Source organism: Phalangium opilio, unplaced genomic scaffold (assembly GCF_054372755.1).
Source record: "Phalangium opilio isolate 3A_F unplaced genomic scaffold, DU_Popi_V2 ptg000354l_1, whole genome shotgun sequence".
In the NCBI taxonomy this organism is placed as follows: Eukaryota; Metazoa; Arthropoda; class Arachnida; order Opiliones; family Phalangiidae; genus Phalangium; species Phalangium opilio.
This window is the reverse complement of record NW_028324229.1, coordinates 243,438-310,630: the sequence shown is the minus strand read 5'-3', so window position 1 is coordinate 310,630 and position 67,193 is coordinate 243,438. Positions and strand designations below refer to the sequence as shown.

Below are 67,193 nucleotides of genomic sequence, written 5' to 3'. Positions count from 1 at the left end.
TCTCGTCTAATACGAGTCGTCGTCTTAATCAGGCTCAATTTACCGTGGGTAAGGCCGCGTTGGGGGGTAACTTTATTACATCATATGCCGCTGTCAAGGGTGAAATGGCCTGGTCTGCCTTCGAGGAGAGGGAGGCTAAAAGTAAGCTCCGCTATCTGGGTCGGTTATTGTTTATGGACGACATGCGCATTGCACAGCGGGTTTTTTGCTATATTCGAGCAATGCCCAGGAAAACTACCTGGCTAAAGCGCGTTGAGTTTTTTCACGAAAACTATGGTGCCGGAGTGTCCCGGAGCGCGGTTCAATCGTTACATGAGTGGTATGCCAAGGTAGATAAGGCTGTTGCTGAGTATTCTCAAGCACAATGGCGGAGGGATGTTGCTGACCATCCGAGTCTGACCCTGTATTCGTTAAAGGAAACACCGGGCATAGAACCTTTCTATGATAATTCCCTTGCTAGTGGGTTGTTTTTCCTGGCCCGGACGGGGGCGTTAGCAACATCCGCTCGTCTTTCCCACATTTTTGATAAGGAGGTGGCCGGCTGTCCTCTCTGTGGGGAGGTCTTAGAGGACATCGAGCATGTAGTGCTGTTTTGTCCGGCCCTGGCACAAGCAAGAGCCCCGTACCTGAGGTTTGGGCCCATTACCCTGGCGGATAGCCTATCTCTCGGGGATAGGTCAAATATGGAAGTCATAACTATCACAAAAAGTATTTTAGCCAATTGGGCGAAATTGCGCCTTCTCTGCCCCATGCCCTATTAAAGGATTGAATCATATGTCGATCAGCTGTCATTGTACATAATTGTAAATAGTTTTCTTGTTGACTTTGTAACGTGTAAATATTAATTTAGTGTTTTTTTATTGTACGACATTTAATGCTTTGTTTTAGTTTTTTTTATTTTCGGACCTGTGAACCCACGTTAGAGGGTTCCTCCCTGTTCCAAAAGGGATTTGTAATCAAAAGGGTCAATAAACCATTCATTCATTCTATGGGAAACTAATGTTAAACTTTCACGCCTGGTGGGTGGCTTCCCTTTAAATACATCTCACGTTCAAAATTACAAATTATCTGGTTTAAAACAACCACAACACAAAACTCTATTCACCTATTCTTGCCTTTCACAATAATGTCTCCAACTTATCGAACAAAGTAAAAATAAGCCGCTGGCGTAGTATTCAAATCACGCACAGTACTAAAGCATTTTTTATCATTCTCCGCAGCTCCTGGTTGAGACGGCCGGTCCCTGGGACAGCCTAGGTGTCCCAAAATCACTCGAAAAGATATAGAAACGTAGTTCAAGGGTGAGAAAAAATTGAGACACGAGATAGGCATGATAAGTAAGGGAATAAACGAAATTTAAATCAAGTGGTTGACAGCTTGGCGACTTTCAACCATCGAGGCATTTTTCATACCAGATGCTACATATGTTTCAAAATGACGAATATACAGGGTGTTTTTCAAAGTCCATCACAAATTTCGGTGGTTTAGAGTTGAAAATCTTCCGCAACATTTTTCCGTCCGGTCCATTGTTTAAAAGTTATGATTTGGGTGTTTTACGGATGACCCCTTAATTAAATTAGCATTTTCTCTCAGTTTCTTAAAATAATTAAAATAAATTTTAATGTCAGTATTTATTCCCATTTATATCAGATAAAATGTACTGTAAGTCGATATTCCCAAAGCGTAAGTTTTGTGGAAACGGTTAATTTACTCACTCGAAAAAAAACTGTATTCTATATCAATATGTCTGGGGTGTCTTAAACAGCAAGACGTTATAAAAATAGACGCGGTCAGTATAATATGAGTTGTACCTAACAATCCGAAACCGAACGCCATATCGAAAAGAAAAAAGAACGGCACCTACAACCTCTTTCAAGCTCAAGAAATATAAAATAGCTCAATTTTGTCCGAGAAACAAAAAAGAGGTAAGTAGTGTATAGGGAACTCTCGCAGTTTTCTCTTCATGGTGCTTCGAAAGTAAATTAAATTGGAAGTTTTTGATAATATCTATTAAAATTAATAAAGAGATTGAACGGAAAATGTTTAAGAAAACTTCTTTCGCTCTAAAAGGAAAAGATCTCATATCAAATTACTATACCTTTACATTTTTCAAAATATAAAAAGAAAAATATTAAAAAAATAAATGATCTCATATTACAAAATGATTAGCATAAACCAAAGGCAGTACAGTAGTCCTCGTTTTTAATACTAATTAAATTCTAATTATACAGGGTGTTTGTGAAAAGTCCATCAATAATGAAAAAACGTATTTATTGGGCCATTGTGAGTCGAAAATGTTCTATGACATTTTGCCGTCCGAGCCACGGTTTTCGAGTTATGATTAGAATATTTTAGGGATGACCCCTTAATTAAATTAACGCTGTCTTTCAATTTCTTAATTAAATTCAAGGGGGTCATCCGTAAATTACTCCAATCATAACTTGAAAACAGTGGCCCGGACGGAAAAATGTCATAGAACATTTTCGACTCAAAATGGCCCAATAAATACGCCCTTTCATTATTGATGGACCTTTCACAAACACCCTGTATTGTAATAAGAGATCAATTAATTTTTTTTATATTTTCCCTTTATATTTAGAAAAAGGCCGTTCTTTTAAGGTATAATGTGTAGAAACGGAATCTTTAAAGTGATGTTCTGCTATTTAATAATATCCTAATGAAATTTAACCATAGAATTTTGAGAAATTTGCGAGCAAAAGCGATCCAAAGTACATATTAATTTATCTTTAAAATTTTATAATTAACGAAATCATTTTGATAAAAATTACAGCTTTGCGTGTATCTACTTTTCCAATGAGTTTGCTCTATATACCTCGAAGGGGGGAAAAAAGATATAACCGATTTTTGAAAAGACAGGAGTTATAGCCTGATTTGGCCAAAGAGAGTGAACTCTATATATTCTCCCATTTTTGGAATAAAACGGTCTCGGCGGTGAAAAAAAATGAATGGTTTCGATACCCGAAGAATAACTTTGGATGGCGATATAGATACGGGTTGATGTTTCACCTTAAAACCCATAGAGCGTATCAAATGGAGACGGAAGTGAGTGAATGTAGTATGAAACGGGATAAACGTTTAGTCCACTTTGACAAATTGAGAGGCAAAATGTTTTAAGTACTAACGCAAAATTAAAAAAAATTCGAGCGAATTAACCGTGTTACTACTGAGAAGCTGTTCACCAATTAGGCAAATTGAACTATTCTGTTCGAGCAACTTTGTGAATTTTCACGGTCTCTGTGAAAATATGTCTAAAAATGACCTCAACTAACCAATGGAGCTAATTGGCCACGTAACGATGAATCATTGACAAAAGCCAATGGAATTCTGGTCAAATTCAAGATTTAACTGCTAAAGGTTATACTAAATATTTGATAACATCCAGTTACAACATATTGCACCTTAACGTCGTCAACTTTGCAAAAAGATCGGCGAGGGGATATAGGGAACGTGGAGGAGAGAAAGTAAAAGATTTATGATTTGGACGAAATGAACTCTACGGCAAGCTGATTTCTTAGAGATGAAAGAAATTTTTTAGTCGCCCTTCTTGCTATAGTATAGGGGGGGGCCCCCTAGCTGGCTATATCAACGATGGTACGCGAAGAAACTGGGATAAGCATTAGCGTTTTCATTCCTAGCGTTTCGATCCACCATGGCAGCAGGATCTTTTTATATTTCTATATAGCGTTCCATAGCAAACGTACCTCCTCCAACTCTTATACTTTCTCTTCGGAAACGTTTCCATGGCCGACTTTTTTATGATTTATGGAGTGTCTGGTCTAGAACTGACTATCCCGGATAAAGTTCGGATTCCCCCTTCAACCGTTCAGTTCTCTTTGATCAGTTCGCATTGACTCCTTTTAGACCAGACCAAAGGAGTTAATAATTTTAATATATCTGAGACGTACGTACGAATGTCAACTTCGACTAAGTCAAAAAGTATAGGATATTATAGGATCTTTCATGAAATTATAGGATAATATCAGGGATAGATTTAATTTTAGAAGTAGGAATTTAGAACGGTTAGTGTTTACTTCAGTCCGACTCAAAGACCACCCAGTATAGAGCCCTCCCTCCAACACGTAACGAAAAGTTTAAATTATCTTATTGGCTCACTTAAACTACGTTTTGATGACGCTGCTGACGGGGACGGCGAAAATACGTAATTCCTTTCTACCTCTGTCGCTATGACCCGCCTCTTCTTTAATACCCCTCCGTCCCGACGAAGGAGGTCCGGGACTTTGACGCGCGCCCAGATTACTCTGTTCGCCATTCTTTCTTCTAAAATTAAATGTATCCCTGATAATATATTATCTTACAGGTTCAAAATATAGGCTTTTATAGTACCGCTGGGCTATCTGCATCTTACAATTGTATTTTCTAGTGCGAACGGAGTGAATATGTATTGTGAACCTACAAATACGACCTTAACTGACCGGTTCGGTACTACAAAACTAGGTAGAAAAGTTACGAGGTTCAAGTCACCTCGCTTTTACCAGATGTCGATGACAGTTGTTTCCATTGCTTCTTAACCTTTTTTCTTCTCTCTCTCTGTCTCTTTCTCTAGCTTGAGTAAAGATAGGTCAGGGAAAAAAAAGAACTTTCAAAAGACCATAAATCTACATCCGTACGGAAAACGCACTGCAGAATCAATCTATAATAATGTTTAAACCAGTTATACTATCGAGTCTATATTTCGATTATTTTCTAGGGAAATCTATACTCAAACTGTTGACGAAAGTTTATCTAAAGTGAATAACCCCTTGGCTCAATTTTTCCAATAATGTACAAAACTAACTTATTTACTGTCCATAACAGGATCAACAACATTGTATTCACTAACCACGACACATTAAGTTTTACGTGAAATTTCATAATTGAAAACCATAGAAGCCTAACAAATACTTTGAATGAGCAGACGATTATTGGCTACCTATGCAATATCTAGGAAATTTTCAAAGGAGACTCCGATAATAGTTAATTTAAAGCCTTGTTCGTTTTCAAAGCCACAGATGTTTATATACATATTTTAAAGACATATACCTATATATAGCAATGATTTTCAACGTATAACGTAATTTGTATACAACAATATTGAATATATATATGAACTGAATCGTTCTTAATTGGGCAAATTTTAAGGGTTAATGATTATAAAAGCCTATACTTACGAATGCGAAGTTTATAGTATGTATTCAAATTACCACCACCGTACACAAATCTGTGTACATTTGGCGTCTGAGAATCGAATAGCTAACCTAACTGTAAAGGTTAAGTCGGAGAGCAATAATTTTCAGAATGCAAGTGGAATAATTAGCTCGGATATACCCCTCCTTTCCCCCTTGCTCCGTTTTAGTAAATGAGCCAATTAAAGCGACTTAATCAAATTCTTCGTGTATTTTCGAGTGGGGGGAAACTACCCTTAATTGGGCAAACATATTTTGGCGTCGAGTCATTAAACGTCGTAATAGGAGAGTCGAGTAAATCCCGAGAAATTCTCTTGCGCGTAATGTGATAATGATTTGTTTAAGAAGAGTGCAAATTTCTCCGATCATTACTATGTTCGGATTCCGTCACAAAACATCGCTAAAAGTGAACATAATCACAAGTTACTCTTTGTTAAATAGTTCGCTCGCTTCCCTTATAGACTTCCTCTATAGCTCATTCCTACGCTTTGGTTCATTTGTTTGCGTGGCCAAGTCCCGAGTGTAGTATTTGAGACCAATTTAGTCTTTAGGTTTTGGACATAAGTCAACGTTCGTAAGTAACAGAAATATACTCATAAACCAGGGAGAAATGAGGAAAGATGGAGTGGTAATAATGATGGGCAACCTGCGGCACCGAAAATCTCCCAGTATACCTGGCGCACGCCCCTTCCCTTCGGTAAGCGATTGTTAAGTGCTGCCGCGTAGCGCCATTAATTGTATTTGTGTGAGAACTAGCTGCTATTATTAATACAGAGATGGCGCACTTCACGATTCCGTACTGTACTAAAACTACTACCCTACCTAAAAGCTGAGGAAGCCAATCAGAGGCCAACGCAGTATCGGTTCTCTGCAAACCTTCCTCAAAAGCAAAGATTCAAAGTGCTATTGATAACAGACGTCAACGATATGCGCCGAATGAAAACTTACGATAATAAGTTTACGTTTTAACAAAGAGAATATTGATGTACCTACAAAATCTCGGAGTGTTTAAAAATTCTCTAGCGTAAATCGCGTAAATATTCCATTCTTGTTTACTATAATCCCGTACCTTTATTTATAATGTTATCGTTCGGAGAAAGATATTGGCCTGAGTATAGCCTTAATAAACGAAGATCGGGCGTGTTTTGACTGGAATATCCATACCAGGAAGTTAGTTTTAAACTAATTAGTAATTGAAAGCGGAAATGGTTACGCACTGCATTGATCAGGAAACTGTATGTTGAAACTGAGTTATTTATAGAAAGGGGGGGTTAAGGCCTGATTGCTAATCGGATTCGAGTCAATTTTCGCCCTGTTCTAGATGAGTTAGTCGTTAAAGTCCCTATTAAGGTTCATATCATACCTATTTAGAAATTAGAGACGTGATTAAAGCGACGAAACTGAGTAACCTGATTCTGTTACATATCCTATGTATCTTTTCATTCAGAGAACTTCTTTGAGACAAAAAAAGCTAAGATGTTCATTGACAAATGCTTACAAAATCATTAAGAGCCCCCCCCCCTTTTTCTTTGTTTCAAATTAATGATAGTTAAAATTTTTGAAAGGAAGAAGTTTCCTTAAGAGGTCTAAAAAAATAAAACCGGAAAAAAATTGTCTTTGAACAAACAAAGTAAACGAGCTATTGTCGGCCCAATTTCTTCCTAATAACTTCGGATAAAGAATTGTTTAAACTCGAGTATTTCAAGCTTTTCAGCCCCAAGGCGGCAGGTGTTTAAGACGCCCATTCAACTTGCGCTGTATACCTACACTTCTAAAGATATCGTTCCCTTTTTCTCTTAAAGGATAAGTGACAAAGCGTAATCCCGTCTTATTTCACGAGAAGCGAAGAGTATTCTAATATCTAAATCTCTTTGAAAAATATGTTTAGTTGTACAGTATTCAATATTTCTACCACTAAAGCGGTTCTAATGCATTCTAAAGTGTGGGCTAAATTTAGACTTAGGTATTTGGCATCATTGTATACATAATCGAGGTATTTAAATTTCCCGCGTTCTGATCCCACTTCTAAAAATATTTTAAATATTTTCCAAGAATCTGAGACATTTTTTTCCATTTTCTCATTCTATTTTCTATTTTCCTGAATGTTTCAAAGAGACTTGTTTTTCTCTCAAGTCCTCTCTGAGACTTTACCTTTTGAGTCTGTTGGTACCCTTAGCTAAATATAAAGGTTTTGGGGGGTCAGGGGTCCATTTATTTCGAATAAAGGAATCGATTTGATATAAGAACGCCATCGTCAGTCTGGAGTAGAAAAAAAAATCCCACTCGACATTTTTAGCCCCAAAACCTTCTTTTTAAAATGTTTTTTTTTCTAAACATCGGCACTCGCTTTGTAGTAAGCTATACTAGGCCTATAGCCACAAGGTAATAATACAATTCCTAGGGTATGGATTGAGGTTTTAAGAATGTTTTCTCTCTTCTTGGGCCAGGTTAAGTCACCTGCAGTTTCAGAACTCGAATACTTGGTGAGAGAAATAAAAGGAGAAACTGTTCCCTTGGAGTCGTTTTATTATCTTGAACTATTTCTTGTACCCTGGTATCTACTATTTTCCTTTAAGAACTTGAGTTGATGATCAATCACCCAAAAGAGAAAAATCTCCTCGCAAACCAATATTGTTTAAACGGAGAACGAGAGAAATTTTACATCTCTCTTAAACACGATACATCATGTTTTATCCTTTCAAGAAAAACCTGGCGTTATTCTAGACTAAAATACAAGACAGTATACTCCCCATGGTCATCGCAATATAGGCTTAGCTACCTTAGAATAAAAAGTAATTTCTATATTATAAATTTTATCTAATTACTTATTGAATTGGAAGGGAGCGGCCTCTTAATGTATAAGGATGGTTTTTGATTGGCAGGGAGCCCACTCTTAAATTTAAATTCCTTATAGGAAAAATAGGAATTTTTTTCCGGAATTATAGGATTTTATAGGAGAAAAAATGTGTTTTTATAGGAAAATATACGACTAAAAATGCTCTAATATAATACAATTTTGGGCTTAAACTATGTAGAAAAATCCCAAAAAATAAAAAATAACAAATTGGATTTTACTTTGAAAACTCAGAAGAACTTAATTAAAATATAACATAATATAATATATAAAAAATCCTAAGCAAGCTCCACAATTTCGGTGTCTCAGATGTGATCTCGATAAAAAAAAGCTAAATTTTGATAAATTTGATGCTAAACTATACGAAAACTTCGACTAAGTCAAAAATATAGGATATTTTAGGACCTTTCATGAAATTATAGGATAATAAAGGACAGGTCCAAAAATATAGGAATTTATAGGAATTATAGGACCGGTGGGCTCCCTGTAATGTAAATCTAAAAAAAAGTGCTTGTAAATCTAAAAAAAGTGCTTGTAAATCTAAACAAAAGTGCTTGTAAATCTAAAAAAAGTGCTTGTAAATCTAAAAAAAAGTGCTTGTAAATCTAAAAAAAAGTGCATGTAAATCTAAAAAAAGTGCTTGTAAATCTAAAAAAAAGTGCTTGTAAATCTAAAAAAAAACTGCTTGTAAATCTAAAAAAAGTGCTTGTAAATCTAAAAAAAAGTGCTTGTAAATCTAAAAAAAAGTGCTTGTAAATCTAAAAAAAATGCTGGTAAATCTAAAAAAAAATGCTGGTAAATCTAAAAAAAAGTGCTTGTAAATCTAAAAAAAAGTGCTTGTAAATCTAAAAAAAATGCTTGTAAATCTAAAAAAAGTGCTTGTAAATCTAAAAAAAAAATGCTTGTAAATCCAAAAAAAAGTGCTTGTAAATCTGAAAAAAATTGCTTGTAAATCTAAAAAAAGTGCTTGTAAATCTAAAAAAAAGTGCTTGTAAATCTAAAAAAAGTGCTTGTAAATCTAAAAAAAGTGCTTGTAAATCTAAAAAAAAGTGCTTGTAAATCTAAAAAAGTGCTTGTAAATCTAAAAAAAAGTGCTGGTAAATATAAAAAAAGTGCTTGTAAATCTAAAAAAAGTGCTTGTAAATCTAAAAAAAAGTGCATGTAAATCTAAAACAAAGTACTTGTAATTGGTTGTAACGTTTTTCGTATTGTTCTTGCTGCTTTGAAAAATTTCCACTGAACTAAAATCCGGGCCCTTAATGTATGGTTAAAATTTCCAAAAGATCCTTCCAATATTTTATTTTATAAAAAATAAAGTTGCTAAGGGTGGTTTTAGAATCCAAAAAATTAATCCGACTTTTGGTGAAAAAGACTAAATTTTCCCAATCATTTTGAAATGTTGTCTTACTTCATGTAATTTTTACTACCCCTATTGCATCAATTGTCAATATGAATCAAACCATATTTTCATGGAAATTCCTTTTAAAATACTTCCCTTCTAAGAAAGTCATTCAATCAGATAAATATTGGATTTTCTCAGAAACTAATGATTAATAAATCAAAAATCAGCCAATATTGACAACATTATTCAAGAATCCGCAACTCGTCAACAAAACTGATTTCCAAAAAAAGATATAATAAATAGATGCGGAATTACTGGTATCTCGATACCAAAATTTCCAAGAACTGCTGCAAACGTTAGTCGCCCACGTAAAACCAACTTCAATAAAAAAATATAATAAGCTTACCTTAATGTTGAGAATGTAAATACCGCATTATAACATCCCTAAACGTGTGTGTGCCTTTGTGTTCTTGATTTACTAACGCATCCACGAAAATACTCCCATATTCTGATCTAAAAAAAAATAAAGACATTAAAACATTTTATGGGTAACGAGCTTTACAAACCAAAATCAAACTAGGAACAAATAATTAAATTCTGGAATATATCGACATCTCTAACACCCCCTTTACCCCCTCTTCCGTTTTCTGTTTTGGCATTTGGATAAATTAGGCTTACCAATCGTTAGAGCTGGTCGCCTAGCTGATTCTGGATAAGTCGACAGCTTAACAATTCGCGTATCGAACTTGGAACGCGTTAGTAAACCTAGAATTTACGGGAAGAGAGAGTCAAGGTGCGGGGATATGTCTTAAGGGAAGCCAATAAAGGCCGTGACAATGATGATTGGGATAGGTTTTGGGCATTAACAGACGACGGAAAACGGGACACGAGGGACCAAAACCGTACACTGACCCTCCTTACCTAATTAAAGCAATACGTTTTACAAACTTGGACATTTGAAAGTCAAAACCTTGTAAAATTTTGCGTTCTTTTGCATTCTTAGATAATTGAGAAGCTGTTACGTTCTTTTGAATCTAAGGTAATTTTCGACAAGAATAATGTTCGGATTTGTTTACAGCAAAAAAAAACAGTATAATCATGTTCAGATGAAAATTTTGCATTTCATTTAATGTTTAAAAAATATAATTTCAGACCAGGGATAGATTTAATTTTAGAAGTAGGAATGGAGAATAGAGTAATCTGGGCGCGCGTCAAAGTTCCTTACTCCCTTCCCGGGGAAGGGGGTATGAAAGAAGAGGCGGGTCATAGCGACAGAGGTGAAAAGGAATCACGTATTTTTCGCCGTCCATGTCATCAACGTTATCAAAACGTAGTTTAAGTGAGCCAATAAGATAATTTAAAATTTTCGTTTCGTGTTGGAGGGAGGGGCTCTATATCAGGGCTATGAGTCGGACTGAAGTAAATACTAACCGTTTTCCATTCCTACTTCTAAAATTAAATCTATCCCTGTTCAGACTGTCAGGGTTAGATTTTACTACACTTTAGCGCAAAGTTCCGACCAAAAATTTTGCAATATGATAAACTAAACATTCAAAAAACCCGGGTTTTTTATCGCTGGATATTATTTACAAAAAAAGAGAGCGAGTAGAAAATCCAGGAAAGAGCGTAGCATACATACATCGCGTGTCAAATCAAAATCCGTGGGATTCAAAAAGAGAGTGTATCTTTTTGCCTATCTGCACGAGACGCGAAAGTGCACCAAGTTAAGGAACAAAAAAAAACTTTTTGTGTCCAAGATACCAAGGTTAGTAAAGGAATCAAAGTTGATATTGTTAGGTAAAACGCGTCTCTTTCTATAACACATTCTTATATATATAAAAAAAGGAAATCACCGGATAACCTGACCGTTTCCATAAACCTTTGTAGACCTTGTCCAACCTCCTCCCTGCAATCTCTTCCGAGTGTAATAGCTCCTATTCTATGAAATCTCTTCTCCCATCACAGAGAATCAGTTGAACTCTTGAGTGTTGTTGTAACTAAACTCAACTTATCCTTCGCTAAACAACCACCTTGACACATCCGTTTGATTCCCGTGTATTTATCACCATAACTTGATAGTTCGCAACAGGTATAAGCTTCTAAGGTGACTCAATGAGTCTTGAGTACGGAGTATGCCGCGTGATAGGTTTAAGGTTTAAGGGCCAAGGCTTAAGGCAGGTTGGTATCAACGACCCGGGAGGGCTACCGTATACGTCCGGGTCTTCGAAAGAAACACACACGCTAACAGACTATCATCATCATACACTGAATACACACGTATTTCCTTAGTAAAGGAACCATGCTCAAAAAAAACCTGTACTCGTTGAGATAGATGAAAAAATGCAGTGTACATTACTGCTAACGTGCACGACATTTTGGCAACTTGATTTGAAAGTTATTGGGAGCTTTTCTTTAGGAATGTAAAAGAATTATGAAGCTCAATGAGGAAATTTTAATGTCTTTTGAATGTAGGTTAAGTCGATTTTGCAGAATTTAGTATTTTCGGAAAGGACATAATCTAATTTAACACAGTGCGTGCTCTTATAAAATTTGTCCCATTTTTCTCTTATAAACCCCAATTTTCAAAGAAGATTTTCGACTCAATTAATTCCACCCCGGAAAGAAACAATGAATAACCTTTTCCATTGCAAAATTAAGGCATCAAAGTACTTTACAAAACAAGCCAAAAACAACCTCGTTAAAACATGGCTCTTATAAATAATACAAGGGATAGAAAACATAACATTCCAAGTTTAACAGAACCTTCTAAACTAAGGCCTACAGCGGATGTATGTAAAATCTCCAGAAATATAAAAGCACCGTTCACAGGGTAAGTAATTGAGATGCAGTCCCCGAAGTTGCCAAATTACTTCTTTGCGGGTCCTCTTCAAAATTACAAAGTCTATGGTTATAAGGCGAAGTAATAAAACAAAATGGAACAAAGTTACTCGATCCATGAGCTTTTGGAAAAATTCAACACTTAAATAACCATTAAGACTCCATTTACTATATTTTCCGCGCCAAAAAAAAAATTGCGCGAAAATGTAAAAAAGGCGCGCTTTTTCTAAACTGTACGTGAGGCTGCGCAAGACTGGGAGTTGCTAGAGTTCGGTATATATAAAACTCATACAGGAAGAGTGTGCGAAAGAGTATCGCTAAGCAAGCATCTCCATTGTTCCTCTTTGAGAAAAAAAGAAGAGAGCCAGAGATGCAACGTCCAACTATGCCCGCCTAAATCCACCACCCGCTGGACCCATCATCACGTGATCCGTTCTTAAGAAGCCCTTATAAATCATTGTTGAAGAGCTGCGAACCCGGGTACGACGTTGTTGGTTGGGACCCAGAATTATTGCTACTTCAAAAAATACAAAGCGTTTATAGTAAAGTAGTTCTCTAAATCATAGATATACAAGATTTATTTACATGCCTACATTTCTTATATCCATGTAACCAGGGATAGATTTAATTTTAGAAGTAGGAATGGAGAACGATTAGTATTTACTTCAGTCCGACTCATAGCCCAGTATAGAGCCCCTTCCCCCGACACGTAACGAAAATTTTAAATTATCTTATTGGCTCACCTAAACTACGTTTTGATGACGTTGCTGACAGGGACGGCCAAAAGATACGTTATACCTTTTTACCTCTGTTGCTATGACCCGCCTCTTCTTTCATACCCCTCCGTCCCGTCGAAAGAGGTCCGGGACTATGGCGCGAGCCCAGATTACTCTGTTCTCCATTCCTACTTCTAAAATTAAATCTATCCCTGGTGTAACTAGAGCTAAGTTACTTTAAACAAGTTGGAAAACCAAAATATTACCTCTCCGAGTCGGGGAAAAGACTAGTATACGACTCAATATCGAAATACTAGAGCAACATTTTTTCGCTTTGTTTTGTCTAACGAGGCTTAAGTCATTGAATAGTTTTCTCTACATTGTCTAAATATATAATCATCCGCTAATGCGAGGTTTCAAATTATTATTTACAAATAATATAAGTTCTATGTTAAAATTTATTCTCTGATGCATACCACTAACCCGATAACGATTGGCCCTTTCACTGATCTAATTGCTACCATGATGCTTTCTTCTATTATAAAATCTAAATCTGATTATTTAAACGTGTATTTAACTTTCGGCTCACTCTGAACCGTTAATGTCCCTTCATAACAGACACGATAATCAAAACCCAAAGTTTACTCCACCTCAGGTATCAATTATTTACTCTTTGGTTCGCTAAGCCTATTGTGGATCAAGCTTGATTTACCCGATAGAATCCAGGCCTTAGCTTTCTTCTTGAAATAACTAAACCAAGGATTATTCTATATACAGATGTAGTATAGCTTAAGTAATATATAAACAGCCATTTCAAATAATAATATTAAAAAACATCCTTGGAATATCAAAATGAAACAGAGCTTTAAAGCTACAAAAGTACTAAATGCATCGTAATTACGAAAAAGATTTCCACATATTCACTTTATATTATGGAAAAAGTGAATATTAAGGTTCTGTAGGATTTCTTAACACATCAAAACAAAGCGAACTGCTAACTCGGCGCACTAGTGTGACAACGGACAGACACACACAGACAAAAAAATAGACTGCTTTTTAACTCTTTCCGTATTAATTTTGAATTGAGAAAAGAGATTATCTTAAATATTAAAATAAATATAATTAATATTTAATATTTTCTTCGTTAGTTGTTCGCCTTATTGAGCGTTACATCGTTTTGATAAAGAACAATTAAACATTCTTGAGAGACTTGACTAATATTGGCGTTTGAAATGAAGCATACGCCGGTTGCTTCTCCTTACTCAAATAGGTAGTATATAAGGGTGTCGAACTACAGTTAAAAGCAAGAACAACCGCAATTGCGTGAACCTTGGAGGAAGACCCCTCCATTGGAAGGCTAGACGTTTCTCGTAACCCTAGCCGATCGCCGCGTATGTCTTAACCTTAAGGATGATGGTGGTGTTAGAAGCCAGGTGTACAGACTGGTGTCCATGTGGGATGGACAAAAAAAAGACCAGAAGATGGTGGTGTTAGAAGCCAGGTGTACAGACTGGTGTCCATGTGGGATGGACAAAAACAAAGACCAGAAGATGGTGGTGTTAGAAACCAGGTGTACAGACTGGTGTTCATGTGGAATGGACAAAAACATAGACCAGAAGATGCTGGTGTTAGAAGCCAGGTGTACAAACTGGTGTCCAGGTGGGATGGACAAAAACAAAGACCAGAAGATGGTGGTGTTAGAAGCCAGGTGTACAAACTGGTGTCCATGTGGGATGGACAAAAACAAAGACCAGAAGATGGTGGTGTTAGAAGCCAGGTGTACAGACTGGTGTCCATGTGGAATGGACAAAGACGAGAAGGTGGTGTTGTTTAGAAGCCAGTAAGTACAGACTGGTGTCCATGTGGAATGGGCGAAAGACTAGAAGATGGTGGTGTTTAGAAGCCAGGAAGTTCAGACTGGTTTCCATGTGGGGTGGATAAATGAACTGAGTTGTTAGACAGGCAATGGAGTAATAGCCTGTAAGTGGAATACAATTTCCGGGACTGTAAATGCGGTCTGGAAATTGAATACACGTTTGCTCCGATTTGCAAACTGCGAACGCGGTCACGTGGGTGTAACAACGGACAGACAGACAGACAGACACGTCGAAATTAGAACCTCTCCGTGACATACGTCACTCGGAGAGGTAACAAGTTGGGAAAGCCAAAATATTACCTCTCCGAGTGGAGATGACTATCACTACCCCTTAAACAACCTAAATATATGCATCTATCGCTTTTTTTAATTCTTTGCAAGTGCAGGAATTGAATTTTAAAATAGTCTATTGTTCAAGCCTTTTCAATATCTCTCAATTGCTGTGGAAACTCTACTCTCTCGCTATACCTCAACCGCATTCTTAGTCTACCAGTACGATTTGTAACATTTGTCCATATCAAAGCTGAATCATACCTCGCCACACAAAAAGCAAATGTGCCCAAATCATGGAAGCCACAACCCAATCACACATAAGCTAGGCTCCCACTTAACCAAAATAATTATTAAACAGTTAAATACTCACAAAGATTGGCAAAATCAATCTCCTTCAGTAATACGTAAGGCTTAATTATATTATTTGCCGAACAAAATTAATAGAGCAAATTTAAAACTTAACTGCTTCCTTCGAAATTCTATCAAAGAATGAATCAACTGTTTAAAAAAAGGTTTTTTTCGCTAATAGGGCGCTATCATACCAACAGCAATTCCGTCATATTTAAAAAATATACATTGCCAACACTTTTTTCAAATAAAGAATGATAAAAGTGCGTAAAAAAGGTCTTTCACAAATAGGCCTAGGGGGCGTATAAACTAAACAGCAACAACGCTCTACAGCTACACTAATCTTACACAAACAAGGAGTACTATAAACCCACTACTGGAAGCGGTATTTTTATTCAAACGTAAAACAATTTCGCTTAAGCTTAACATCTCTAGACATCGGTAAAAATGTCTCTATCACTCCTAGGTAACTGTATGCACAGGATTTTACGACATTATAACTCAAATTCATCTGATTATGTTTTAACAAGGTTAAATCTAACTGGGAGTAAGATGAAAGGAGTAGAAGCTTATCTGTTTAAGGAAATATGAAATTTTATCTTAACAGTTCGTTAAATCATAAGTTTATAACGAAAAAGCGCGGAAGGGGAAAACGAGCAGACAACAGCGATTTTTGGGGGTAGAAGCAGAAGGTTAAGAGCGCCATCTGTCGTCCGTGCCAAAGTTGAACTTCCACTCGAAACGCAATGAGAAAGTGGATAAAATAATGCCATCAGCTATTTAACTGCGTCGATATATTTAACGACTTGACCCATGACATGCCCATAACACTGGCTTCTATGAATCCTATTTATTCTTGGATGCTAGGAAACTTGGTAGACGTAACAGTCTGTACCAAGTACCCAAGCATCCTTCAATAAACGCCTGGCAACATTGTGGTACGCATGGTACAACTAAAAAATAGGATGTGTATCTATCTTTCCAGTCACTCCAAGTCGTTAAGCCCTCATTACAGAGGATTTGAAACACTATCGTAATTCCAAGTGTCTCGAATCTCTACGTTCCTGTCCATTATGAACAGTGCTGAGAGAATGATACATCAGAAAGAGCCATTCAAATCGAATTGCCGAAAATATTATCCATATTTTCATTTCATATAACAGAGAAAACAAATTATTATGGTTCTGAGAGGAGCTTCCCATTTTGGTTGTTGTTCTCAAAAATATATCGCAATGCACGGGCCTAGATAGATATTGGAGGCAATGAAGGAAATATATCACAATGCGTGGGCCTTGATAGATACAGGAGGCAATGTAGGAAATATAACGCAATGCACGGGCCTAAAATGATATAAGAGACAATGTACGAAATATAACGCAATGCACGGGCCTTGATAGATATAGGAGGCAATGATTTAACGACTTCGGTACTTGGGTTTATCTTTAATATTTAAATAAATATAATTATTTTTAATTATTTTAATCGCCAGTAAATAACTTTAAAAATAGTTAAATCGTTTAAAATAAAGTTGTTCCTATTATCTTTCGAAACTTTGCTAATATTGACGTTTAAAGTGAAGGGTACCCCTCTTGCCCGCTTTTTTCAAATTTTGGGGTATATATACATTTCGATTCCATTATAATAATAGATAAAAACGCATTCGCGTGAACCTTTGGTGGAAGCCCTGCCATTGGGAGGCTAGACGTTTCTCGTAACCCTAGCCGATCGCCGCGTATATCTTAAAACCAAATAATAGATAAAAACGCATTTGCGTGAACCGATGGTGGAAGCCCTGCCATTGGGAGGCTAGACGTTTCTCGTAACCCTAGCCGATCGCCGCGTATATCTTGAAACCAAACAATGACGGAGGGGAAGCAGAATGTACTGATTGGCGTCCATGTGGAATGGACAAAAGACCTGAAGATGGTGGTGCATTGAAGCTGGTGTCAATGTGGAATTGACGAAGAACAGAAGATGGTGGTGCATAGAAGCTGGTGTCAATGTGGAATTGACGAAGAACAGAAGATGGTGGTGCATGGAAGCTGATGTCAATGTGGAATTGACGAAGAACAGAAGATGGTGGTGCATGGAAGCTGATGTCAATGTGGAATTGACGAAGAACAGAAGATGGTAGTGTATAGAAGCTGGTGTCAATGTGGAATTGACGAAGAACAGAAGTTGGTGGTGCTTGGAAGAAAGCACGTACAGACTAGTGTCCATGTGGGATGGACAAAGACTAGCAGATTGTGGTCCTTAGAAGCCAGTTAGTAAAGACTGGTGTTGGTAGATGAATGACCAAATTTCCGTGAACCGCGAACGCGTTCCGGAAATCGGGTATTTGTTTGCTCCGATTTGTAAACTGCGAACGCGGTCACGTGGGGTCTGACAGACAGACAGACACACAGACAGACAGACAGACACACAGACAGACACGGCCGGTGTAATACCTCTCACGTGACATACGTCACTCGGAGAGGTAAAAAGTAAAAGATAAATATTAAACTTCGACTCTGATGGCATAGTAGTGTATTAAGTTGAATATATATTTTTTCGGAAAATAATTTCAGTTTGAAATGAAAATTATTTTTTCCTCTTCGAAAAACTTCAGAATTTACGAGGAAATTTTACTTTCGAGGGCTTTGCTGTAAAAATGGTAGACAAGTAAAAACCTCGCTCTATACGAAACTGGGCTGAAAATCGTTAGCGAGGAAGCATAGCGTAAAATATATAAACTAAACTGTTGAAAAATTCAGACGACTGCTGGGAAAAATAAAGAGGCGGCGTTGTAAACGTTTTCCCATCAAAAGTAGAGAGAAAAGATACAAACGGAAAAAAACTTACGGAATTGCTTGTTATAAAGATATTTTAACGACAGAAAACTAAACTTTCAGAGACGTCATGCATAGACAAAGATCTAACAAAGTGGAACTTTCCACGGAACAGTATACGACATCGTAAAACGGGCGACAACGACCAAAATGAAATACGCGTATGGTTTTATTGTAACCTTCGAGTTTTCGAAATTAAGTTTAGAAAAGGGAAAAATAGGAAGTACAAATTCCCAAGACTTAGCGTGTGACACAAGTGCTTTACATTTGATGGCCGCCTTACCAATAATTCCTCCAGACAAAATATGCTAGAAAACTAGACAGGTGTTCCGCAATATTAACCAACGACCAACTAACTGCCTTATACCCACTTTGGTCGGACCAGTAAAAAAAAGCGGCAATAAAAGAATAGACAAAAGCAGCTGATAATTTTCCCTCAGTCTAGAGTATACCCTTTATCCCAAAAATCGCGTGCTGTTTTTGATAATCCTATAGATTCTAGGTCCATATTCTACCAAAGAGGATTAAAACCAGTAGTAGTATGCAAATCTTCATTGCGACGTAAATAACCATCCCTGTTAATTTCTATCAATACTTTTAATATTATTATTGGGTAATAACATGCAGTTAGATAAATCTGTCAACCGAGAAATTGCGAGGGTGTTACTTACGATTGTATGGTATACAAGTTTTGAAAATAAATGAAATGTTCACTAGCGTGATATTTTTCAAAAAACAAACCCCCAATTCTCATATTTCATCTCCAGATATAATCCTCCTTGATATATCTACGTCACTCACCCGGGGCACGCGCCATATCAGTGGCTGCCATTACGTATATATAAAACTATTTCTATAAGAACTAATAGAGCAGGCATCTACCAAGAGAGAAAGAGAGAGAGAGAGAGAGAGAGAGAGAGAGAGAGAGAGAGAGAGAGAGAGAGAGAGAGAGAGAGAGAGAGAGAGAGAGAGAGAGAGAGAGAGAGAGAGAGAGAGAGAGAGAGAGAGAGAGAGAGAGAGAGAGAGAGAGAGAGAGAGAGAGAGAGAGAGAGAGAGAGAGAGAGAGAGAGAGAGAGAGAGAAGGAACGAAGGATTGCGGGAGGAAAGTAAAAAGATAAGGAGAAATAAGGAAGAGAAACGTCTCTAGCACCATAGGGGTGTCTAAAGCTATTAAGACGCTAGGACTGAAGCGAAAAAAACAGAGCCTTTCAACAGGGTTCGTACGAAATTTCCCAAACCAATTTCCCTGAGAGTATACTTCTCATAAATTTCCAGCCTTCACGGTGTACCATCTTACTTTGTTATATAATCTAAAATAGTAGGACTATCAACGGAAATTGCACGCTTTTATACTGAATCGGTTGCACCAGAAAGATGAAGTGGAAATTATGAACTGAAACTGTCCCAGTGTACCTTGCGCACGTCTCTACCTATCGGTAGGCAATTGTTAAGTGCTGCCGCTTATAGCGCCATTGTATTTGTATAAGAACTATAGCTTCAATTTTTAAAAGAGAGGGGGCGTCTTTTACGATTCCATAGTGTACGAATGGAATGAACTGCGTTTCATGAACCCTGTTCTAGACGGATTGGCCCACAATCACGAGTCCCCGGCTAACTCTTATTGGGAAGAGGGGGAGGAGAACGAGACGAGTCTTAACATTGGCAGCAGATGCGAAAGTTCAAGGAAAAGTCTCACTCATAAATATCGTCAACTTATCAACTCCGAAATTACACCTAATAGTATCATAACGTCACGACTAACGACAATATGAAAACCATTCTTCAACCAAATATGGCTTGCGTTGCGAAGTTCTTTCGTTCGGAGACTCTCCCTTTAAAGATGGCAGCAATAAGAGTGGTAAGGGGGAGAGGGTTGCGTAAAGGAGCATCTACGAGCCCCCTGTGGACCATTCTTGTTTCAGGGGCCCCATTCCTTAAAAAGAGAGAACGGTTTCTTCGCTATTATCCAACAGAACGAGGCTGTTAGGACCAAAGAAGTGGGAATACATCGACTATATGGGAGTGGAAAGGGGGGATAGAGTAAAAAGAGTAATTCATAACAGCCATTTCGTTACAGATTTTCTTCTATATTTTTTCCCTGTAGGTTTAAGAGGGCTAAATGATCAGACATTGAAAAAGCTATTATTTTCACAACAGGTTTTGTTCTAGCGTTAAGTCAGCTTTCTATTGATTTTGCGAATAACTTACTTTAAAATTAACAAAGTCTTTAGACCGCCGGGGAAGCTTTAAATTGAATTAAATTAAATGCGATATTCATGAACCAATGGAAAAACACAAATAATATAAATGATGCAAAGAAAAATAATAATAAAAGCCTTTCAGTTTTCTTCCTAAACATCTAAGAAAATGAACATATCAAAATGAGACAAAACCATTAACAAACATTTTGTTTTGAATTAAAACTAAGAAAGTTCCCCATCCCGTTTAAAATTTGCCTAATCGCCCGCGAAAATGGAACCCTTTAGAAAAAGAAAATTAGTGTAGGTTGTAGTACCATGAATTTATTTCGTTTGCCTGCGAATATCGTATTACCAAGCTGGATATAGACCAATTCGGAAATTACAAATAGAGAAACGAACACACAGGGGCGAGACCGCCAGTGGGGTGTTCTCCCTCGCGCCAAGAAGCAACGCCATACGGAGCCCTAGTTCACTACATACCAACTCGCACTGCCTCTAGCGATGCTTCTTGGCGAAAAGGAGAATACCCCAATGGCGACCACGCCCCTATTTTCGTTGGAGAGAAAAATCATAACGCAATATTAAAGTTCAGCGCTGATTGGTGGACCCAAGAAGCTATAGAGAAAGCCAGATTTCGCGTCGTAAACATCATCACACTAGGCACTACGGAAAGCTGTCATCTACTCCAATGCATAGCCCACTTTCAGTTTCTTCTTCTTTTATATACCATTGGTTTTAAACCAATTTCGTCAGTTAAGCAGAATTTCTTGGTAATATTTAACAAATTCTTTCAAGACATTTTTGAACAAGGAAGAGAAGAAAAATGGGGAGGGAAGTTGAGCTAGAGATGACAGAACAGTCGGCCGCAAAACGCGTATAGCACCCTGGTAGCAACCCTACTCAAAACATATCCGAAGCCTTGACATCTTTAAGCCGTTGTCGCCTACCCGTCAACTTTCGTAGAAACTTCTAGCAAGGCCTAGCTATAACCAAGAATAAAAAAGGCGCATGGGTGACATCACGAAAAAATATCCTGCGAAGGAAAATGCTTTGACACGTAATTAAGCAATGCCTGTATTGCCACCTCGTGGTGTCCTGCTTAACCATACGCAGTTGCATTCTTGGAAAAACTACAAAATATAGGCTTTAAACCGCGTTAACCAATAAGAAAATATTTAGTTTCTTAGATTGGAAAGCGATGATAAAACTGGTACACGAAAAGAACCCGAATGTTTTAAAGGAGACCATGGGTTAGTGTAGATGAAATTGTTCCGAAGCTTCTGGACTACGCACAACTCGAACTTCAATACAAATTTAAAAATTAAACAACTACTGTGGTTTCAAACCCAGTTTCTGAAAGGATGCCTTTTAAAACGAAACTAATGAACCATACATAACTTCACTGCTAAAAATCTTGGCTCAAGAGGAGGCTTGAACTCATAGCCTGCTAATGTGTACAACCATCTCATCTACTATCAAAGATCATACTGCCCATGCAATCCACCGCATTCAGCTCTATCCCATGGACACAATGATGGCCACTATACTTATATAGTATCTCTACAAACTATCAGGGCTCTCGTTTTGAAATGAAAGTGACTTTTCTACCAAAAGAAATACATACGAGGATGGAAACACGCTCTTTTTTCTCTCTGGGCTATATCCCCTCACTCATTTTAGGAAACGGAGGGCTAAGGTGCAAAGTATAAGGGGAAAAGGGCATTTGTACATTACGGTCCGTTAAAGTTTTCAATCTTCCCACAAAAAGATGACCATTTCTCGCCAACAATTTTTCTTTATTTCTTTTATTTTTTCCCGGAGATGAATTTTTTGGCTTTTCCTTTCTCTCTCTCTCTCTCTCTTGGGCCTCTCTTCCCTCGATCTCTTTGAATTATATCCTTTCCTTCATTCACACAGGGCACGAAAAACCTATTACAGCCACGCTTTTGACTTCCAACGAGAAGTTCGTAACTCGAAGAACATAGATGGACGAGGGAAAACGGTAAAAAATGCTAAGTCCTTATAGTGACATAATTATTGATGCGTAGGGAACATTCGGAGAAACAATAAAATGTAAGGTTGTTCGAAAAATTGCACATTAAATCGATATTCCATTTGACCAACTCCCATAAAGTCGACACTACATTTGACCAACTCTCATAACGTCCCCACTCCATTTGGCCAACTCCCATAAAGTCGACACTCCATTTGGCCAACTTCCATAAAGTCGACACTCCATTTGGCCAACTCCCATAAAGTCGACACTCCATTTGGCCAACTCCCATAAAGTCGACACTCCATTTGGGCAACCCCCATAGAGTCGACACCCCATTTGGCCAACTCCCATAAAACGTCGACATCCCATTTGGCCAACTCCCATAGCCTAGATATTCCGTTTGGCCTACTGCCATAAAGTAGAAATCTAATTCGCCCAGTTCCCTTAACGCTTTACAATTTTTTTCCATTCTCTAGGTCCTATTTGAAGTAAACTTTAGCGCAGAAAGAAAGGAGAAAAAAAATAGTAAAATATTCCAAAAGTCAGATTTGAATAGGAAACAAGTAAAAAATGCTCACCGAAGCGCGTACTAACTCCCTTTTTCCCCCCGGTCTTTCCATAACTTGACTCCATCGCTTTTAAATAACGCTACTTTCCGATGAACGTTGGACGGATGGCGTTTAAAAAGAGAAGTCCATCTGTTTTCACTCTTTTATTTTTCCAAGCGGAAATTTTCATACGCTTCTCTCTTCTTAAGTTTTCCCTACAAACCCCGAGCTGCAGTTCAAATACGTTAATAACGCGTACGTACGAAATACGCCAGAGAAGTTTTTAATATACTTATCGTAACGTAACGAGAGTGAAATAATTTCCCTATTAATTTTGATAAATCAACATTAAAATCAATCATTTTTTTTTTTCGGGGTTCGGACTTTCGTGTAAGCTTTTGCCGATGGAATAGTAATTTCTATTCCTACCTCTTTTTGAGAGTGAAGCGAGTGATAATGGTAAAGTTTGTAGTGGTAATATTTCTTTCTCGGTTTTAGTTAAGAAAAAAAAATGTACCAAAAGTTCTCGTTTAATTTTCGCAAATTCTTAAATGAATATTGACTTCATCTGTAGGAAGAGATGCCTTATTTAGTAAAGAAACTCTTCATTTTCGAACTGAACCAAATTAGTTATTTGGTGATATTAATTTAATAAAATTTATTAAGCGGACTAAAGGCTCTTTCAGACGATCCAACTTTTTGACTCAGCTCGATGGGTCAAAAAGTTGTATCAACTTGCCCAACTTTTGAAGGGAAAAGTGAAGTAAATCCTTCCTTTTCACACGACTAAACTTTTACCGCCAAAATGGAACTTTTTAAGCGCCAACTTCCTTGGCACTTACGAAATAAGCCGCGAAAAAGGTTTTTTTGTAATTCATTTTGATTGGCTGGAGAAATGAAATTAAAAAGTTGACCCCAATTTTTCCTAGTCAACGTTTTTGGTGACCCAACCCATCCAGCGTCTATTCACACGATCCAACTACTTGATTCAACTCGAGTTGACCCATCAAGCTGAGTCAAAAAGTTCGATCGTCTGAAAGCGCCTTTAGTGGCTAAATCGAACTAATTTCAAATTAAAATTGACATAATTTTGCTCAAATAATTTTCCTTCAAAAGTACAAAATACGCCTATTAATCAATAATACCAAGCAATTAAAACTGGTTTGCAATTTTTGCCAATATCGTGAACGTCCCAAAGAAAAATTAAATATTTAGGATTTAGACATTATTTTTGAAATTCAATTTGAAGAAAGAGTAAGATCCCATTCATCCGAAGGAGAACAAAGGCCTATCACGCTTCGGGCAACATTTATTTAATATTTATCAAAAACTGATTTTACGAAACATTCATGGTTATAATAGAAAATCTAGTAATTCAATAGTTGTAATATTTTCAATATTCATCTACTAATCGAAATAAATTCATAGTCGTAAATAACTTTTCTAGATTAAAGGTTAGAGCATTATCACTAGCGCGTCTATTTATTTGAGGCCTAAAATGCATTGAAGAGCGAAAATGACGAAAAAATTTGAGAAAATGGGGTAAAGAAGAAGAACGGTGCCTGGGAAAAAGCCAATTCCTAGATTAGAATCAATTTTAACGTTAGAATAAAAAGCAGCCTTCTTTATAGAAAAGGTTCGCGCCATCACAGCTAGTGCTGCATGCAGTGATGAACGGAGAGGAAAGACTTTGGAAGCCGGAGTAACGAAAAAAAGTGCTAATTTTCAAAATGATGCGTCAGAAGTCATTCAAATAAGTAGTTCGCGTTTGCCAAAAAAGCAAAAAGCTACATAAGAAGAAAGAGAGAATGCCTGCAGGGATAAGGACCCGAGAATTCCGTGGGCTATAACGGGATCTTAATTGATTCTCACTGCTCCGTATACAGAGTGTTTCACTTAATAATGCCATAAATTAAAGGGTGTGTGTGTCAAATATGGTATACGACTACAAAATTTAGTTACGAAGACACGGGCTTCCAAACATTTGTTGACAGTTAAAACCAGGATATAGTTACATGTGTGGATAAATTTGCTTTATTTACCAGCGTAGGCACATTTCTACGCATTTAACGGTACACTTCTGTTAGATAAAGGCTCAATAACATTCTTAGATTGAAGACTATGCTGATACGTGTAACTCTCTGTGACTAAACGTTGTAGACACCGTGTTCTATGATACTTTTCACTCGGTTTGACCTTAAGGACACCACCTTAAAGTTATGGCAGACTTATCAGAAACACCCTATACATATCAAAGCTATTATGGAAATTTTTTTCACATTTATGTTCGCCTTTTCCAAAAATGATCGCTGTTTAGGTTGTGAGTCGATTTCCAGTAAATATAAATATAAAGATAACCATTAAGTAGAACACAATATTTTTTCACCCACGAAATTCTCAGGACCCTCGAAATAAAATATGAAACTGCTTAGCACCGACCGGTTACTGCTCTTTCGTATATTAGAAACTTGGAGGAATACATACGGGAGGTGTTATTAGAAAAGAATCAAGGAGAAAATGATTTCCATATCTACATTTGTTGTAACTATAACAACTTCTTCCGTTACTACGTCAAAGAAAAAGAAAAAAAATGAAGAAAGAAGAAAAAAGAAATAAGAAAAAGAGGGGGGCATGGTTTCCAAGACTCAAAAATGCTTTTACAGTTGGCTGCTCCAAATGAAAGCTGAATAATTTTACGAAGAAATGATCCGTGAAAGAGGATTTGCCCCACATCTCCATCCAAACCTCTTCAATTTCTCTCCCTTTCTTATATAGCGTCTCTTAGTTGCCTTCCTATAAAGGGTTATTGGGGGTAGAGACACAGCGGGTATCGCGTACGTTTCATATTCAATGAAACCCAAAAATGAAGATCTTTGAATAAAAGACACCGAAAATGGGTCCTCCTGTAAATGACTATAACCAAGAATTCATTCGTATTACTAAGAATATCGAGTCTAAACCCATCCTCGCGTACTTCGTGAAGACGCTCGAGTTGGTCACCATTGATGACATTTACCATAATATTAAAATGAAAGATTCATTATATTTCATCAATGGTAGAACCAAAATTATTGAACGAAGTTTCGATGTAATTTATGCGAGTGCTGTCCGTACCAGAGGGTAATTTTAAGCAATATACCCAAATAGACTATTTCGGAAATTACATAAAGAGAAACCAACACACAGGGGCGAGGTCGCTATTGTGGTATTCACCCTGGCCAGGAAGCAAAGCCAGAAGGAGCATTTTGCTTTTAGGTACCGTTCAAAAAAGTACACTGTTCAGTTCTATAGAAACGCCTGGCATATTTTACAGGTTAAAAATGCCTAGACAGAACGATTTCATCCACCAATGAATTTAGAAAAGCGAGAAAAAGATTCTCTTATTTTTTTTTCTTGAAAAAATTTGCTTTTAAAAAGCCTTCCATCCAAATCAAACACGAAATATATTTTGCCTGCCTCCGGAAAGATGACACGCTCGTTTTAGGAAATTTTCTCTGCCCTAATATTCATATAAGAAATAGAATATGCCGAAGTAACTTAAAAAAAAATGTCTTAAGAATTTCCCCGGTTCTAGTGTTTGTCGTTTCAATATTTTAAGTCCATTGCCTCCTTTATTTATCAAAGCCATGGCATGGTAATACTTTTAGGAGGGACTTTTCGTTGCATAGAATTGCCTAACTATTAACCTGGATGACGCTGTTTATCAGCAGATTCCCGCCCGAAACAGCGATGGCGGAATTTAAAAAACTACGTCACTTTCCCGAGAATTCTCGCCCAAAAACGTATGAGAAACGGCGCCTCTAGGGGGAAACAATGGATAACTAAAATATCACTTTTAAGAACGGAAATTAACACCATGCACGAGCCTTGATAGATACAGAAGGCTACTGATTCAAATTACCTCGAAACACAGGTCAAATAACTGAAACCTTCGAGTTAAAATACTTTTTCTTTATAAAATAACTCAAAACGACGGTTATATATATTTTAGCCGCCTTTTTTTAAAGCTAAGCCTAATTCGATTTTCATCACAAGTGACTTTATACATCAAATGGTGTATATTTCATAGAGCTAATAATCTGTGAAGTCGAGACGCCAAGCACGTGCGACTCATTCGTTTTTGGCGCCAAAAATCTTTTTAGGCGCGTACTACAAAAAAGCTTATACGGATTGCGGATTCTTAAAGTGTTAAAACTCATAAAGCAAATTTTTTTCCAAAATGGGTTTATATCACGTAAGGTTATAATGTAGTTTATATGTTTTCATATCTAGAACCATATATATATATTCGGAACCCTTTTTCGATATACATGGCTGTTCCTATTACAAAGATTTGAAGCGTAATATGAACAGTAAATAAAAGGGTTTTCAGGTACAATCTAAATTATTTCGTGACTGATGAATACGCGTAGTATCTTGGGGTTGGACAATAACGTAATATTTCCACACCCGTAACGGTATCTCCTAAAGAAAGACATTACAACCATATACGCGAGTACCAGATTGAAAATGTCACAAATTCAGAGTTTAAACTAATTACAAGGTTTAATAATTACCATCTAACCCTTAACTAAACTCCGTTTTAATCAACTTAGAATGTAACTCGACCTAATACGTTATTTTGAACTTACATGAACGTCTGTTGAATTATCTTCAAATTTAAAGATAGTTCTTTCCGTTTCGCGACTAATTTTAACAATTAAAATGATAAATAACATTTAAATTAATAACTTGACACTTGTAACACGAAATATACGCATTTTTGATCATAATGAAACAAGCGCGTTCATTTTTTCGACTCGTATTAGGCTGAACTAAGCAATACTGAAGGACCGATGGCAGCCCATAGAGCCCCATACTAAGCGACTAAACAACCACCGTTAAGCTTACTTCCCCCTTTTCAGCCCCAAAAAGGACATGGGGATTATAAAAAATACTGAGTCAAATCCCGGAAAAAGCTAGCGCCATCTAGAAAAAGTAAGACGTTAGCTGCTTCCCTCTTTAGAACGTTGATTCCCCCATATGCCCCCCCCACTATCGGGTTTGCTACTATCTGCCGCTAGAAGGCGAATTAACAAGTATTTTTCAACTTTCCCCCACTGCCATCCGTCCTTCAGTATTGCTTTGTCCATGATGTGCGCCTGTTTTCGATATAATCAACTGAATAAATATCCCCTTTGGAAATGTTTTTACCTCTAAATATCGCTACCTTTTCCAAATTATTGCTAATTACCTTGTTTATTGCCATCTTTTCCACACTATAGTTTAGATAAATTTCTTTCAACAATAAAAAGAGGCGCAAGTTTAGCCACTCGTCTAAAAATTGGTCCAAACGTCAACACTATCCCATAGACCTTGTCAGTATCCAACCTCTCGACACATAAAGAGTTAAATACAAATACTTTACATACAAAGCTTTTTGAAACGTGGTCCTAGCTGGGAAAAAGGCCGAAAAAAAAACTAATAGCTATGGCCTTTTATATAGGAATGAAGTTATATCAAGGCGAAAACAGGGTCACTAGTCCCACCCTCTAACATAAGAGCTTGATCTCCGCTATATTGCAATGCCCTTTTTTCGCGCCAATTTTCGCTCCGAAACAGAGTGCAATTTGAGCGCCAATTAGAGAGACAACTTCTCCTCTAGTTTTCTTAATGACCATGCAGAAAGTAGGTACACTGGGGTGACGAGGGCGAAAGACTAAAGTCGGCGGAAATTCGCGCCCTAAGTATAGAGAGAATCAAAAGGCGCGAGAAGGTTCAAACGTTGTTCAACACTTGCGCGAGTGTTAATGGTAACGGTAATAGAAGTATAACTTACCTCTTGTCACGTCGAAACTACCGGAAATTGGCGGCGCGAACCCACGGATATAGGGTATCATTTACTAAAAACGTAGATGCGAATACAACCTTTTTAACCAGTTCGATAAAAATAACTTGGGGAAGAACTTTGCATTGTTAGAGAACTTTTAAAAGATGATCATCCAGCCAACCTGCCACCCTGCTTTTTTTCCTGACCATTTCTCTAAATGTAAATGACATCCTACTGACTACCAACGGCTCGTTAAAATAAATCCGCGCTAGCGCTTGAGCTTGTTCCAACCCCCCCTCCTCGGTCCCTCTTGGTAGCACTTCCCTGCTATACACCGTTCAAACATTTTGCCAGGCCTAAAAGAAAGAAGACGCTAGAAAGGGGCACGTGACAGGGGGGGGGGAAGGAAACGTTGAATTCATTAATTCACATTTTATGACATCCCGTTCGACTGGACTAGTTATAGGATTTAGTTAAACGTTACGTTGCTCAAAACGAATAAGCATATACAATTGAATCGTTAAATCTGAGACATTCACGGTTTCCTGGGCAATTTTGATTGAATCGTATGATTCAATAGAAGCCCGTAATTAGAAGTAGAATTGCAATTTATAGTTAATTTTTCATCCGCAATGTTACTGGAATCTTGACAACATTAGAACTGAATCAAAGTTAATTTGAGAACACTTTATAGAGGTGTAATTATTTCTACAGCTGTTGTTTAGTACGAAAGCCTTAGGCCTACATAATTATTTTAAAACTTAATTACTAGTGACAATCATTAAACCACGATGTTTTAAACATCGGTGTTATGAACTTCCACATCTTGAAAGGCGAGGAAAATTTACAGTATCAGATGATTATTGAAAATAAATCGACCAGGGACCAAGGAAGGAAGGGGTTGAATGATTTATGAATTATTTCTTATCAAATATTGCAATATTGAACACGTTTCGCGCGTGACAAACTTTTTAAAGTTTGATTGTTGATGTGTTTAATATAAAAAATTGGGTGCATCCCTTATTAATCACATCGTAATGTCTCGGTAGTGTAAATGTACATTCGTAACTAATTATGAAAAACAAATTTCAATCAAAAATTGGAAATATTTGTCTGAGTTCTTTATTTTAATGTATTGAATTTCCCTCGTGTGTCTTAACCGATCTAAAAACGAGGATAATGGGGGAAGAAAAAGTTTTTCCCAATTTTGGTTTCCCCCGGGCGATGAATCATCAATGCACATGTACATTGCAAAAGAATGCCGAAATTAAAAATTGGCAAGCACCGTCACGTGGTGGCAACGCGTGACCTTTGTCTGCGTGTCTTAACCAAGTCTAAAAACCCGGAAAATAGGGGGGAAGGAAAAATGAGACTAGTGGAGGGGTGATTAGCTACGGAGGCCCGCGCAGGGGACTGACTTGGTTTTTAGACGCCATTTGGAAACAAAGACTGGGGTGGAATGGTTATGTTATGTTATTAGGCGATGATTATATTATTACTAGAGCTTTTTGGTGGTTCATGGGTGTTGAAATACTGGGGTTTTGGTGGTTCATGGGTGTGGAAATACTGGGGTTTTGTGGTTCATGGGTGTTGAAATACTGGGGTTTTGTGGTTCATGGGTGTTGAAATACTGGGGTTTTGGTGGTTCATGGGTGTTGAAATACTGGGGTTTTGTAGTTCGTGGGTGTGGAAATACTGGGGTTTTGTGGTTCATGGGTGTTAAAATACTGGGGTTTGTGGTTCATGGGTGTGGAAATACTGGGGTTTTGTGGTTCATGGGTGTGGAAATACTGGGGTTTTGGTGGTTCATGGGTGTTGAAATACTGGTGTTTTGTGGTTCATGGATGTTGAAATACTGGGGTTTTGTGGTTCGTGGGTGTTGAAATACTGGGGTTTTGGTGGTTCATGAGTGTTGAAATACTGGGGTTTTGTAGTTCGTGGGTGTTGAAATACTGGGGTTTTGTGGTTCATGGGTGTGGAAATACTGGGGTTTTGTGGTTCATGGGTATGGAAATACTGGGGTTTTGGTGGTTCATGGGTGTTGAAATACTGGGGTTTTGTGGTTCATGGATGTTGAAATACTGGGGTTTTGGTGGTTCATGAGTGTTGAAATACTGGGGTTTTGTAGTTCGTGGGTGTTGAAATACTGGGGTTTTGTGGTTCATGGGTGTGGAAATACTGGGGTTTTGTGGTTCATGGGTATGGAAATACTGGGGTTTTGGTGGTTCATGGGTGTTGAAATACTGGGGTTTTGTGGTTCATGGATGTTGAAATACTGGGGTTTTGGTGGTTCATGAGTGTTGAAATACTGGGGTTTTGTAGTTCGTGGGTGCTGAAATACTGGGGTTTTGTGGTTCATGGGTGTGGAAATACTGGGGTTTTGTGGTTCATGGGTATGGAAATACTGGGGCTTTGGTGGTTCATGGGTGTTGAAATACTGGGGTTTTGTGGTTCATGGATGTTGAAATACTGGGGTTTTGTGGTTCGTGGGTGTTGAAATACTGGGCTTTTGGTGGTTCCTGGGTTTTGAAATACTGGGGTTTTGTAGTTCGTGGGTGTGGAAATACTGGGGTTTTGTGGTTCATGGATGTTGAAATACTGGGGTTTTGTGGTTCGTGGGTGTTGAAATTCTGGGGTTTTGTGGTTCATGGGTGTTGAAATTCTGGGGTTTTGTGGATCATGGGTGTTGAAATACTGGGGTTTTGTGGTTTGTGGTCCATGGGTATTGGATTACTGGGGTTTTGTGGTCCATGGTATTGGATTACTGGTGTATTGGATTACTGGGGTTTTGTGGTCCATGGGTATTGGATTACTGGGGTTTTGTGGTCCATGGGTATTGGATTACTGGGGTTTTGTGGTCCATGGGTATTGGATTACTGGGGTTTTGTGGTCCATGGGTATTGGATTACTGGGGTTTTGTGGTCCATGGGTATTGGGTTCCTATGATTTTGTGGCGAATTCTTGAAGAAAGTATCGCACTTACTAGATATTGGTATGAAACGGACTTCAATGTAATGCATGAAAGGAGCAAAATATTCGAGGGAAATGCAAGATCTTATATATTTCATAAAGTTTTAACTATCCATGAAACATTATTTTTGATTTAGGTTCAAACGTTTTCACCCAAAACAATTTCCACCGTTATATAGTATAGTCCATCATTCGAAGTACTACACCTTTTTCGTTTGTGGTATAGATTAACCCGAAAATATATACCATCATACGCGATATGTGTATGTTGTGAAATATGTTACGTTAGGCTAGGATATACTTCGTGTTCATCTACTTTTCCGGTTTTGTTTCACAAAACATACCAAGCGTCATAAATCGCGAATTTTGCCTATGAGTTGGCAAACCATGCATTCGAAATTTTCATAATATAGCTAATCGCTGTAGCGGAAAGAAAACACAGTAGAGAAAACGTAACCTAAAACTCTGGATGGGCTTAAAAGAAAAGAATAAAATAGCGAAACAATTTCACATTTTGCTACTTTTTTTACGCCTGGTCAAAGATTGCTAATTTATGACCTCTAGTTCGGAAGCAATACCCCATTTTCTAGGGGTTAGGGACCCAAGTATGGTGTGGTTGGAGAAAGATAGTTCCACCCCTGCATAAATTCTATTAAATGTGTCAAAGCTCTTAAAAAACATAATGGCCTTTACAAATAACAGCATGGATGAAGGATGCGCGTGAAAAACATTCGACGCTCTACAGGATGTGCAACTCCCTATACTAAAAAGTAGACAAGTCGATACTAGCGCCGCCTGGCTACCAGCGCTGGAAACCCTCGCGGGAAAAATAAAAAATACTTGACATAAGAAAAAAACACGCGCTACCGTCAATTTTTTTCCTTAGCGTCGTCTGCTAGAAGCAAAACAGACGGTTTTTTTCTTATGTCCAGTATTTTTTATTTTTCCCGCGAGGGTTTCCAGCGCTGGTAGCCAGGCGGCGCTAGTATCGACTTGTCTACTTTTTAGTATAGGGAGTTGCACATCCTCTTGAGCGTCGAATGTTTTTCACGCGCATCCTTCATCCATGATAACAGGCTGCCAGATGTAAAGGGATTCTTTCCTAAGCCTAGGCCTAAACAAAACTCCGTCTGAATAGGCCTTTCTATAAATTATTTCGCGGGAGGGTACGAACGCCCTTCATCTCTGCTTTTTCCCCCGGCAACATTTTCTTTTCGCGGGAGGGAAGAATAGCCTTCGTCTCTGCTTTTTCCCCCGGCAACATACGGATTTTATGTAAAGGCCTATTTACCATACATGCTTTTGAGATTTTTATATTTTTCCGTTATATGGCGGTTTCACTCTTGTTTCCCAGAAATATATTAATAAATATATCGCAATTTAATCCCTTTCAAGACTGCAACCGAGTTAAAAATATTTCAAAGTTTGAAAATCAAAATTGAAGATTCATTTGACATCAGAGGAGTTTAATTAAAATTTTAAACGAGACGCGGACGAGCCTAATCCAGTCACTGGCGCCATCTATGGAAATATAAATTACTATTAATGTTATTATTATAAATATTAAATTTCTTAAAACCAAACTAATCAAAAAATTAAGTAACTAATTATGAACAATTAAACTAATAATTAATTACTCACGAACTTAATGTAATTGAGAAACAAAATTCCCACCATATGGCGGTAAAAGGCTAAAAAATCCATAATATTGGCTGTAAATGTTCCGCGACGACATCACAAAATAAATTCACACTTTTTTTAAACAAATTTAATAAATTTATTAATTAATATAAGTTCTACAGATCAGTAATTTTAATTGTAATTTTTAAAATTAAAGGTCATGTCGAGATCCAGTTAACTGGGGACCTCTCTTTAATTTCTTTTTCTTCTTGATTGGCGTAGATTCAGTTGTTGCAAAAACTGGAATTTCAACCTAAACACAAATTAAATTTAAATATTCACGTTCAATAAGATAAAAACTCTAAGTAATCATCGCCAATTAATGTTTAATTACCTTTTTCTTGTAAGGATTAACATAATTAGGGTCTTTTTCAATTAAATTAAGTTCTTGAGCAGCAAGATTTATCATTTTATGTGTTGTATCGTCAAATAATGTTGTGGAAGTGCAAAAATCAATGCTCCAATGGGTTATTATTCGCCATTCAGGGTTTATACGGAATATTTTTTGAGTAATATCTGGAAGACGTAAAACCATATCTCCAAGGAAGGCTGTATTCTCTAATGTTTGTGATAAAGCTATGATATCAAGCTATGATTAGTTTATTTAATTATTTTTAAGATTTAATTAAGGTTTAAGTACCATCGCGAATGCTTTCATCCTTTGGAAATTTTGAACCTGGAATGTAGTCACTTGTTTCTAAGACAATCTTAGTTTTTGTTAAAATCTACCCTCATAATACAGGACATATAATACATTAATTATAGTTATTAATTAGTAAAAAAAAAGAGCTTAATAACAACCTCAAATATCTTATTAAATAGAAGAGAAACGGTTTTATTTTGTTTTTCATAATCAGAGAAACCAGAAATGACTTTAGCTGCCTTCAGTTGCTCCGCTCGTTTGTACTTGAATAGTGATTTAACTGCAATGAGTCAATGATATTAGATAAAAGTGAAATAGAGAAAATGCGGTGCAAATTAAACTTACAAATAACTTCATCATTAACTGCTTTATCATTACTAAAAACTACGCAAAACGAGTAAAAAAGGGTAAAAATCCCCAGGAATACCCTAAACTCCATTAATTTATTGATTTATCTGCAGATGCCGTAGTCGGTGTTTTTAGAGCGACATCTATCGATCAATGAAAGAAGCTCAAACGTAAACAAATCACCAACCAGAAGTAAATTAACCGAAGTTATTAAGTCCTACGGGCTTGATTTATGTTAATTAAATCAAGGAAAGTTAAAACACTTGTTAAAACTAACAAAATTATTTATCTAGCAATGTAATTTCAGTAAAAGAAACTATTACAATACATTTTTTTTTATTAATTTTGAGGCTGACACCATTCTGACAACACTCATCACAAAGGAAGTCTTTAAGGTATTTACATAAGAATGACATTCTTTGAGTATCACAATTCTATAATATTAAGTTCGAAACTTCAAATGACCAGATGTGGACTGTTAAATTGACCTTAACTTTTTTTTATTATTGTAATAATTGAAAAATTAAGCACTGACTATATTTGGTGATAACAAAGTATGGGGGAATAAGACTTATTTCGGCAATCCTACCATACAAGAACGACTGCCCAGGTCCGCCCAAGGCGACTTGACCCCAACACGTCATTCCTTAGTAAACCTCATTCCTTCCCTGATTAATTACGTCATGGAACCTGTCTAATCGCGTCCTTGTCGGGAACCCTTATAGGGTCAAATTTGCATTGAAACCCTTAATAAAAAAATAATAACTAATAATAAATACAAAGTACAATTCGGTGTACAATTTTGCGTGCTTAAATATTTCTTTGTTGAAAGAGACATTTTGGACCAACTGTTTGTGAAACTGCGAATGTGGTTGAGATTGGATTGGTAGACCTTGAAGTTAAAGTCACAGTAAATATTACTATCAAGAGGGTGCCACTACTAATTGCGTTTTACAATAGCAAAACTTGCGTAGATTAGCGTTTCGCAAGCAATCTCCTTGGTGCCCGTATAAGTTAATTCGGCTGACGTCCCCGAGTACTTGTCTAATTCCCCGCACGTGGTCTACCCTAATGGTACCCTCGAATATGCCCCCACTAGGTTTGGTTTTCACAGTAACTAAATAGTCGGCGGGAGCGTTGACTCTCGGCCCGTAAAGCACGTGATTGTCCACTACGTCGTGAACATTACGTTGGAACCTCAGTACCTCGTCATTTGGTTGTCCCATGTGAGCGTCGCGAACTTCTTCTAAGGACAATTTAGCGCATACGTGGGTGTGATTCGATATGAAGTCGTTCAGAGTGTCAACTAGGGCCATAGCTGCTACACGAACTTCGGAGGAGTTGGCTAAGACCGGGGTCAGCCGTTGGCAGGTGCACCAGTGCGGTAATATGGCGGCATCCGAGCAAGTGCGCTCGGTTGGTATTTGGTCGAAGAGGCTAATTCCTCTGTTCGATAATGAAACGTTGTCGTTTGGCACGCCCGTGAAGTTTAACAACGCGTTCAAAGTGGCGTGAATATCGAACGGTGTTGTTAGACGTTTTTGATTAATTCGTAAATTACGCGTCACTTCCGGGTACTTTTTGTAGAACCAGTCCGGAAATACCAAGAACATGATGGGCCATCTTTCTTCAAATTTACCTAAGTCGAAAGAAATACATTGAACCAGAAATATAAGAGATAAAAGACGGAATTTTACCTATGTACGTCTCCCTGATTGGTCCGAATCGTATCCCATGATCGCTCATGAAGATAATCAAGCTGTTGTTAGTGACGTTACGCGAATGCAAGTAATTAAGGATCCTGTGAGATGGCAAATCGGCCCTTCCGGCTTTGTTTAAGACATCGTGCGTCAACCTAGCAGCGAAGGAGAAACTGAAAAAGGGTCGAGTGTCCATTGTGTCAACGAAACTCGTGACGTAGTCGAAAATGACCTTGAGTTCCATTCGGTCGTCGAAACAGTCTTCTTTGCTACGTGAACGCATTGATGAACTCTCAGCCGCAAGGGCGAAGGGCCGAATGTAGTAATCCGTTGGTGGATTCTATTTTGTAACAATTTTTAATAAAGCAACGTAATGGTTTTTTCTCAATTAGCTTCCTTATACCTTAAAACCTTTCCTTAAATAATTGAAAGTAGCGATTTTTGGAGCGTCCTCAGCCATTAGGGTTCGATATCCTCTCGCTGCGTATTTTTTCCACACAAGATCAATGTCATCGAAGAACATATCCTTCTTCGTTTCATTCCAATAATAAGAAATGAACTGGCCTGTTCAAAACCAAAAATCAATAATGAAATCCGGCTTTCGGTGAAAAGAGCAACGCCTTACCGGTCAACATAGGAACTAAATTAGGGAAAGTATTATCGGCCACTTTATTGTAACCGTGCAGTTCGATAGCTTTTAGCTTATTCTTAAGTAATTTCCTGGTTCGAGGAAAGTGCCTAATGAAGTTTAGCTTCGATATGGAATCAATTCCGATGATTATCACGTTCAATCTCTCCTTTGGAATATCTTTCTCATCCATTTTGGAAGTCATATTGATAAAAGATGCCTCGGCTTCTTGACACCGTTTTTCAACCACCGGTTTCAAAGGAGTAAGGGCCAAATATTCATCGTGGAAGTCTTTACCTAATGAAAATTTTTACTATGAAAATCACGATATTATAATTATTCGTTCGAAATTAATATACTCTTACCCCCTTGAGAGCAAAAAACGTGGACAAACTCGGCTCCTAAAGGTTGATCAAATGTCACGTTGGTATCTGGTCCGTAGACGAAATCGTTATCCGTTGGTCTATCAATTTTACCGGGATCTCTGAGTATGGATTTGTACCGACATTGTATGGAATTAGCCGTGTATTGGTACAGTCTCTCCAATATAGTCCCGTCGATACGGAGAGTGCCGTTAACTCCGACCACCAAGAATGACATTTGAAACGAGCATACGTACGGAGATAGATTTTTACTGAAAATATGAGTAAATATAATCATAGTTTGGACTACTTTCTTAAGGTTAAACTTACGTAATGAGCCTATAGACGCTAGCGTCCATGGGGTCCCAATTTGGCATTTGACATCCCGGCGTATCGACGAGATAGCCTCTACTAGGTAAGACAGGACCCTGATTGAACCATGTAAAACCCAACGCCGCGCCAAATCGATGGTCGGCGTATGAAACCAGGAAAAGCAGGAAGCAACATGCGAATGAGACCACCAAGATGAAGCCTCGTCGAGTGAGCTCCATGAACTTGAAAGGAGCATTCCCTTTCTCCAAGGTAACTAAAGAGTTTTTCGTAACCGGGCAACCGGCGAACTACTAGGAGTAATAAAAAAGTAATTGGTTATGTTCAGCAAACATAATGTCGCAATGCCGGGCCAATAAACCCTGAGAGTGCTACATTAATTTTCGACTTTCCTTTAAAGAAGGCAAAGGCTCCATTATGTCTAAGTCGCGCTTAACCCTTAGCCTTCTATTACTAGGTCGAATTTTTACATTTACTGCCTAGTAATTTCTCCGTCTAGAGTTGTGGACACGAGAGACTGACTTGAGAGTGAAAGATCACGCGTCTCACCTAATACCTGAAACGTTTTAGCCAAAAATCAATGAACTACTTTAAATGTAGAGCAAAACAGAGTTTGCCTAGGAAATTTTATTATTGTTCCTCATTGGAGGTAGAGAAAGCGTTGTCAATATTAAAATAGCCTTGAAGTTAAAATAAACATAAAGGAAGCTAGGATACGAAAAAAACTCGTTCCAACGTGACTTTACATAAACACGGGGAATTAGGTAGTTTTTATTGTCAAGGGGTGATACTGTGTTTTAGATACGCTGTAATGACTAATGATAATCTAGTATTGTCATTTCTTTAAAAGCTTTAGAGCTGCTTGCTTAGCGGCTGTTTAGAACATCTCAAGATAATTACTAATTTCGTTAATAGCTATTTCTGTCAAAAAATCAGTGATCCCAAAAATGACCCTATAAATATTATAGCAATACATTTATCACAGCGGGGACTATTGGACTCGGCTTTTGTATATACAAGTATCTCCGTATTGACCCATAGGGTGCCGTAAGTTGACCGCTCTCTGTTTGCGAGATAAATAATCGAGTTTTCCTTTTATCTGGGTTAATACATCGCCACGCGATCCTAAAAGCAACCACGCCCAAATAGAAAAACCGCTTATAGGTATAGAACTTTCACGTAATAAACTTTAATCAGTAGAGGAACTCGGTTCACCTCAAATACTTATAGATTAACGAACTCAATTACTGTATCTCACGAACTTCCAGTTGAAGTCTTACACTTGGACAGCGACATTTGGTCGCCTTGAATGAAGTAGCGAAGATTCACGTCATTATGACGTCAATTCGGTTCGGGATATACCTTAGTTTTGGCATTGATTGATATTTACTTGGATTGAGTCTATGAGTGACTTACTCCACGTCGGCATTTGCCTCGAAATATTCGTTGTTTAGATCCAAAGGCGATAAAACTCGTTTAACATTTTGTGAAACCATTTTTGCTTTTCATTTTTAACTAGTTTCTGTTATAGTTCTGATATTATAGGCTAAACTATTCGACTAAAAGTGAGTTTCAAATTCCTGTGCTTGAATAAAACCAATTTGAAACAATAATAAAATACCTATTAAAGCTACAGCAGTTGAATAAATATTTTTCATGAAATAGACGGGAATCTCTCATCCGTTTCCTAAACGCGATACGCCCCCTAAAGGAAAGGGAAAACAGATGCAGTCCAATTTTAATTCAAAATCATCGTAACTCTTTGACTATTTTAGTTTTAATCTAATACGTTACACCCCCGAAGTCTAGGTAGTACCATACATATGGAACACATCTTATAAACTTATGGTTACACGTGTTTATCAAAAAGATCCGTTACTTCCCGTTGAAATAATTATCGAGTTTAAAGATATTTCACTCGATCTCTGTTGCCAAGTTAAAACACGATCGATTTTACTACGAGAATTTCTAGTCATTTCAAGAGTGAAATTCTCTTTGAATACTATACAGTTTATTGATTGTAAATATCTCGGGAAGCAGAAACGTTTAAAGTTCTATTTCAGTGTGTTATGTTCCCACATAAAGTCAATATCCATACCCTTTAGACAATGGGTGTACCATACATTCAATACCAAATATTCTCTGATACCTTATGAAATATTCATAACCTTTCCATAAAACAGACTGAATATATAGAGACAAGATTATGGATTATATTTGATATCGTGTATATGGAAAATTATAGGTTAAGTTGATAAGTTGCCACTCCCATTTGATTAAAAATTGAATTGGATTTATCGATTATATAAGTCTAGAAAGAGTTTTCCTTTAATCCACGTTTCGTTAATCTATTCAATATCGCGCTTCTGTCAGGGTAAAATGATCGTCTGTATTTAAATCGATAAATCAGTATCACGATATTAATCAACTTCGATTATAATGTAGCAACTCTGGCAAGAAATATTGTAATTTAAATTATACCCCTATCTAGAAAGGAATGACGTCATAACTCGCTCCACTGACTTACAAAATTAGATTGACCCAGGCCTCTCTGCTTGATCTTTTATAGAACCGAAAGCGGTTTGACTTATTTAAAAACGTAAGGAAAAATCAGAACTAAGCCTAATTTAATCTTCTTTGAATTTAAGTGGATTTACCAGAAGTGTTAAGGGTCAATGAAACTTGAGCCTTAATTTAGACATTACCATTAAGCACTTTTCTTACTCTACCATTGAATTTATGCCATAACAATCGAATTGCGAATAGCTTTAAACATTAACCAAGATTTCTTATAATCAAAACTTGTATCATCTATTATTTCTTTGTTTATCAGAAAGGGTTACCTCGCGTTATAAACATTCAAGGATATATTTAGTAACTTACCCCTTTTGCCAAATCGCGATCACAAAGCGAAAATGTTTCTTAAATATATTTGAACATCATACAACGATATACAGAACACAAAGAGCTCTAGATTATTTAATCTAGGAGAGCAACTGCGGCATAGCCAAAGCGAGCGACTCATGCCATGTGTCTAATGGGGGTTTATTCAGGAAGGATCAGTATTCGCGACGAGAGATACGTTCCACTGGTTCCACGTACTGTTCAACGTCAGAGCGAGGGCGAGATTTGTAGTCAGTGTGACGAGAACCATTGCACGCGTCAAGGCTTACTCCTTATGCCTTGCTCGAGCCGGCTAAGGCTAACATAGGGAAGGATGCGATCGAGGTACAGGCGCGGACGTAGCTAGGGAAAAGCTAGTAAGGTTGGGAACCATCCATGGTTCCTAGCACGAGAGAGAGAGAAGATGCCCCGTTTCTATGGTAACCCAAAATTGGAGGACTTGCGCACACGACCGGGTTGCGATTCAATGACCTTTTGTCTCTGACTGGAACTAGAGCCAATCTTAGGAAGGCACTAGGATATTTTTATTCGGGAACACAAACATTAAACAAGGCTTACTCCAATCCCTGTTTGATGTAACGTCCGTGAACGGAGACGATACGAGAAAAATCAGTACCGTTAAACGCATCCCAAAACCTTTTTGTGAGGGTGTGTCTACCCCATTGGAACCAGCACGGAATAAATTAAAAGTTGATTTTAGACCTTTGACTCACCTCAACAAGAACCAGGCTCGGTTTTAAAGGTGAAGTTAGTATAACAAAAGTACACTACAAGTTTCTCATGGCTGACGTGCCAATACCTTTATGGTGATTATAATCAACCCACATAGCACGAATCTAACTAAAAATGTTCTGCATTTTTTAACGGAGAAGTTTAATAGTTTCATCCAAGTGAAAGTACAGAGGAAACTTCAGATAGTGACGACAATTAACATCCTGCCTCTATGCCAGAGGAAACTTTTGATGTTCTGGCCTTTTGGCAAGTGGCATTGAAACGGGGATTGCGTAATAACCGCGAGAGAAGGGGGGGGGAGATGAAAATTAAATTGGCTAAGGAATGCGTTTTTTGTATCAAGGAGGAAAAGACGTTTATACACAGACTACCAGGTCTTATAACATAAAGACGAAAATTATCACTCTTGTTTTCGGCAAAGTATGGTTTAATATCAGAAGTAGTAGAACGCATTATTTTGTGACGTAAAACGCGACATCCCTTAGCACCACCGGAGTTAGCTACCGTGCTAAAAAACTATAGAACAATAAAAATATGTATTAAAAAATCCTCACAAATGCAAACAAATTTTAATTAAAAAATTAAAACGCCTTCATTGCTTGGTTCCTTTTTACTGTTACTCAGAAATTAGCAACGATTAATTTCTATTATAAAGTTAATTTAACTGAAGTTTAGATCGTGCCAGAATTCCAAAGGAAACAAGAGTTAATTTCATTACGTCATACCGTAGTAATCCGTACTACTATGTTTGAACACTCGGTATTATAGAAAAACACTTAGAAAGATGACAGAGTACTGAGCAAGAGTGCAAATAAAATTGTTTCGATCGAAAAATTTCATTTTTTCATTGACGTTTTTTTATACTATCTAGGAGAAATGGGTCAATAAACACGTTATTGTGTTAAAAAAAATAAAATTTTAGTAAAATATTTATTTATTATTTGCCGATTTAAAAAACTATTATGTTTTATTAAATTGGGAATGAAACGTGCAGTTAAGGGTTTGATCCGATAGATGTCTTTAAGTAAATCGAGACTCGGGCAATGATTATTGAAAATCCTTTGAGTACCCTATAGACCTACTATCGATGCGTAATACTTGAGCTTCTTTTAAAAAGGGTCGACATGAAACCCGAAAAACTTCTTAAGTCAGTCAGTTAATACTGTCTTCTATTTTTTTTTCTTTTTGAGGAAATAACCTTGATGCAGACTAATGATGTTTTATTCATAAATTAATTTGGAAATATTAAATTTCTCGTAACTCAATGATAAGCAGTAAAATGCACTGCTGAATAGGAGACCAAATAAAACCCACGCGTTACCCTTATTTACCGAAGATTGCTAAATATAAATTCACTTTCGAAATTTGAGGAGGAGGTATAAATCCATAATATTTCCATAAATGTAGGCTTTCGAAAGTACAAAACACAAATCCTAAAATAGATCCAAACATAATCTAGTTTCGATTTTACGATTTCGAAATATCTCCATCATTATACTATGTCAGGGAGAGATTTAATTTCAGAAGTAGGAATGGAGAACGGTTAGTTTTTACTTCAGTCCGACTCATAGCCCAGTATAAAGCCCCTCCCTCCAACACGTATCGAAAAGTTTAAATTATCTTATTGGCTCACTTAAACTACGTTTCGATGACGTTGCTGACGGGGACGGCGAAAAATACCTAATTCCTTTTTACCTCTGTCGCTATGACCCGCCTCTTCTTTCATACGAGCGCCCAGACTACTCTGTTCTCTATTCCTACTTCTAAAATTAAATCAATCCCAGCTATCTCAAGAACGTTGGAAATATTTCTGAAATTTGTCAAAGCAACGAGTATAATTAAATGAAATTCTCCAAAACGGCATGCAACAAAGTCATAATAAGAGAATCTTCATTTAATTCCTTTGTAATTACGTAATTAGATAGTCGAACAATAGATCTCGGGTTCCAGGAATTTGCAGCTAGTCTCATAGAGAGGGAAAGTAATTTTGTTTCCTGACCTTCTGTATTGCTAAAGTTCACAGTGCTGCTAATGAATTTAATTACTCATTAGAAAACATCAATCTGTATGGTTAATTTATACTAATATTTAACTCATTTCGACTCCAGTTCTTCCATGAAGCAATACGTTATTAATTTCTGTTAAACTATACACTAGAAATTCATCAGCTGGTCTAAAAATTCTTGGGCAGTTCATAATACCATAGATATGAGAATCGTAACCAATAGAAATCAGAGTTTGGAGTCACGTGAACCCCGGGGGTTTCAACTTTCATCTCATCAACTATACTTTTCCCTCTTCCGAAACTCAGAATCCTGATCAACAGGTTGTTCGTGGGAGTGATTCTGCTTGGATAGCTCGCTTATCTCGAGACAGTTACCTCCGTGGAAATTGAATTATTAAGAGCTAGGAAAGATGAAATCAGTATTTGTTTTGCACGGGACATCAGCTTCTTTCATTCCTTTTTCTTTAATTACCGTTTTGAGTTTGGTTTTTATTTTATCTCCGAGTGTTCAGTGTCGTTCGGCCCCGATACCAATTGATTCGTCAAATCTCAAATCACTATTCTACGAGTTTTTGGATCAACTTGATCATGATATAGAAAATGGTAAGAGCATGTAAAATTTTAATGTTTATTTAACTTCGTTTTATGAGCATGGGTGTGTCGAATAGGTGATTAAAGGTTTTTTAAGGTATTAAAGTTCACGTACCGAGAACTTTCAATTTGTAAACGAATTATATTTGACTTACACTTTCAATTGTCAGCGACAGTTTCATAAATTAGCAGCTTCATTTGTGTACTAAATTTGTTTCGCGCGAGTTACTTTTGTCAGAAACGCGATCTGTGGAATTTATATGGTATATCAAGTAAGCCAGGCACATTTTATCAGAAATTTAAATTAGCTTATAGGGTAATTTGAATATCTGAACTTTTACCGTGACTAAAGTATGACCGAATGTAATATTACCAAGGAGCGTTCTAGCAAACCCATCCATACAGATTATGGATTAGTTGTTCTTTGTTCCCTTTACAATAGAGGATGATATTGAGATATTGGAAGACTACGGAGACAACAAAGAGGAAATAGAAGAAGTACCAAGAGAGAATTACTGGTTTCGTCGGGTAAGCTAGAAAAATGTATATAGGAAGTCATTTGACCCTTTACCCATTTATCACCTTGCTGCTAAAACAGGACCGCAAAAGTATGAGATGTTCCTTCCACAGCTTATGTTACTGTCGGAGTCGAATGACAGGAAATATGTTTTGCTGCGACTGCGCTGCTGGTCCGTGTTTTCCCGGAAATTCCGTGGTCACCGTCGAAGACGCTGGACAAATACCACTGAAAGATTTGCAAATTGGACAAAAAGTTTTAGCTGGTCAGTATCATTGAAGCAATGGTCTCTTTTAACCTTCATAATTATACATCATTTCCGTTTTATCGCCGGCCCTTAATCTTCAAAAGCAACCTTTGTTGCTATTAACGAAGTTCATTAGCCTATGATAGAGGTTGTTCTGTTTTGTTCAAGTCTAAATTATGCAACAACATCTTAATGGAAGTATAGGCTTAGTTAGAAAGAAATTTCATTAGCGCTCCCAAAACCAAATTGAAAGTTTAATGATATAATCAGTCTTAAAAGCTATACCGTGTTAATTTTGGTAATTTCGTTTTCCTTTTGTTTATCTCTATTCATATTATGCTAAAATACGCAAGCCAGGATTATTATGTCGTTAGCGGTATAGACTAGGTTTGTAGTTAAGCTGGAAGCTTTGTTTTATAGACCCTGATTAGGGATTCGTAGAAAATATCTTGCCTTAATGTGTATCTCAAACCTTTGCTTTTAAAGCAACGAAAACCCCATGTAATTCATTTTATATAGATATTTTCAGACGAAATTTTAAAACCCTCTCAGAGAGATAAGTCTCATATACCAGAATTTAGGTTGTTTTCAATAATATAAACGAGTTTAAAAAGGTTCTAGGGTTTAAGTATTGTATGAAATATTGTTGAAGAGACAGCTAGATTATTCACAGACATCGTAAGAAATATGAAATATTTCCGAATTGTTTTCTAAAATTCGAATTTCACGAAAATGTCATAAACACCTGCGAGAATACTCTTATCTTTTATGATGAAATGCCCCAAAATATAAAGTTCTTCCGGAGAAGATTACGAAAAAGAATACTAGGGCCTAGAGCAAAAATGAAAATATACGAAAAGACGTATATACCTGATTGCCTGAAAGCTTTCAATAAAATGTCACTTTTCCAAAAGAAGCCCACTTTATCATATAAGAGAGCCGAGTCCTTTTCTTTGCTGGAGATTTCAATTCATGATACGCTATGGAAGAAGCATAAGTTCATAAGATATAAACTTATGGCAGAAGTAAATAAACCCTAATGATGAATGTTGTCAGTAACCACGTGAAATGAAAACTTGTGAAACAATATTTTATTTTGAAAACTATTGCTAGTTTTTAATAGAATATTCAAGGGAAAATATCCAATACATTCATGTAGATAGGGAGGATAAGGCTAGTGTCCGCATTCTTCGAATTTATATACAGAAAGGCAGTTGGGAATGTGTCAATTTTCTCTGCTTCTACCCACGTCAGAAAATGATATATTTGTTTCTCCTTCTTCTGATATTGGAAACGATTTCATACGTGAAAAGTGATTCTTGTCCCCAATTCCTCGATCCAGTTTCCAAAATTATATTTATATTTAATAAAGCAAAAACAATAGTAAACAGTTGGAGAAATAACCCGCATTTTCCCACTACTTCCAACGATTTTCAAGTTGACCCTAATCCTTGCTGGTTTTATATCCCAAAGCCACTACAACCGGGGAAGCGGTTTATTCTCGCGTAGTTGCATTCCTTGATCGGAGACCTCGAGGTCAAGCGGAGTACATTCAATTGACCTCCAAAGAAGGTCCGAAAATTTCACTTTCCTCTACTCATCTGTTGTTCGCATCAAGTGGAAACAACTCTGGTCTGATGCAAGCACGGTGAGTTCAAGAAAACGGAAAACAGTCATCTCCAGCATAAGTTCATAAGATATGTTCCATAAGTTTTTCACTGGTTACAAACTGGAGCTTGTCATGAAGTGACGTAGGTCATACGTTCTCGTAAAGCTTCGCCTGGTGAGGCGCTGTCAAAGACTTAGTACAGATTAAATAAGAAGATGTACTGCAAAACCGAGTGTAGTCAATTCTCGCTTGTCGTTCTCGAACTAGTTATCTCGAGCTGTAAGTCTCTAGCATTACGAAGTATAGGAAGTGTCATGCTTATGGAACGTATCTCATAAACTTATGCATCCTGCGAGGAGAAAATCGAAAAGTTTCGAGTTATGGCCTGTATACTAGCTAAAAATACTTCTAACCTACGCAGATTCGCAGCATCGGTACAACTAGGCGACATCTTATATTCTTACAAGGACTCAAATTCTACAAGCCTCGTAACCGTACACGGGATTACAAGAAAAGTCGAAGAAGGTATCAAATATAGGGGTTTAGGGTGACAGGAAGTGATGACGTATATGATCTTAATACCGTCATAGGCGCCTACGTACCTTTGACGGAACACGGAACCATCGTTGTGGATCATATCTTGGCTTCGTGCTACGCGTCATTCGGTCACGAGGCGTCTCATTTCTTCTTGACACCTGTTCGGTGGTTCCCTAATCTCTTCAACTCCGGTACTAGTCAACCAACCGGGGTCATGAAATACGTCACCATTATGAAAATGATGGGACGGGCCTTGTCCAAAATACCTGGCCTGGTGCAATCAAGCCAAAACGAAGTTGAAGTTCTTCTAATCCCAAATTTTGTTACCAAACAGCCTTGATTCATTGTGTCCACCTAAAATGTGTTTTATCTTATGTATAATTCGTAGGCCTTAGTAATGTGGTAGAATACAGAGTAACTTTAAGCAATATTGTTAATGTTATAGGCCTAGCAGTTCATGAATTCAAGTTTAATGAATGCACACAGTATTATTAGTGATTATACACCATGTATTTATTATATTGATTTAATTTATTTATTTATTATTATGTAATAAACATAGAAGAAGTTTAAAGACCAAGTTTATTTTGTAATGGAAGAGCTGGGTCCTCTCAGAAACCACGTCAGTAATGGAACCACTTTAATTGTACTTATATCGCTCAACATGGCCTAGAAGTGAACAGTCAATAAGCGCGTTCATTAGGTATTTTAATTAATTGTCTTGTAAAATATACCTCCAAATTAGCTTGATTTTCAGCGGCCATTAGAAATGGTTTCCTAAAGACAAAAATAGCAACGGCTAACACTGAAAAGTAGAAATTTGAGTCACTTCAAGTACAAGAAGTATTTGTGGGTGAATATTACTTGGTAGTATCTCCAGAGTATCGTAAGCCAAAATTCTATCCCATAAAAGCAGTATTTGTTCGGTGTTTAAGTAACCCGAGAAACCTCGCATCAACCACTTGACCGCGATCTTTAACCTTAGAAAAAAAAACCATTAAAAGCAACAATTAATATTTATAAAGGAAAAAAAATATTACGGGTGTAATTCTTTATTGGCGAAATGGTAAGTCAATTGAGGGTCAATTTCTTGTAGTAATGTCTCAAGTAACAAGCACAGTGAAAGAATGCCCTTTTTAAAGAAAGAAATAGAACGTCTTAAAGACAATTTGCAATTCATGAGGGAAATCACAAGTCTGACCACGTATTTACCTGACTATGCGAAGACAAAATGTGTAATCTAAAAAAATATCGACAGTAAAGTTCCTTGAAGATATTGTACATCAAAACTGGATCTTCAGTCAAGAAACACAACGGGGTAACTATACATAAAAAGTCAATAGAAATATAGGATTCTCACAATCAGAAGAAATAACTTTCGCTTCGAGAGACACTGTTATAGTTTTTTTTACGTGGGATTAGATTGGTACAATACACAAAGAATGGCAGCCACGCTACTTGAGGGTAACTGGCATTTCCTGGCTGTAAAGCTTGGTTTTGGTATAATCTTAAGTTGAGACTGGATACTAACGGTACATTGAAAATCCGTGAAAGGGTATGACTCCATTGGGAGGGTAGATGACGACAGCTCCTTCCTGATTGAGACGGCCGCGCAAATAGCCAGTGGCCGGTGATGCGGAACTACCATGGAAATGCTCAAGGACCGAGGCATCTCTCGAAAAAGCCAATAAAATCTGTTATATAATACATATCGTATGGGATAAAGCAAATATACCAAAAATTAAGGGTTAGTATTCTTTGGACTATATAGCCCTGGCAGTATGAACTGACCTGATATAAAACATCCTCAAAAACGAAATACTGATCGTCGTTCGAGGATGTCAATCTTATGTCCTGCGTGTTAAGAGAATAAATATTGGACGAATCAATTATCTTAGGTCTGGAACGAATGATACTCTCCATAGGCATAGATCAAAAGGTTATTTGTATACTCGCGTGCAGTTTATACTCTATAGCATATTTCTCGTATGGTATAGGATATTGTTTCCGGTGACGTATTTGTCGTGAACCGTAACTGTGATCTCAATTTCTATCGTAACTCAACTTGATTTCATTCTCACATGAACAATGCCGATACCATAGGCTCTACGGTAGACCCATACTTATGGACAAGTGAAATACATACCTTAAATATAAGCTTATCCACTAACATGTCGTGTTGTATGACGTAGGACTTCAACTGAAGGAATTTTAATTTTTCCTGTTTCCATAAGTATTTATTTAGTTTTGAAAATTCTAGAATGAGTGTTATAGGGCTTACTTACATCGTCGTCTGATTTTAAACCGAAGATTTGGGACCAAATTTGAGTTCTTATGCTTGGAAAACAACCGTGTTTAGCGTATTCACGGGCAAGCAATGGGTCCAACGATTCCAGAACTTTTAATAACAGTTCAATTGATATTCTCGAAAATTATGAGAGAGACAAAAAATATTTACCAGACCTTTGTATCCTAACTCCAAATAGTCATCAGCCACGTTATCCAGTCCGACATGAGTTGACTTAATGGCCATTTCGTGAAACGCTTTCTTCTACAAATATTAAAGATTAAACCGCGATAAAAGCACCAGGTTTGTTAGAAATGAGGCTTACAATTTGAGAAAACGTTTTCACTTTCAAAGGTACTTTGATCTGACCCCATACGCTAGTAGCTCTGAATGATATTACGAATTTAAGAGTCATTAAATTATAAGTGTAGGTATAACTCAATCACAAAGTTACCCCGAATCTCCAGCTGAGGATGATGACCAATTCGGACTTCGAACATTCAAAAGAACATCCAGAAAATCCTTTGGCGAATAGAGAGGCCTTATTCTAGACAAATCTTTAATAAAAGACGTGGCGCATTTAGTTTTGTAACAATAGGCTTAACAAAAAACGGAAGTCACCTATATCTTCGGTGCTAAGCTCGCACCATTTCGCTTCCAAATCCTTTTGTTCCGATATAGGTCTCTACGAGTGGATAGAAAATATTGACTTGATATTGAAAGTAAATATGTACTTGGAAATAATGTACAACCTTCTTGGATAAGGGAATCCCAAGTTCGTTGAACATGCTGTTTAGACTCTTAAAGATTCTACGTTCCCAGGAGTTCTAAACAAATATGACCACTTCCTTAACCATACCTTGGTAATGTTCAACGGTATTTAAAATGATAGTAACCTGAGCCTTTTGTATGAAATCGAGTGGTTCTCGAGGTTGGGGTACCGCCAGAAGTACGTGAGCATTTCGAATTGAATATTGATAAACATAGTTTCGAATCTTTTCCCTAATTTTCAACGTAGTTATTTCTTTGGCAACTCTATCTTCAAATTTGGCTGGAGTAATTTTAGTATCGTTCACCAAAACCTACAAATTCAAAATTCACTTCGCTATTTTTGCAAATAATGATCGCAAATAATATAGTAGATGTAGATACTACTCAGATACAACGGAACTTTATTTAAAATGAAAATATAAAAATAATTTTGTTTTTATAAATGTTTTAGCAAATACAAGTAAATGTTTTTGCGAATACAAGTAAATGTTTTTGCGAATACAAGTAAATGTTTTTGCGAATACAAGTAAATGTTTTGCGAATACAAGTAAATGTTTTTGCGAATACAAGTAAATGTTTTTGTGAATACAAGAAAATGTTTTTCGAATACAAGTAAACATTTTCATCAAAGATCATATTACATATCTTGGAAGGCTTGACGAATTATAGTTGAGACTTCTTTAGTGGCGTATTGAACGCTGTTCTTAAGAGCTATTTCAACTTTAACAGGAATGGAAATCAAAACCGCCTTGATGCTATCATTCACAGATTTTATTTTGTTTTCTTTTGGTGAAGTTTTCTTCGAAATTCCCTTTCGAGTTTTGACGGTATTAATATCTTGATATAGCAATGACAACTCTTTATTAACTCTTTTGCTCTTTTTGCCTTGAGTTGACCTCTTAACCTTTGAGGATTCTTCAATAATTTCCTGGTAAGCATGTTTTCCAAGCTCTTTAGCGATCCAATTAGCAACGGGTGCGTCAGTTGTCTTTTCAAGTTGTACAATGGAGGCCACTATGGTTCCTTTCAGTCCACCAATCTTCTCATCCTCCGATGACCAGTCCAATGGACAGTAGAAACGCCCTTTTTCATCTTTGTATTCGTTTCTGATCAAATCGCAGTTGTAGGTTCCGTATTTTACGTTTTCCAAAATCAAACCGGAAGCCGGAGCGCATGGCAAATCCATTAACGCTGGTTCCCAAGCTCGAGCCAATGTTTCTTCAGTCGCCAAGCCTGAAGTGACCGATATATTACAAAAACAACATTTTGATAATAACTCTGAATTAAATTACCTCGGGTATAAGCGACAACGAAGCCAACGATACTCGTAACCTGAAAAACCATGAAATTCTCGCCCATGAAGGTGAATTCCACAATTTCAACAGAGTCTACGATTCGTGGCTGTTCACATTGGGCCTTGATGACGTATCTAGGGTAGCTTCCAATTTTCTCGGCTCCTTTCTTCGGTCCACTGAAGTTGTGGAAAAGGTGACGCCCTTGGAACTTTTGCAAAATATCGTTGGCTTTATTTAAAATGTCTTCAGAGACGCGGTATTTGTCCGAAAATTCTTGGCAATCAGGGTCCAAAGCGTACGATGGCAAGACATACTTGAAAACCTGTGAAATAAAAATCGGAATATCGAATTAGAGATGGGTAAAAGGAATATAAGACACAACTGGAAAGTACTTGATAGTTCAATTGGCGTTTCTCGTCAAATTTGCAAGTATATTTAGGATGAAATGTGGGCGTAACTTTGCGAGCTCCGAAGCAAACAATATGATGAGGCAAATTTTCGTTAATTTTTTCCACTCGTTCCTCCATGCTGGTGCCAAAAGGAGGAAGTACGATCATTTGGCACAAAGCTGAGCCATCTTTTGGCGTTTTGCAAGCTATTTTCTATATATTAACTGGGCTTATTAGGGGTCTTTGTTTAATTACAGCCATTTGAGTTAATTACGTACCAAGTCATTTAGTTTGATTTTCTTATCAGGGTGTTCAGAAGTGAAAATAGCTTGAATGATCTCGTTATAAAGGTTAACAGCGCGTCTGTTTCTTGTAGGGTAAAATCCATCGTGTCCAATACCGACGTATCCGAATAGCAAAGCGACTTTGGCTGGGGATCTGAAGGAGCCATTGTTGAATTTAGGCTTAACACTCGCGGCTTTTACTTTAGTTTCCTCTATTTTCGTCAGTTCTTCAACTTCATCCGAACTAATGCTTCTGTCCAAGTTAAGTTTAGGCAATACCTATTAATAAAGTGAAATTTGAGTTTTAACTTTAGATTTATAAACATTAGGCTATCGGTCGTTGAAATTGTAATGTTCACCGGAACAGTTTCCTTGAAACTGCAACTCGGATCTTCGTTACTTCCTTGATCAAGTTTGATTGACCCTTTCTTATTGGGTTTAAGATATTTCACTACATAATTCTGTTAAAATAAGACCAATTAGTGTACAATTCTTTTGTCAGTTTCATATAAAACCCACCTCCTTTTCTTCAACGCTATTATTCCTGAAAACAATACGTTTTTCATCTGGTAAATTATCTTTTTGGGTTATTTCTCGCAAAACGGTAGCCATTTTTTATCGATTAGGCTTAACGAGTTTTTGAAACGAACCGTGTACTAACTCTTTTGAATCTCGTGCGAAAACTGCAAACTCAGTCCCGTGCACGCGCGTGTATACCGAATGATCTCGCGCCAAAATTTCACGCGCGCTATTACGAAATGATATGAAAATCGTGACGTCACTTACCATAAGGGATGAAACGATTTCGTGGTATAGTTGGGACTCTACCAAATCACTACAAATTAAATTTAAAGGATGGGAATTCATTTTATTTAAATATTAAGATGAAAATATGGAGAGAGATTTCTTATACGTTGTTTTAGGGAGGAACGCCATGGTTTCTATGACAACGTGAGCGTTGAAGTAATCGATAGCTGTACATACACTCTTCCCCTCAATGCGCATAGGGAAAATATTACTTCCGAACTTTTGAAAGATTTCACATATAAATATATTAATTTGCAATGAAAAAAATGCTTGATACTTTTCAATAGCATCGAAAGAAGTCATATAAATGCCTAGAGCGTTTTTTTTTTTCATTACTTAAAAGGAATAATGTATACGCCTTTGAAACCATTCAATAAGACATTTCATGAAAATGGTATAATTTCCTAAAATGTTTCTATGTCCAAATACGGAGAATACTTCAATAAAATATTAATAAATGTTTATGGATAAATTTAACTTGAAATTTTCCTAACAGATGTCATAGTTCGTCGCAGGAAAATTAAATTCTGCTAATATACAAACCAGGAAATCAATATATTAAAGTCTACAAGTTTATTGTGATAAAAGTTTCGTATATTACTAACTTTAATTAAGTTAAGTGCATGCAGGGACACCCTTAAAATTGGCTGTAAATGGTTTTCCAATACCACTTTTATTGCCAAATCAATTTAATCAAATATATTTATAATCCCATATGGTTATCTATTTATCATTAAGACGAAACCTCTCCCCGGGAACCACAATAAAATTAAGTTAAACGATATGATACACCCGGTAGCTTTATAATGAGTTAATGACTAACATTGACACGTGACAAAAATCGAGTCTTCCGAGACACCTGACCTATATACACTTATCACGGTAAAAATTATTCTTAGTTTAATCAGTTGTTGTCCGACTAAATAAATGATGGCATCAGTTGGCTGAATGTAACTAAGACCAAAGCAGTCGACCGCTAGGAGGCAGAAGAGAGTGCCGCTCCGATGTAAGGGTCTTAAGGGTCGCCTTTCACTTATTCCTACACTAAAATTTACTTTCCTGGGAAAGTTGGTGGAAGAGACGTTTCCTTTTCTGCAAGACTCTCAAAAACGTCGCGAGATATAACGAACCACATAGTTCTTGCAAGTCAGCTGTTTCTGTAACGCACCAAGTCAGTGTTTCCACCTTAATTAACTTTTACTAAAGACTTCGAGATGTCAAAATTAAAATTGGAGTTCTAAGGTAAGTTTCTATTTTAAGTATAATTTTAAAGAGTTTGAAGATATATCTTATTTTAATTATGCTGGTCCATATTTAAATAATTTCATACGTAATTAAGAAAATAAGCTACTCAATTTGTAGACATTAACATCCCTTCAAAGAGACAAGACCAATCTGGATTAATAATTTTTTCTACATTTATTTAATAAAAAACACATAGAAGTTTCAAATCATTCTTATAATTTTCCTGTCCCTTTTCAATTTCTCGAGATTCAACTCAAATTTTGTTTACGAAAAATATGTAGTTTCCAATATATAACTTTGAAATTTCTTTACCGACAAAAGTGGTTTCCCGAAATTGCAAAAAAAATAAAATAAAAAATTGCATTGTCAAAAGTATTTTTCATATTTTCCGACTTGTAACTCAAATACCTGAAGCGATAGCAACTGCTATTCAAATTGCCTAGCAATATACAGGGTGTTTCTGATAAGTGTGCACGATTTTGAGTCGAAAAAGTAACTTCTATCTCCATTATACCACAAGGGACACTGTTTTCGAGTTATGATTTTGAGTGTTTTAATTAAATTAGAAATAATTTTCTTTTAGCTTCTTAACTAAATTTAAGGGATAATCCGTAAAATACTCCAATCTTAACTTGAAAACAGTGGCCCGGACGCCAAAATGGAGATAGAAATTACATTTTTGACTCAAAATCACTCTAAGAACATCTCCCTTAATTTATACCAGAATTATCAGAAACACTCTGTATTGAGAAACCTTAGCCGGCGACCAATTTAAATACTTTTCCCAATGCGTAGGTGTTACACGTGAATTATTTGTAAGGTGTTTACAGGGGCTTTATGGTAGAGAAATTATATGCGTAATAGCGAAACCCTTAATTGAAACGGAATACCTTAATTTAATTATGTTCCGTCAAGTATCGCGATACAAAGGTTTAATAAACTCGTTAAATTTTAGTGAATAATCTATAAACGTTTATTCAAGTTTATTCTTTAATTTTACACCATTTGTCGAATCGTAATCCCCAATCGGAATTCAGTTCCTTGTTGTCTGACCGTCAATAAATAACGTAATCCCTTTTAAGCCGAGTTATTCTTCTTAGAACACAAGTCAGTATCTAATTTAATACAAAGTCATGTATCTGGTCGAGAAGGGATATCTAGTTTATTAGGGAGAAGGTATAAGATGCCTAAGTATTCGCGCATCATAGTCCCAGTCCCCCTTTCAATATACAAGGGGGACGTAAAAGGAGGCCGGGCTATTTCGCCTCTCCTCAGTCGGAAAATTTTCGTCATTCGCGTCGCGCTGACGTGAGTTTTCAAGAGCCGATGAGATGCTGGTTGTAATTTAGAGACGGGGATTAACTCCGGACTGGAGATAAAGCTGGAAATGTGGCGAATTTATACCTTCTCCATAATAAACTAGATATCACTTCTTGATCTGGTATAAAGTAACGTACTTCAATTCAACAGCACGTGCAAAGAAATGCGCGGATTTAAAAAATAAGTTTAAAAATTATCACCACAAAGACCTAAAGTTCTTTTAACAGCTGGTATAAAGATATTATATGGACTAGAGAGAAATATAAATTCCAAAAGGGTTTCTTTAACAAAAGACACATAAAATAGAAGCCACTTCCAACGACACAGACTTAAAATGCCATTAAATAAAGAGTTCTTCGATATAGATCCCACAAAGAACTCGTATCGTCAGCTATTTCAACTAAATCTCTCGAGTTTGGGCTTCGTTGCGTACTTATTAAGCTCTTTGCAAGTTGGGGCTGAAATATCAAAGAATAAAGTTATCAGGAAATAGAAAAACAGAAGGAATTAAATGATAGGCTGAAAAGTGAACTCACTTTCTTGTATTGTTAAAAAATGCATTATTTTTCATTTTAAAGTTTTAGAATTTAATGAAAGAATTGTTTTAGATTTGGTTTATACTATACTATACCGTTTTCAAATTTTGAAATAAACGAAATTTTAAAAAACCTGTTGCGGATTTGAAGCCTCGTTTCGAAATTTGGAATCGCTTCAACAATTTTTAGACTTTACCAGAAGAAAAGTGTACCACAAAGCTAGGTAATTGTAACATGATTCTTCCAAACATCATTTTACATTTGGAGTGCTCAAGGTTACTAAATCGAATCACATACGCGATAAATAGTTCCCTTATATCATTACTCGATTAGATCTTAATTGTTTGCCAGGGCGCATGTGCTTGTGGATTTTTGTCCCACGTCAAGACAATCAAGGTTTGTGGGTTGATTTCTGGGGATTTAGTACCAAACAGTTATATAATTCACCCTAACACGGTGCGATGTCCATCTGAAGTTTGATGAGCGGGAAAGCAAACAAACAGGGCTCCCTCGCCTGGGAAGAATCATGTTACATAACTAAAGTATTAAGAGGATACAGAGTGCCATCCTTCTTCTATTATCCCCTTCTGGCGTTACTTGAAGTCGGTCCTGAGGCAGAAAATAATTTCTGAATGATTTTCCATACTTTCGAGGCTCGAGTCTCTAAATATTTAGTACGATATCTTCTTTTGAAATGCAATAGATTTGACCGCATTTGCTTTGTGGAGGCGGGCGTCAATGACACTCTAAAAGAAATGAAATTCAACCTTTTGGTGAATTTCATCGTGTTTGCTTAGAAGGTTTACTGAAAAAAACATCAAAAATGCTTTTCACGAGGTATTCGCTTTTACCATTAAGACCATTGAAGAGAAGGGGTAAAATCCAACTTCAATAACAAGCTTTTCCACTTCAGTAAACTCTCGTAATGAAAAAGGGGTTCTCGGGACTTGCTTGGCGTCGTTGGTGACGCGAAATGGCGGCTGCATTATTGACCATGCCGCCCACTCGACGTGTCAACATAACTTCACTAGATTGATAAGTCCTGAAAAAAATCTATTAATAAATGGGCATGGATGAAAAAAACAAAACCAGAAGAAAAAATGCTCCACCAATATCGGCAAAATATAGACATAGTCAGAAGTAAGATGAGACTAGAAGTAAAGAACTCAAGCATTAGTAGTAGATCCTGGTACTAGTGAACAAATTTGAGGAGTTTATGCCGCTTCTATCGCGCCTACACTAGAGAGAAAAAATTTGGTCGAGTTCCAAAAGAATTTCCTACCACCTTCCCCTCAACCCAAAGCCGCGGAACACGGACGCGGGTGCTAGAATCTAGTTCGGCCGTCTACCGCCGCGGGCGTCTCACGTTTTGGAGGGAAAATTCAGAAACCGCTACCAGAGGGCCAACCGTTGGTGTGTTATGAAGAATATTCACTTTCGCCAAGTGAAGAATTTGATTAGCTCAGTACTTCTAGTATCATCTTACTTCTGACATAGTCTTATATACAAAAATAATAGAGGTCTTTAAACAGAAAATTTGCTCTTCATCGGGCCTAAGTGTTTGGTCAATACAGGGCCAGCACCTTTTTTCTCAGGTTTTTTTTATTTTTTAAATCGAACCTGGGCCTTTATTTTTCGTATGTAATCCATCAACTAGTCTACGTTGTTATTTCGCGTGTTAGACAATTAAATTGCTCCCTTAATTGCTTTGGATTTATTTAAAATTCTAGAAAAACGCGTACGACTAAGCCTAGATTAATTTTAAGAAAGCTGCAGTGTCTTTCTGGTTTTAAGATTTCGTTTGAATCATTCAGTGTATTATTCTTAATTTTAATTGCACTTTACAAGTTCTAAACTTTTAGTAGGCCTATAACCTTTCCAACGTTAAAAGTACAAAAATGAAGCTTTAATTTTTAAAAAGTAATGCTTAGGTAACTAAGTAATTAAAAATTAAAGGCTGAAAACCTTTTATGTTATTCATATGTTTGGATAGAATTGAAAATGAGTGTAATTGAATTATTTATGGTAGTTTCGAGAAATTCAGGCTAAGAATAAATACGATACTGGCGAGGGAAACATCATACAAGGTTTAAAAAAATTAAAGTTTCAAGAGTGACAAGAAACAGCTGAGCTGCCAAAATGAGACGAAATAGTATGGCCAAGAAGTGATATCTAGTTTATTAGGGAGAAGGTATAAATTCGCCACATTGCCAGCTTTATCTCCAGTCCAAACGCATAGGTTCGGAGTACCACCCGCCTCTAAATTACAACCAGCATCTCATTGGTTCTTGAAAACTCACGTCAGCGAGACACGAATGACGAAAATTCCGTATTTTCCGACTGAAGAGAGGCGAAATAGCCCTGCCTCCTTTTACGTCCCCCCTTGTACTTTGAAAGGGGGATTGGGATTATACGCGCGAATACTTAGGCATCTTATACCTTCTCCTAAATAAACTAGATATCACTTCTAGTTATGGCGTGCACAGTTTGGAAAATGCTTCTTCAATACGAACAGGGTAGTCGAGAGAGGGGGGAAATTCGGTCAGTTTTCCTCGGGCCCGTACCTTCTAGGGGGTCTGGTTCACCTTTAGGGCTGTCTTTATAGGAACCTGGGCTGTCTTGATGGGGGCCCGTTATTTCACCATTTTCCTCAGGGACCACAAACTCTATCGACGACCCTGCAAAAGAACTGCGTCGACCCCTTTTGGTTTCTCCGTTTAATATATGAAACTAAAATCGGTAAGAATCAATTCTGTCACGAAGTCACGTCATAGTCTCGGCATCTATTGAGCTGTTGAATTGATAGTAAGTGAAGATGCCAGTGATTCCTAGCGAGTGCAGATTGAATGAAAATAATCCGATATGGTGGGAAGTCGGAGTCTCGAAAAAGGCTTGGGAAAAAAATAGAACGTCGAGGAAAGTTGGAATAAATTAATTCGAAGTTATCATAAATATCCTAAACTACAAACTAGGGGTGATAGTCTAGAAATTTCATCTTATAAGTGTAAAGAGCTCACTCTGAGATTTTAATACTAAATTTTAATCTTGAAACCTAATTCATTTATTCAAAAATAAAATATATTACAGTTATATTTAGTAAATTAAAGATGAACAGAACGAACGTGTTCACGGAGTACGCGAGTCTTAGTTTTTCCATATTTCTAGCCATATGTTTCTAAATAAATGTTGGGTCATTTACTTCCTGTTAATACACTTTATAAAGAACTTATTCGAGTCTCTGTCAAACACGACTTCACCATTAAAATGAGACAAGTTCGTAAAAGTTACGGATAGATATCCGAATCGAAAGATGAAGAACAGTCTTTTATCATATGTTCACTTAATCTAAAATAAGATACACATATAGCTATAGCTCTATGGTATCGACTCGAAAATACATATCGCATATACTCCTTTAATCGAGTTTCAACTCGACAGAAGTCAGTACTAAATTTAAAAAAGCAAAACAAATAAAGAGCAGATAATGTTGTATTGAAACTTCTCAAAGCTTCTTAAAAGTAAAATGAGGTAATTCTTCACTAACTGAAAGATATGCATTTTAAATTCTGTCTCAAGTCCGTAAAATCAATTGTAAATTCTGTCTCAAGTCCGTAAAATCAATTGTAAATTCTGTTTCAAATGTGTAAAATAGATTTTAAATTATTTAAATAAACACCTATATATGAGTTCTATTAAACTAAGTTACGAAAATTCCGATTCATTTTCTTGAAAGTATTTCTAATTCCGGTCTAAATTTACTACCAATTAGTAATATAAATAAAAGATTCTGACGTCACTAAGGGTTTCTAATTTAAATTAACGCCCTAGGCCTTAAAGGTTTCATGACGTGTAGGATCCGCCACAACTGAAAGGCAAATCTTCAAGGAAAAGAATGGGAACCCTTTTGACAAGAAAAAAAAACCATTAAAATAAAATCTATCCGGTTGGATTTGCCTCTCATCAAAAAATTCACCGTTTTCGATAGCAGTAACTCTTTCCAAAGCTTTTATCGATTCATTAGAAACAAAAAATGGGCCAATTTCGTTGTAGAATTACTAGTTGCTACTTAGATACAAAAAAAAACATTCAGAGCAACTATAATACCATTGATATATATAATGGACAGTGGACTATACTTAAAATAATACTCCCACGCCGTATAATGGGTTTGGTTTTTCCGTTTGAACATCGTGATGAGAATGTTAGTGAGGTTTTAAGTGAGAGTCATAAATATTATATATATATATCAAACTTGGAGACGGAAATTAAAAGGATGTTTCGTTCCTTATAGACAATTTCCATGTTCTATTGGTTAATTCACCCCTTCCCCTACTTTGGTCGAACCAGGAATGCATACAGATATTAAGAATCATCGTTTAGACATTTACTCAACGTATCCAGGGGGATTTTATGGGAAGAGTTAGACGTATGACGTATTTTACCTCACGAACAAAGTCAATATCTGACCTTGCGTTGCTACAAACCAATGAAATCACAGTTAGAAAGGCGTCAGATAGAATTATGACGGCCCACAAAACCCACTTAGAAGTTAACAAGGGAAGTATGGACTGAATGATTCCCGATTAGATGTATGTATTCCTTGTCGAACAAGTTATAACCACTCCTGTTACACAGATGTTGAAACAGTAGATGGTATTTCTATTTAATTCTGCACGTGTTTCGAGACCTTCCGGTTATATTTTAACTCTTTGATGCCGTGATCTTAGTACTTAAATCGTAAGTAACAATTTTATATTCGTACATGAATTGCCTACTCCTTATAACCCTTTATCGTTCGGTAACTCCAATTCAAATAAACTTTGACCTTAGTGTACTTACACTCTTCGTGTTACTTATGCTTCAATGTTTAACAGGAGTTTACAACAACGTACCATTAATAATTTAGAGTCTAATAGAGGACCGAATATGTTCGTGAGTACACAAGGACAACCTTAATCCTCCCACTCGAAATAAGACGAGGTCAACCCCTCAAATTGACATAGTTTATTTTCATGGCTGAAGAACCGTAATTAAGATAAATAATCCAATTAGTCAATGCCAAATCCTTCAGAGACTTGAGAACTAAGCCCCTCCTTAAGACCTAAGGCTAAACTACATCTCTGGGGCATGTGCAACAATTTATAGTAGACAAAAAGATCTACGCAAATTTAGCTACTTTCCTTCAGACTGAGCTTTAAGCAGTCGAGAATAAATTAACCATTGTCTTAAAAGTAAACTGAGCGTACATAGTTAGCGGAAGAATTGACCAAAGACTCATCAAATAGTTAAGGAAACCTTAAACCCTCTTAAAATTAATTACCAAAGGACGCCCGAAATTGATTAAACAATAGCCAAGAGAAACCCGATCTTGAAAACGAGAGCTTTTAATTTGAAGAACTAATGATCAATTACTTTTGAAACCGAATGCCGGTCTTACTTTATAGTCTTAATGCAAAAATCTTAATATGCAACAGAATAATATTACAAATGATTACATAAATGATATAGGTGTCAGGTGACTCTACTCTGCGGTTAAGCAAATATACCAATGTGATTTCATTTCATAGCTACTTTGTAACCAAATTAAAACTTTTTCCAAATTAATTTTTGGGCTTTCAATAGACACCCAATATTTTTCCTTGAAAATCAACGCTTTGGGGCAAAAATATGCTTTGAAAATAAAAACCGTTATCCCTTGTCAAAGAGCTAGGGAAAATTTCAAACTTCCCAGGATTTTCTTAATAAAAAAAAAGATTTAATGAAGTTTTTAACTTCTGAAAATTTCAAAGGTATTTTTCGCAAGCTTTTTATATCGCCAAGTATCCAAGAGTAATTTCCTCCGCGGAGATATTCTGAAGATCACAGGGAATCTAGTTTTAAAGAGTTCTTATTAAAAAATAACGGCTTGTGAGTATATACTTTCGCGGTGTTATTGATTCGTGAGAAGGTTATGTCAGTATTTTTTTCTACTCTTTGGGGATAGCGATGGGATTTTGGGAGTTTTGGGGTCGCGCCTGGAGAGTTATCTATTGAGTATTTCGAAGGCTAGTCGAGAACCGTAATTTAATATAATCTAATTACTACGTCTGTCGCTCCACAGGGGCTATTGAATACTGGCTCTTAACCAAAGGTTCAGACACACACTCGAGTGACGGGGACCCTTACAAATTTAATTTTCTCTCCCTATTTTCCTTTCTTATTTCATCCACTTGTTGCCATTGTAAAAAAAACCGACTTTCTTTATCTACTCTGCCATTAGATTCCGAAATATTCTGAAGATCTTGTTCAACATGGCAGTATAAAGAGGACAAGCCCTCTAAAAGCAAAGAACTGAAAACATCTCAAAATGAATGCCTTGAACTTTTCGAACCTGACGACTGCTCCCAGTCTTAACTACACGGTTCCGTTCGGAAACGATACATTCGCGAACGTCAAACCTTACAAAATTTGGTCGGACACTAACGTGACTCGCGTGGTCTTGTACGGAATCATATTTTTCTTTACGGTTGTTGGAAACATCTTGGTCATCATGACCTTGGCTCAAAATAAAAGGATGAGAACCGTGACCAACGTTTTTCTAATCAATTTGGCTGTCAGTGATCTTCTACTTGGAGTTTTGTGTATGCCCTTCACTTTAGTCGGTAGTTTACTTCGGGACTTTGTCTTTGGAGAGGTCATGTGTAAAGCAATTCCCTACGCTCAAGGTAATCTAGTAAGCTTAAGGTTTATTAATTTAGTCAGATCAGGGCTAACCATAGACTATTTTCTAGCTGTTTCAGTATCCGTCAGTGTTTGGACGTTGGTATCCATATCCTTGGAGCGATATTTCGCCATTTGTCGTCCGTTGCACTCCCGAACGTGGCAAACAATATCCCACGCTTATCGTATCATAGCACTGATCTGGACTTGTTCATTATTCACCATGATGCCCATCGCGCTCCTTAGCAATCTAATTCCCACAAAAACAAACGGTATCTATATACTCGAGAACGGTCTTTCTCTCCAAGACGTGATTTAATTCTTAATTTCTAATACAAGGGCAATTTCTCGGAAAGCACAAGTGCAGAGAAATTTGGCCCGATATCTCGTCCGAAAGAGCTTTCAATTTGTATTTGAATGTCGTGTTGTTGCTGATACCATTGCTCATTATGACTTGCGTCTACTCTTTAATCGTGAGGACGTTATCTGTAGGAATTAAACTGGATAATACGTCGGCAAAAGGTGAATATCTCTATTGTTAAATCGCCATTTTATTAATTTGATATAGCGTATATCTAATTTCAGGGAGCTCGTCTAATATCAAATTAACCTATAATGGTGTCCCTCCAGTTTTACCTCCAGTCGATTACGCTGACAAGAGACGAGCGAATGTTATTCGCAAAAATCAAATGAAAGTCGTCGCTAATAACACAAAAAAGACTCAAGACGCCAAGGTATTTAGTTTGCCTATTCAAGCCAATGAGCACGTATGAGAAGGAGAGTCATAGAAGAAAGGGGGAAGTATAACTACAACGGCACAGCCCGATATCTCTCTCACGCGCACCTACCTTGGGGCACAGCCTGGGAGCCAGACGTCACGTGATCCTTTCAAAACACTGGCTGTAAACAAACTTCTCTGATTTTTTTCCTCTCTCTGTTTTGAAAGGGAGGGGGAGATGACTGAGAATTTGTCTTTCCGATCCTCTTTCTCATGTGGGCTCACTGTTCAAACCAACTCGATATAGCCAAATGCGTGCTCTTATTACACATAGGTTCGGGTCATTCGTCTGCTTTTCATACTTGTCGTGGAGTTTTTCGTCTGCTGGACCCCGTTGTATATCATGAACACTTGGATTCTTTTTGAACCATACGCTGTCTACAAAGTCATGAGTCCGACCGCCATCTCGGCCATTCAATTATTAGCCTACACCAGCTCTTGCTGCAATCCAATTACCTATTGCTTTCTGCATTCGAAATTCAGGCAAGGTTTCTTAAATATCATGGGATGTCATCGACCCAAGACAAAGAGAACGTGTGCCAGGGATTCGACTTTCTCCGGAACTTTGACTAGCGTTTACAGTACGCGCATTGTTACACCTAATGAATATGGTAGGCTATGGTACAAGTATTTAATTAACTGACAATCAAAACTCACAAGGCAATAAATATCATCCAGGCTTTAAGTCATTACACGTTTCCTACAGTCAAAGGCAAATTGAAATAAATGAAAGTTGGGTGAATAAATACTTTTCGTGGTGCCCGGTACGATTTTTAAGAAGTGGTCTCTCTTTCTATCTAGCTTCTTTCAACTCAACCTCGTCCGTTCCTACCTAAATCCCAACCTCAATAAATATTTCTTTTTCTACGACTCAGAGGCAACGCGTTACCCGCTCTCTCCATACTTCCTCACTTTCAAATATCAATATTTGCTTTTGTTACATCTCTATAATATAATACGTGGAATAATGAAACAATTCGAATGAGAATAAGGTCAACCAAATATTTTAATTAAGAAAAAAAACAATTATCATTAATGGAAAACCGTGGGTTGTCTTATATTAAAACGGTTACATTAAAAAGAATATCTGAATATGTAATGAATAAATATAGGCTTTATCATATCATTATTAATTTCCAAGTACCCATTAATAAAAGAAATATCAGAACTTGGAATCTAAATGAAATTGAATATTAATTATGAAATTCAATTTAAACCTTGAGTAGAACTTTTCGATTTGATTTCTAATCTAATATATGCCAAAGTTTCTCAATTAATATGGATAGGTAAATAAGTCTCCTGGTTTTAATTTAATTTGAGAGATAAGTTTATGATCAGAATTAAACGCGTGTATGAGGTTCTCCTTAATTGTAATAAGGAGAAATTGTAAAAGATATATATAGTTATCAATCTGACACTTCAATATATTCAACCAGTTGTATTTGGAACGACAATGAGTGGTAGAGTGTCAGCCAGACTTGCAAAATTAAATATAAACATACAAACTTAATTAAATTAATTTACTGCAAGCACCAAGGAAGATTTTTCCGTTATTTATATTTGAATTTTGTATGAATCTAGGAGGAAGTATTATTGTTTAAAAGCAAGGATAATTAAGATAAGTGTGTGCATTAGACTCCTGGGAAACGTAATCTTACTATGAAAATATATATTCATGAAAAGAAAGATCGGTCATAAAAGTGACTAAAGTAGAAGCATAAGTTTATAAGATATGTTCCATAAGTATGACACTTACTACGCTTCTTAATGGTAGAGACAGCTCGAGCTAGTACGAGAACGACAAGCGATCGAGAATTGACTGCACTCTTGTTTGCAGCTCATCTTCCTATTTAGTCTGTACGAAGCCTTTGACAGCGCCTCACAAGGTGTCGCTTTACGAGAATCTTAACCTGCGTCACTTCATGACAAGCTCCAATTTGTAAACTTATGGAACATATCTTATGAACTTATGGTAGAAGTTATAAATGAAATTCATAGTCTACATACATATATTAATTGCCAATAATCTTGATATTTCTTCTCGGAAAAACACAAAACTCGATCATCCTAGACCTAATTACCCCTCATTAGGAATGGCTTCTTATCGATCCTTCATTTCTCGAAAGCACTCAGATTTTTGGTTTATTTTTTCTCTTGCTAACAGCATTTTTTGGATGAGAAGTATCATTAAGATGGGTGGTAAACTAGGCTTAATCCGATGGGAAAAGAAAAATTACGTGGCGCTAAAATTAGGGGTACGAGACGCTCCCAATCTTTTCTTTTCATAATAAGCTCTTATTTTTTCGCAGAATCGTCACAAATGCAAAGGTACAAAGATGATACCGTCTAAGATGGAAGAATACGCGTTATTCAATCAAGAAAACAAGGATTTAGGCCTGGACCACGCGGGATGAAGGAAACAGAAAGAAACTTTTCACCCACTCAGCTCTCCTTACATCATCACATTTTGTTATTTCTATTTGTGTTTGTTAACAAAAATTAAGAGAAAAAAATGTTACGGATAATGTTAAACATCTTAACCCTAATATATGGGCTAACATTACAAGACTCGCAAATAAAATTTGCGAGAAACCGCGTTATTTTTGGCACGAAATAAAGGAATAATACATGTATAGTTAAGAAGAATGTGTTTTAGATTAATAGCTTCTGGTTTCTGCTCTTGAAGCGGAAGAAAACGCTGTTGTGCGGACTAGCGAGAACTCTAGGGGATTGTAAGCATCCGGAGCTAGAAGATTGCTCAAGCTCAACGGGGTAAAAACTCCAGGCCTGTCCGAGGATGGAGCCAACTATAACTAGATCCCCTTCCTTTTTCCTTCTTCCTTTACTTTCAGAGAACTAGGAACGTCACGCCCTTAATCCCGTGTCAAGGAAGAAATGAGGAGCGCGATGGAGATAAAGTACAAGTGATAAGAAAATTCTTATTTCACCAAAAAATAAAAATCTGCTCGAATAAACTTTGAAAATTAAGAAAAAAATGCCTCAAGTTTCCCTTTAAATTGGTTATCTTCACATACTTACATAAAATTTCCACTCAAACCCTTTGATCATATCAGAAAAAATTGAATGAGTGTGAAAATTCCGTGATTCCAGCCTCCAGGTTTGCAAGTGCCCTAATTTTTTTCCTGAAAATTTCAAGTCTAAACATCCAAAAACCAAAAACAAAAAAAAAAGAATTTATTCCCTCTTTCAAGAGCATATGCCGTAAAATTTTAAAGTAAAAAAAAAATAAACGAAATGAAATTCAAAAAATATCCTTCTTCATATTTTTGAAAACGCCGACTTTCCACAATAAACATAAAAGTATCCAACAGCATAACATATCCCTCTTTTGTGGCAGAAAAAAAACTTAAAAATTGGGTCTCTCAATGATATACGTCAGCCATATACGCTGTCTAGGGTTTTTTAGACGTTACTAGCTTGGTAAAAACGCGTCAAGGATATGGCTTTTCCTTTGTTGTAAATATGTTTAAAAATGTTCCTTGTAGCGACTAAAATATCCGGTACGTATGATATAAAAGCTAAAAGCATCAAAGGCGACCCAAATACGTTTTTATTATTTGAAAATGTGAGGAATAAATTGGGAATTCTATGGAATAGTTAATCACAGATCAAAGACTATGAAATTGAAAACCGAACTAATTGCTTGTCGGTGTTTAGGTTTGCATTAAAGTTTCGTCTTTAATTAATTGGCATGATTAAGGGGAATATTCTTAAATTCTATGGAATAGTTAATTACACATCAAAAACTACGAAATTAAATCTCGAACTAATTACTTGCCGGAGTTTGGGGTTGCATTAAAGTTTTAAGCCTCTCCTTGAATTAATTGGTAAAATATGGGAGAATATCCTTATATTCTTCGAATTGGAATAATACCTCACTCCTTAAATGAGTTTTCCGTGAAATGTTTTCCTAAACTTAAGTTTAATAGTTAAGTCTATTTTTATGGTTCTCATGGGCCAGTGCCCATCAGGCCTTGAATTGAGTTTCCTGGAATAAACGCAATACAGAGTTAAATCTAATCCCCTAGAAAAAGTGCCTAAGACCATTAAACACGTGGACTGAAAACCCCCGTTCTTATAATGGCATCGCCTGTCGGCCCCCTAGCGGGAGAGTCCCGAAACTTT

General features: G+C 36.8%; 6 protein-coding genes across 6 annotated transcripts; 2 read left to right on the top strand and 4 right to left on the bottom strand.

The window, feature by feature from the left end:
- Positions 1–33,556: 33,556 nt before the first annotated feature.
- LOC149602620 (coiled-coil domain-containing protein 134-like) lies at positions 33,557–34,614 on the bottom strand. The gene is made up of 5 exons (XM_089860812.1): positions 34,472–34,614; positions 34,285–34,406; positions 34,124–34,208; positions 33,818–34,059; positions 33,557–33,736 (listed from the first exon to the last, which is right to left on the bottom strand). Exons 1-5 carry the CDS (start codon positions 34,563–34,565, stop codon positions 33,635–33,637), a joined length of 645 nt encoding a protein of 214 aa, XP_089716938.1. The 5' UTR covers positions 34,566–34,614; the 3' UTR covers positions 33,557–33,634.
- On the bottom strand, positions 34,590–37,831 carry LOC149602619 (uncharacterized). The gene is made up of 6 exons (XM_089860811.1): positions 37,495–37,831; positions 37,168–37,436; positions 36,800–37,099; positions 36,578–36,738; positions 36,172–36,514; positions 34,590–36,113 (listed from the first exon to the last, which is right to left on the bottom strand). The coding sequence occupies exons 1-6, from the start codon at positions 37,713–37,715 to the stop codon at positions 35,398–35,400; spliced, it is 2,010 nt and encodes a 669-aa protein (XP_089716937.1). The 5' UTR covers positions 37,716–37,831; the 3' UTR covers positions 34,590–35,397.
- Positions 37,832–43,545: 5,714 nt separating this feature from the next.
- On the top strand, positions 43,546–47,137 carry LOC149602618 (sonic hedgehog protein-like). The gene is made up of 6 exons (XM_089860819.1): positions 43,546–43,738; positions 44,169–44,254; positions 44,325–44,508; positions 45,964–46,138; positions 46,521–46,624; positions 46,690–47,137. Exons 1-6 carry the CDS (start codon positions 43,546–43,548, stop codon positions 46,974–46,976), a joined length of 1,029 nt encoding a protein of 342 aa, XP_089716945.1. The 3' UTR covers positions 46,977–47,137.
- A 47-nt stretch (positions 47,138–47,184) lies between these two features.
- LOC149602616 (TBC1 domain family member 19) lies at positions 47,185–52,759 on the bottom strand. The gene is made up of 16 exons (XM_089860818.1): positions 52,449–52,759; positions 49,820–50,005; positions 49,676–49,750; positions 49,545–49,608; positions 49,378–49,480; positions 49,249–49,309; positions 49,082–49,187; positions 48,922–49,034; positions 48,783–48,857; positions 48,428–48,490; positions 48,168–48,330; positions 47,849–47,958; positions 47,677–47,768; positions 47,501–47,616; positions 47,371–47,441; positions 47,185–47,305 (listed from the first exon to the last, which is right to left on the bottom strand). Exons 1-16 carry the CDS (start codon positions 52,527–52,529, stop codon positions 47,219–47,221), a joined length of 1,566 nt encoding a protein of 521 aa, XP_089716944.1. The 5' UTR covers positions 52,530–52,759; the 3' UTR covers positions 47,185–47,218.
- LOC149602617 (pseudouridylate synthase 1 homolog) lies at positions 50,284–51,735 on the bottom strand. The gene is made up of 4 exons (XM_089860875.1): positions 51,657–51,735; positions 51,382–51,591; positions 50,987–51,311; positions 50,284–50,927 (listed from the first exon to the last, which is right to left on the bottom strand). The coding sequence occupies exons 2-4, from the start codon at positions 51,544–51,546 to the stop codon at positions 50,332–50,334; spliced, it is 1,086 nt and encodes a 361-aa protein (XP_089717001.1). The 5' UTR covers positions 51,547–51,591; positions 51,657–51,735; the 3' UTR covers positions 50,284–50,331.
- A 9,076-nt stretch (positions 52,760–61,835) lies between the features above and the next one.
- Positions 61,836–65,649, top strand: LOC149602615 (cholecystokinin receptor-like). Its single transcript, XM_089860840.1, has 6 exons — positions 61,836–62,274; positions 62,341–62,541; positions 62,609–62,791; positions 62,855–63,003; positions 63,322–63,658; positions 65,357–65,649. The coding sequence occupies exons 1-6, from the start codon at positions 61,917–61,919 to the stop codon at positions 65,395–65,397; spliced, it is 1,269 nt and encodes a 422-aa protein (XP_089716966.1). The 5' UTR covers positions 61,836–61,916; the 3' UTR covers positions 65,398–65,649.
- Positions 65,650–67,193: the final 1,544 nt, after the last annotated feature.

What these genes read in the sequence shown, in the direction of transcription:
- LOC149602617 (XM_089860875.1), bottom strand. Translation starts at nt 51,546, where the DNA reads ATGATCGTACTTCCTCCTTTTGGCACCAGCATGGAGGAACGAGTGGAA. An exon ending in AACGCCAATTGAACTATCAA is followed by an intron (nt 51,312 to 51,381) that starts GTACTTTCCAGT and finishes TTTATTTCACAG; the next exon opens with GTTTTCAAGTATGTCTTGCC. An exon ending in CGTTGTCGCTTATACCCGAG is followed by an intron (nt 50,928 to 50,986) that starts GTAATTTAATTC and finishes CGGTCACTTCAG; the next exon opens with GCTTGGCGACTGAAGAAACA.
- LOC149602618 (XM_089860819.1), top strand. Translation starts at nt 43,546, where the DNA reads ATGAAATCAGTATTTGTTTTGCACGGGACATCAGCTTCTTTCATTCCT. An exon ending in TGATCATGATATAGAAAATG is followed by an intron (nt 43,739 to 44,168) that starts GTAAGAGCATGT and finishes CCTTTACAATAG; the next exon opens with AGGATGATATTGAGATATTG. An exon ending in TACAAGAAAAGTCGAAGAAG is followed by an intron (nt 46,625 to 46,689) that starts GTATCAAATATA and finishes ATACCGTCATAG; the next exon opens with GCGCCTACGTACCTTTGACG.
- LOC149602619 (XM_089860811.1), bottom strand. Translation starts at nt 37,715, where the DNA reads ATGGAGCTCACTCGACGAGGCTTCATCTTGGTGGTCTCATTCGCATGT. An exon ending in AGCGTCTATAGGCTCATTAC is followed by an intron (nt 37,437 to 37,494) that starts GTAAGTTTAACC and finishes TCATATTTTCAG; the next exon opens with TAAAAATCTATCTCCGTACG. An exon ending in TTTAGTTCCTATGTTGACCG is followed by an intron (nt 36,739 to 36,799) that starts GTAAGGCGTTGC and finishes GGTTTTGAACAG; the next exon opens with GCCAGTTCATTTCTTATTAT.
- LOC149602620 (XM_089860812.1), bottom strand. Translation starts at nt 34,565, where the DNA reads ATGGAGTTTAGGGTATTCCTGGGGATTTTTACCCTTTTTTACTCGTTT. An exon ending in AGTTAATGATGAAGTTATTT is followed by an intron (nt 34,407 to 34,471) that starts GTAAGTTTAATT and finishes GACTCATTGCAG; the next exon opens with TTAAATCACTATTCAAGTAC. An exon ending in TTAATCCTTACAAGAAAAAG is followed by an intron (nt 33,737 to 33,817) that starts GTAATTAAACAT and finishes ATTTGTGTTTAG; the next exon opens with GTTGAAATTCCAGTTTTTGC.
- LOC149602615 (XM_089860840.1), top strand. Translation starts at nt 61,917, where the DNA reads ATGAATGCCTTGAACTTTTCGAACCTGACGACTGCTCCCAGTCTTAAC. An exon ending in AATTCCCACAAAAACAAACG is followed by an intron (nt 62,542 to 62,608) that starts GTATCTATATAC and finishes TTCTAATACAAG; the next exon opens with GGCAATTTCTCGGAAAGCAC. An exon ending in AAAAGACTCAAGACGCCAAG is followed by an intron (nt 63,004 to 63,321) that starts GTATTTAGTTTG and finishes TATTACACATAG; the next exon opens with GTTCGGGTCATTCGTCTGCT.
- LOC149602616 (XM_089860818.1), bottom strand. Translation starts at nt 52,529, where the DNA reads ATGAATTCCCATCCTTTAAATTTAATTTGTAGTGATTTGGTAGAGTCC. An exon ending in GCTTAGCACCGAAGATATAG is followed by an intron (nt 49,481 to 49,544) that starts GTGACTTCCGTT and finishes CTTTTATTAAAG; the next exon opens with ATTTGTCTAGAATAAGGCCT. An exon ending in TGGATAAGCTTATATTTAAG is followed by an intron (nt 48,491 to 48,782) that starts GTATGTATTTCA and finishes CTTAACACGCAG; the next exon opens with GACATAAGATTGACATCCTC.